Source organism: Nicotiana tabacum, chromosome 7 (genome assembly GCF_000715075.1).
Source record: "Nicotiana tabacum cultivar K326 chromosome 7, ASM71507v2, whole genome shotgun sequence".
Taxonomy (NCBI): Eukaryota; Viridiplantae; Streptophyta; class Magnoliopsida; order Solanales; family Solanaceae; genus Nicotiana; species Nicotiana tabacum.
In genome coordinates, this window is record NC_134086.1 from 175,723,231 (window position 1) to 175,795,319 (window position 72,089).

Genomic DNA, 72,089 nt, shown 5'->3' on the forward strand with positions numbered 1-72,089 from the left:
ACCTGATTCCTCAAAGAGGATACGTAGGCGCTTCACGGCTCGGTCATAGTTTTAAAAAATGAAAAAAATTATTAATTAAGATATCCCCAAGCAAGAAACTGGGGCAGAGGTTGCGTTCGTTGTAAATAAATCTGGTTCCGAAGGTTGTAATTAATAACCCAGAATCGATGCGCTTTTGAGCCTTTAATACCCTTTCTTTCTAGCCCTATCCAAAACCCACATTACGGTCCAAAGAAAGACCTTCTGATCAGTCTTCAAAAGATGCCAAGTCAGACAAATGAGAGTCTTACCGGCGAACATAACATTTTGTTCCACAGCAGAAAGGACTCTAATCTCCAGCAGAGAGAGTCATACCGGCAACACTCCAAATCCCCAGCTGGAAAGTGATACAAATGAGAGAGTCTTATCGGTGAAAATCTTCACGGACACCATAAGGCGATAAAAGCTGAGAGAAAAACCCAAAATGAGAGAGGCTTGATAGTGAAAACCCTTCGGGCACTACAAGTCGAATAAGATTGAGAATCAGATGGGGAATTGCCAATTGAAGACCCTGAAAGATGATTGACAGCGGAGGATAGGCCACATATGCATGTCATGACCATTAGAGTCGGTATCTGCATTTGATAGGTTTTTTTTATAGTTTCTTTTGTTAAAGAGTCATTTTTTCCTTTGTCTTTTTATTATGTTCCCTTTTTATCTTTTTCCTTTCATAGAAAAACTCCCCAATAGAGTCTGTCTGGTCAGAACCAGTGGGAAATGACTTCAAAATAGGCCATCAGCTTTCCAAGATAAGATCTGACTAATACATCTAAGTGGTATGGTCAGCAAGGAACAAGTGCGAGGCTAGTGTCAAGAAAGATATCTCCAGCAAAAGGAGATTGACAAAATGATCAACTAGTGTCAAGAGGGATATCCTTGCCAAAATCAAAGGTTATTAAACCTCAAGGCCAAGGCTCGTGGACAAACAAGGAGAGCAATGAGCATGATTTGGAAAATTCATGCGATACTAAAAGGTTGGGAAAATCCAAGTTTCTGAGCCATGCCACGAAAGAAGAGGGATATCCCCAGCAGAAAGGGATTATCCCCAGCAAATAATATCATCCCCAACAAGTTTTGGAACGCAGAGCAGGAAAGGAGAAAGGGAAAAGCCATCCCAGTGGGAGTATCACAACCAACCACCGCGTTTTAAACTAACAAATTTTGTTTGATTTGAAACAAGTAAAGGAAATGGCATTGATGACAGAAAGACATGCCACAAGGGATATTATCAAACTGGGGCAGAAAATTTTCCTTTCATTTAGAAAATTTTCTGAAAGTTAGATACCCAGTCGGGGAAGAATAAAGATAGCACCAGTCTCAAGGGAAGTGGGCTTTGAACCAGTTTTACCCCCCAATAACAAGTTTCAATGGAGGAAGTTGTTCCCCAGCGGACAGAACAAAGGGATGAAACTTGAGCTCAGAAAAAGCAGAAGGCCAGTATCATTCCCAACAACCTTCCGAAGAGTGAAGCACTAGTTCTGAAAGAATCAGAATCCCCCAGCAGTGTTATCCTCGACAGCGTTATCCACAGCTGATAACATTTTATCCCCCAACAGGTAAGTAAATAATTCCCCAACAGTCTCGAGGAATCGAAAACAAGTTTAGTGAAAATCGGTATCCTCAGCGGTTCCTTTCGGGGAAAGGCAAAACGAGTCGTAAGGGAGGTAATCTTTGAAGGAAGAAGCTATGTAAAAAAAAAGAGAAAGAAAAAAAAGGAAGCAGCTTGCAGAAGAATGAAACATCCTACTTAAAAGGAAGTAATTTTGGAAGGAGTAAGATAACATATTACTCAGCAGTGTTATCCCCAACGGATCATCGAGATGTAGAAGCATCCTCGACAGAGTTTCGAGCAACCCAGAGTGGGTAAAGAAGAAAGGGGAAAAGTCATCCCCATCAAAATAATCCCCAACAGTTTTGAGGGAAAACAACACAGGTAAGTAATTAATTCAGGAAGAAGGAAATGGTTCACGCATAGGAGACGCACTTCCTAAGTGAAGATTTCATTAATAGGAGACGCACTTCCTAGTTTGAAATCATTAAAGTTTTACCAATAGGAGAGGCATTTCCTCCTAAGTTTAGTTTTATCCATAGGAGATGCATTTCCTCCTAAGTTTATTTTTACCCATAGGAGAGGCATTTCCTCCTAAGTTGTTGTTGAACCAATAGGAGAGGCATTTCCTCCTAAGTTTAGTTTCACCCATAGGAGATGCATTTCCTCCTAAGTTTGTTTTTACCCATAGGAGAGGCATTTCCTCCTAAGTTGTTGTTGAAAGCAGGAGTCCGCCTGGAAAATAGAGACATTCATCTATAGGAGATGCATTTCCTCCTAAGTTTGTTTTTACCCATAGGAGAGGCATTTCCTCCTAAGTTGTTGAACCAATAGGAGAGGCATTTTCTCCTACGTTTAGTTTTACCCATAGGAGATGCATTTCCTTCTAAGTTTAGTCTTACCCATAGGAGAGGCATTTCCTCCTAAGTTGTTGTTGAAATCAGGAGTCCGCCTGGAGAATAGAGACATTCAATTTCAAATTTAGCAATCAGGAGTCCGCCTGGAGAACAGAGACATACTTTTCAAGTTTGACGTCAAGAGTCCGCCTGGAGAACAGAGACATACTTTTCAAGTTTGACATCACGAGTCCGCCTGAAGAACGGAGACATACAATTTAAATTTTAAAAGTCAGGAGTCCGCCTGGAGAATAGAGACATTCCATTTCAAATTTAGCAATCAGGAGTCCGCCTGGAGAACAGAGCCATACATTTCAGTCTTTTCATTTTCAGTTGTTGAAGTTGGGAGCCCGCCCATAGAACAGAGGCATACATTTCAGTCTTTTCATTTTCAGTTGTTGAAGTTGGGAGCCCGCCCATAGAACAGAGGCATACATTTCAGTCTTTTCATTTCAAGTGTTGAAGTTGGGAGCCCGCCCATAGAACAGAGGCATACATTTCAGTCTTTATATTTCAAGTGTTGAAGTTGGGAGCCCGCTCATAGAACAGAGGCATACATTTCAGTCTTTAATTTTCAAACATTGAAGTTGGGAGCCCGCCCAAATAACAGAGGCATACATTTCAATCTTTATATTTCAAGCGTGGAAGTTGGGAGCCCGCCCAGATAACAGAGGCATACATTTCAGTCTTTAATTTTCAAGCGTTGAAATTGGGAGCCCGCCCAGATAACAGAGGAATGACGTTTATTTTTAAAGTTGTTGAAGTTGGGAGCCCACCCATAGAACAGAGGCATACATTTCAGTCTTTACATTTCAAGCATTGAAGTTGGGAGCCCGCCCAGATAACAGAGGCATACATTTCAGTCTTTACATTTCAAGCGTTGAAGTTGGGAGCCCGCCCAGATAACAGAGGCATACATTTCAGTCTTTACATTTCAAGCATTGAAGTTGGAAGCCCGCCCAGATAACAGAGGCATACATTTCAGTCTTTACATTTCAAGCGTTAAAATTGGGAGCCCGCCCAGATAACAGAGGCATACATTCAGTCTTTACATTTCAAGCTTTGAAGTTGGGAGCCCGCCCAGATAACAGAGGCATACATTTCAGTCTTTATATTTCAAGCATTGAAGTTGGGAGCCTGCCCATAGAACAGAGGCATACATTTCAGTCTTTTCATTTCAAGTGTTGAAGTTGGGAGCCCGCCCATAGAACAGAGGCATACATTTCAGTCTTTTCATTTCAAGTGTTGAAGTTGGGAGCCCGCCCATAGAACAGAGGCATACATTTCAGTCTTTTCATTTCAAGTGTTGAAGTTGAGAGCCCGCCCATAGAACAGAGGCATACATTTCAGTCTTTTCATTTCAAGTGTTGAAGTTGGGAGCCCGCCCATATAACAGAGGAATACATTCAGCATTAATTTTCAAGTATTGAAGTTGGGAGCCCGCCCATACAACAGAGGCATACATTTCAAAATCAAGTCAGAGAACAATAAAACAGAGGGTTACAACAGGAATCCCCAGCAGGAAGCAATAAAAATCCCCAGCACCGGGAAACAGAAGGTTGCAATAAGAGGTCCCAGCAAAAACTCAAGTGCATGTGTCGAAAGGAAGAAAAGCATCGGAAGAAAAGCACCGGAAAAAATACAAGCAGACAAGAAAGCAAGGCAACAAGAAAAATTGCAGCATAGCCTAGCTTCTTGTTTTCTTTTAAGCAAGGTGTAACAAGGAGATCGGTAAGCAGTAGTAATAGCATGCAACAACAGTAACAATGCAGTCCCACGGTAGTCCCAGCTACCAAAAAACTTCCCGAACTACATTGACCTGATTCCTGTTTAGCCCAGGATATGTAGGAAACCTTTGAAGCAAAGGTTCGGTCAAATATTTTTCAAAAAATGTTTCACACGGAGTACTCGGATGGGCAAAAATCGCTCGCTTTATCTTTGCACGAAAATCCTTCGTGTCTTCGGGCAAAGAGGGGCAGCTGTAAGCACGTGATTTTTGCCCTATATGAGAATTACTCCCAAAATTTTCAAAAATAAAATAATTTTTCTTGGTGTGCAATTTTTGTGATATTTTGTGATATTTTGTGTAACTATTTGTATGTTTGTCTGTGCATGTTTATTTGTTAAATTATTAAAATACAAAAATATGTCGCATTTCACATGTAGGATTTAATTATACAATTGTTAGTAACTAAGTTTGTTTTACAAAAAATAAAAATTACAAAAATAGGCATCGTTTGCATGTTTTAGCATTTAATGTCCAAATATACAATTTTATGCTTAATTATTATTTAATTATGCGTTAATTGTTATTTGGAGTTAATTTGCGCTTTGATAACTTAATTTAGTTCTTAATAATAGTTTAAGTATTTTTATAATTTAGTTTTAGAAAAATAAAAGAAGAAAAGAGAGCAAAATATAAAGAAAGTCGGAATTGAGCCTCTTCTTCGATTTCAAGCCACAGACCCAAAAAATGGCCCAATCTTCCCAAACGACCCAGTCCATTTCGAACTGGGTCGACCCAGTCCAGTACCAACAACCCAACTCCCCCTCTTCATTTTCATTTTTCATTTTTTACAAAAACAAAAACAAAACAAAAAAAAAAGAAAAACAAAAGAAAACCCTAAAACTAAGAGATCCGCCCCCCTTTCTATCTTTCTTCTTCTTCTTCTTCCTCAAGCAAGACCCCATCCATGGCTGCCCCCCACACAACCCAGCCTGCTCCATCCACACAGTCGGACCACCACCCTTCGTCCAACACCCTCCGCCCCTTCCCGCCATTGACAAGCTTGTCAAGCTCCCATAGTTGTCTCGTCCTCATCTTCTTGAAGGAGTAACATCACAGGCAGTCCAATGGTTGCTTCGTTTTCTTTTGAACGAGCTAGCTTGCTCCGTCGACACAACCGGACAACCACCAGTCTTTCGTCGACGTTTCAGTTCCACATTCGACGACCAACAACTCTGTCGCGGCTGCTGTCCCTTCTCCTCCGAGTTGATGCTTCTCCGCCATGGATGAGCACGCACAAGTGCGTCGACCAGCTCTACTGTGAAACGATGCTTCTTCTCCCCGTCGTCCTCCTCGACGGACTGCTGCTGCCATGGTTGTCGTTGCTGCTGCTATCACTGCTTGGATGCCGTTGCTGGGTCGCCGCTGCTGGGTCGTCGCCGCTGCTGCCTCGTCGCGGCAGTTGTTTCAGCTGTCCCCGATGCTGCCGCGCTGCCGCCTCACCTTCGTCCTCTTCACTTCGGCCTCGCGTACACGGATGAGTTTTTGTCGATGTCGTCGTCGTTGGTTGGTCGTTGTTCGTCGTTTCAATCCGGTTGGTAGATTTTGAATTTTATTTTTTGTCCGTACCTTGTTTTGATATTCTCGAATCTAAAAACGGCAAATGTTTGTTTTGTTCATGTCTATGGTTAGATATTTGATTTTTTGTTTTGTTCATGTTCATATGTTTTGTTAAGTTAATTTTCAGATTTCAAATGGAATTTTAATTAGTGGTTTTTCATGTTTATTTCATGTTTGTTTTATTGTTTAGGTAAAAGTTGTTAGTCTAATGTTGGTGAGATATAAATTGAAGTTTAATTAATTGTTTCTTCAATTTGTTTCATGTGTTTACGTATTTTCAGAAATTGTTAATATTGTTAAGTTCAAGTTTAAGTTCATAATTGTTTCTTCGTCGATCTTGTTATTTGTCTAAAAAAGGATTTAGTTGTGTTGAAGGAAATATATTGATTTAATCGTTTGAATCTGTCATGCTTGTTGTTTAATATAGATTCCATTCATGTTCATACTTTGTTTGTTTGATCTTGAATCCGAAATTTGTGTAGCTTGATTTCTTGTTTACCATTTATGATTATTTCTTGAAATTGTCTCATAATCTTGTTTAAAGTTTAATATATGAATTGTTTGTTGTAATGTTGTTAGAGTTAATCTTAAGTTCAATATTATTGAATTTAGAAATCTAAATATACTTGTTTGATTGTTGTTGTTGTTGAATCCGAAAATAGGTTTTTTGTTGCTAAAAATATTGTTCAAACAAATTTTAGTTGTTCTTTGTTGTTCAATTTGTGTTCATGTGATATTGTTGTTATGATGTTCATCCGTGTTCATATTGTTGTTTGAATTTAGTTAAAAAATTGGTCATATTGGCTATATTTTAGTTGAGTGTGATTAATTGATGTGTTATAGCTGATGGGGTAGTTTGGTAATTTGCAGTACGTTCATGGGTAGTTTGGTAATTTCAGTAAGGTCGGAGAGGTAGTTTAGGAATTGTACATTTTGTAATTTTTTATGTAAAGCATGGGGGACAAAATGAAATGGGGTGGGTTGTGATATAATTGTTTAATATAAATGGGGGACAAGACAAAATTTAGTGGGGGGAATCTTGTATTTGTTTATGTTAGGCATGGGGGACAAAATATAATGGGGTGGTGTGATATGTTTATTTAATGTAATGGGGATGAGTGAGAAGATAATGGGTTTGGTAGAGAAAAAGTATTGATTTTAATTGATTGAAAGATTTATGGGATGGGTTATATATAGGAGGTCTTGAAACAAGAGGACAGAGAGATGAGACAGAGAATACAGATAAAAAAAAATATCTCTGACAGAAAGAGAATAAGAGAGAGAAAAAAAAGGGTTGAACATTTAAGAGAGAGAAAATTCCGAAAAAATATTTAAACTTTCAAATAAAAAAAACTAAAAAATATTCTGCTTTCTTTCATTGTTTGAAATTAACATTAATTGTTGTTGTGTCATAAAAGCTTGAAGTTTTTGTTTTGGGATTAATACTCCACCGGTTTGCAAACTCTGTTCCTGGGTTGTTACTGTTGCTGGATTGTTGTTGCTGTGCTGTATTGTTATTACTGCTGCTGATTCACATCTTCATTTTCTTTTGCTTCCAATATCAGGTACACAACTGACACGCTGGTTATTGTAATCCAAAATATGAAGCATGAATACGAAAAAATGAAGAGTTGAAATTCTGAATTATATTCAATTATATTCTGAATTTCGTTTGTATGTATAAATTATTTAGCTTGCAAAAAATCAGAATCATGTAGATATTTAATACATATAGTGGAACATGCGACGATAGCTTAACAAATGAACTATTTACATTTATTGCCTAAAAATAAATAAATGGTGTAGTAATTCCGTCGAGTCAAAAATCAAACGAATAGGCCATCTAGTAGGAAGTTGGTAGAAATATTGTTTAGTTAAATAATATTGGTTAATTTCAGCATGTAAATGGTCTAGGATTAAAATTAGAATTGCTATTTTTTTTTAATTTGACAAACTGGGAACATGCCTAGTATAATGTAACTAGGTAATAACATGTAAATAAATTAAGATATTTCTCCTTTATTTTGTAGAGACAAATTTCAATAAAAAATGTAGGCATTTTAGGACTGTCCTTTTAAAAATAAAATGAGATGAGCCTCGTCTAATAAAATGCACTAATTGCGGGGCCCTCAATAAATGTTTAATTGAGTATTTAGAATTCGGGATGGACTGTTTAGTGAATTCCACAGTCTTACCCATAAATAATAATACGCTAATCGCTTTAGGCACGATTTTAATAATAATACATTCTTAAACACGGGTGCGCATTTATGCGACCCAAATCCAAATCCCAAAACATTGAATAAATATACGTTCCGGATCGCGGGTGCATTTTATGTGACGCAATCCAAAGACATGTTTTAAACAATGTTCACATTCTTGTAAAAATAATTAAAAAATAAAAAAAGGCGGTAAAAAGATAAAATTTGCACATAAGTTCATATTTTGTATAAAATCAGATAATCAAGCCGAATATAACAGTTGAGCGACCGTGCTAGAACCACGGAATTCGGGAATGCCTAATACCTTCTCCCGGGTTAACAGAATTCCTTATCCGGATTTCTGGTTCGCAGACTGTAATACAGAATCATTCTTTTCCTCGATTCGGGATTAAATTGGTGACTTGGGACACCCTAAATCTCCCAAGTGGCGACTCTGAAATAAATAAATAAATCTCGCTTCGATTGTCCTTTAATTGGAAAAAACTCCCCATGCACCCCTCGCGGGGGAGGAAAAAGGAGGTGTGACAATGAGCCCTTGATTAATCGTATCTAATTACCTTATATTGCCTAAGAAAGAATATTAGGTTAGATAGTTGTTGAACAACACCACTTTTGGGTAATTGAAGAGATTCCTTACTTGAACTTAAAAGGGGGTTTAGAGATAACAAAACTTTGGTGGGATAATTTAGAGTTGCATAACTATTGTCAGCTAGAGTAGTTCGAGAGAATGCTCTAGTAAATTATTGTAGTTGACCGAGAGATAATTACAATAACCCATAACTCTTAATCCTCATAGAGTATTACAACGAGATTATAGCGGAAGAGTCAAGACCTAAACTAGCAATTGGGGAAATCACTGCTCTAAACCTTTTTACCATTGAATTATCTTTGTTTTAGCTTACTGTTGTTTTTAATAGTAGTTGAAATTACTGTTGTTTTTAATAGTAATTGAAATAGTTAAACAAAAACCCAATCTTTATTGATCAAAAATCTTGTATCTAGAGATTGATTGAGTTGATAATAACATTGCCGAAGAGTGTAATAGATAGGTTAGTTCCCTGAGGATTCGATTCCGGACTTAAAATCAGATTATATTTGCAGCGACCGCTTTGTCCTTTAAAAGGCATAGTTGGGCGATATCAGTTATCAAGAGAGAAATGGCTAAAGTTTTTCGGAAAATCAAATCCTTCACCTATTTATAGGGTTGGTGGCGCCAGAATCGAGGGGGCAGGTCTCAAAGCAACGGAAGAATCGAAGAACCAAGCCGTCAATCCCTGCCTCGAAAACTTGCGCAATGATGACGCACGTAAAGCTGACATCGCTACTCGGTAAAGTGTACCACTTGGTGTTTTGCTGAACATGATGACCATCTCCCGTTGGCCACATCGTAATGTTTCAACAGGTCAAATTTCTCCAAAAGAATGCATGAAGTCTGCTCATCGAGGACGCATCCGGTCGCAACCCCGACGAGCGGAGGGACTAACTGTATGAGTCCAAATTTGACCGACCACGACCTACAACGAGTACGACAAACGGCCGGGTATCTTCGAGTCGATGTCCCGAGGAAGACGACCTTAGGACAAAAGAAGAAACTGTACGCCCCCTGCAGTAGAGTAAGCCCATTAGGGTACATTAAGAATATTCCGTCGAATATTCCTTGTATTTTGTTTCTTACAATTTAGAAGAGTCTCTCTCTAGTACATAAGGGGGACAAAAACCTCATAATAGGGCATCAATACTCTAGGAAATTTACCATTCTTGAACGAAAAGAAACTTAACAACCACATTCTCTTTATCTATTATTATTCATTCTAGAGATTATTATCTTCAACTAAGATTTACTCCTTCATCTTCGATTGATTTATTCAAAAGGTTTTAACATCTTTTGAGTCAAACAGACTACTCTCCCCAGACCTCACCTATTAGAATCATACTGGGTTTGTTATTTTTGTTGGCTTCAATATCCCAATAGCTACTTTTTTATCATCTCTAAAAATTCCCCCAAAAGCAGTATCTCCGGTTTGAGTCTTGATTGTGCCATACAGTATTCAATTTCACTTTTCCTGCACAAAAAGGAGACCAAGCAATTAACTTGAAGCAGTTCCTCATATAAAGATCAGTTAGGAACTACTTTTGTTATACTAAATCTATGAATAGTTGTATTTTAACCAATACCAAGTTAGGGACCTTAATTTTTTACCTTTTTCTTATTTAATGTCCTCGTGGGCGGCTAGTGTTAGGACCCGGTGGCACTAAACACTACTGCACAACGGAATAAAATAAATGATCAACGAAATCAAAAATAAATGACACAATATTTAACGTGGTTCACCTAAAACGTTTAGGCTACGTCCACAAATCCGACACCAACTTCCACTAAAACATTTAGCAGGCATACAAAGAGAGACTTCCCCAATAATTTGGAGGTACAACAATTCCTGAGCTCTACCCAAAATAGTGGCGTACACAAAAGTGTTTCCCAAAAAATACCCGACTAGTATTCTACTCACTATTTTGTCACTCCCCTGTTAGGAAACATTCCTAAAGGAACTATATCTCTCTCCCTCTCAAACTCTTTCTTCTTGAGTTTTGATGATATTTTTTTTTGGTGTGTTATACAATGAAATGGAAGGGGGTATTTATAGTTTTGAGATAGGGACCAAAAGTGCAAATCTCACCTACCAAGAAGGATCAATTTGCAATATTCCCATCTCACCTACCACTCATTGCATCATTGCTTATCTCACTAAGGAGAGTTGCATCATTGCTTACCTCTCCCATACATCACCATAATTGTTGGAAAAACTAACAATTCTCCCCCTTCCAACTATATGGTGGATCCACTATCCCTGCAGCTTCTCTACAGAACTCAAACTTCCCTTTCGGTAAAGTCTTGGTCAACATGTCCGATCCATTTTCGTCTGTATGGATCTTTTCAAGCCGCAACATCCTCTTCTCCAACACATCCCTGATCCAATTATATCTCACATCAATATGTTTGGATCTGGAATGGAATGAGGCATTCTTCGCAAGGTGGATAGCACTTTGACTATCACAAAATAACTGATAACCGTCTTGCGAAAATCCAAGTTCAGTTAAGAACTTCTTCATCCATATCAATTCTTTGCAAGCCTCCGTTGCTGCGATGAATTCAGCTTCAAAAGTTGATAATGCAACACATTTTTGCAACTTTGATTGCCATGACACAGCTCCCCCTGAAAAGTTAATCAAGTATCCTGAAGTTGATTTTCTAGAATCAACATCTCCGGCCATATCTGCATCAGTATAGCCAACCAACACAGGGTTGTCTTCTCCAAAACATAAGCATAGTTTGGAGGTTCCTCGAAGATACCTGAGAATCCACTTAACAGCATCCCAATGTTCCTTTCCTGGATTAGAAAGAAATCTACTTACCACTCCTACAGCGTGAGCGATATCTGGCTGTGTACAAACCATGGCATACATCAAACTTCCTACTGCTGAAGCATATGGAATCCGCTCCATCTTTCTTCTCTCATCATCTGTTGACGGGCTTTGCTTGGTGCTCAATCTAAAGTGGTTAGCAAGAGGACAGCTAACTGCTTTAGTTTTCTCCATGTTGAACCGTTGAAGTACCTTCTCGATGTACTTCTCCTGAGACAACCATAACTTCTTGGCTTCTCGGTCTCGCATAATCCTCATCCCAAGGATCTGTTTTGCTGGCCCCAAGTCTTTCATGGCGAAGAACTTGCTTAGTTGTTCTTTTAAGCTATTAATTCTGGAAACATTCCGGCCAACAATCAACATATCATCCACATAGAGCAATAGGATGATGAAATCATCGTCAGAAAACTTCTGAGCGAACACACAATGGTCTGAAGTTGTCTTCTTGTAGCCGTGTTGCCCCATCACCGACTCGAACTTCTTGTACCACTGCCTTGGTGCCTGTTTTAAGCCATAGAGGCTTTTCCTCAATCTACAAACGCAGTCCTCTTTCCCCTTTTGCTGGAAACCGTCTGGTTGCTCCATGTATATCTCCTCTTCCAAATCACCATGTAGGAAGGCGGTTTTTACATCCATCTGCTCAACCTCCAGGTTGAGGCTTGCTGCTAATCCCAGCACCGTGCGTATTGAGGTCATTTTCACAACTGGTGAGAATATTTCATCAAAGTCAATGCCTTTCCTTTGATTGAAACCTTTGACGTCCAATCTTGCTTTGAATCTCGGAAGGGAATTGTGTTCATCATGCTTCATCTTGAACACCCACTTATTCTTCAAAGCTCTCTTGCCTTTCGGCAACTTCACCAGCTCAAACGTCTTGTTCTCATGCAAGGATTTCATCTAGTCTTGCATGGCTTCTATCCACTTCTCCTTATGTTTATCATCAATAGCTTCTTCAAAGCTGTCGGGTTCTCCCCCGTCAGTGAGTAACACATACTCATGTGGAGAATATCTGGTAGACTGTTGCACAACTCTTCCAGATCTTGTGTGATAAGGAGGGTTATTGAGGATTGGTGGTTGAGGTTGATCCTCCTCGTCTGCATCATCATCACCATTGTCCTCGTTACCTTCAGTATCTGCTGGTTCATCTTCATTAGGAAGATCAGGGGCTTCAGGTTGATTATCCTGAACATCATCTCCAACTTGTCTCGGCACCACTGTTGGAGGCAACTCAAACTCAGCAGAATCATCAGTGGACTTCTCTACTTTGTCAATGTCTTCAATTGTTTGGTCCTCAACGAACACGACATCTCGACTCCTGACGAGCTTCTTCTGCACCGGATCATAGAACTTATAGCCAAGCATGTCTTGACCATAGTCGATGAATACACACTCCCTTGTCTTGAAATCAAGTTTGCTACTTTCATCTTTCGGAACATGGACATAGGCTCTGCAGCCAAATACCCGTAATTGATCATAAGAGATATCTCTTCCTGACCAAATCTTTTCTGGAGTCTCGTACTGAAGAGGGACACAGGGTGAATGGTTCAGCACATAGGCTGCTGTAACTAGAGTTTCACCCCAGAGAGCCTTTGGTAACTTTGAATGAGAGAGTAAACATCTGGTTCTCTCGATCAAAGTTCTGTTCATCCTCTCAGCCAAGCCATTCAACTGGGGAGTTTTAGGAGGTGTGAACTGATGTCGAATACCATGCTCTTTACAGTAAGCATCAAATTGACCCTGGTATTCACCGCCATTGTCTGTCCGGATGCACTTCAACTTCTTACCAGTCTCTCTTTCCACCAAGGTCAGAAACTGTTTGAAAACTTGAAACACTTGATCCTTGGTCTTCAGCGTGTATACCCATGTCTTTCGTGAATGATCATCAATAAAGGTCACGAAATATCGGGCACCACCGAGGGACTTCTTGAAAGGTCCACATACATCTGAGTGTACCAGATCCAACACATTTTGCCTTCTGGAAGGAGGGAATCTTTTGAACGAAACTCTGTTTTGTTTCCCAGCTAAACAGTCAGCACACTTCTTCAACTGGATCTGGTTTAGACCTGGTAAGGCGTTCTTCTTTACCAAACGCGCCATTGACTTCTCACTCATGTGGCCAAGACGTCTATGCCACAACTTGATATTGCTATCATTCTCCGCAACATTTATAACTTGTTGGGAGATGCTCGCCTGGGTCACGTACAACTTTGACTGCTTCGTGCCCCGCGCCACCACCAATGAGCCCTTCGTGAGCTTCCATTGGCCATTATGGAAGGTATTGCAGTAACCTTCCTCATCGAGCTTGTCTACGGAGATCAAATTCAGGCGCATATCTGGAACATGCCTGACATCTCTTAAAAGTAGCTTCATCCCATTCATGGTCTCTAGGCAAACATCACCTTTGCCTACAACTGTTGAGAAATTGGCATTTCCCATCTTTACACGACCAAAGTCTCCAGGTGTGTAAGATGAGAAGAGTTCTCTCCGTGGCGTCGCATGAATGGTAGCCCCACTATCAATTACCCAGGTCATCTCTTGGGTTGTCAGATTGATAATGTCGTCATCGTAGACAACGTTGAACTCACCAAAGGAGTTCGTTTCATCATCACTGCTTTCTTCGGGCTTCACCTTTTTGCCTTTGTTCTTCTTCTGGTCATTCTGGAACTGTCGGCAAAATCTTTTGATATACCCCTTCTTTTTGCAGTAATGGCACTCAACATTTGCAAATTTGTTGGATTTACCTCTGCTCTTATCTCTGTTACTCTGGCTCTTATTTTGACTTCTCCCCCTGGTCGTAACAGCCAACACCTCTGACTGTGAAGAAGATGTTCCTTGTGATCGGCGTCTCATTTCTTCATTCAGAATGCCACTCTTGACTATCTCCATGTTTACCACACCGTTGGGTGCAGAATTGGTGATTGAAACCTTCAAGGTTTCCCATGACTCTGGGAGTGTTGCCAGCACCATAAGAGCAAGTACCTCGTCATCGAACTTTATGCCCATTCCCGACAACTGGTCGACAATCCCTTGTATTTCATTAAGGTGATCTGCCACAGTTGTCCCTTCTACATATTTTACTTGCATTAATTTTGTCAAGTAAAATAATTTGTTGTTACCTGTTTTAGAGGCATACAACTCTTCGAGCTTGTCCCATAACGACCTTGTATGTGTCACACCAGAAATGTGGTTGTACACATTGTCTTCAACAAATTGTCGTATGTAGCCGCACACTTGGTTGTGCTCAAATTCCCAGTCCTCGTCTGACTTATCTTCAGGTTTCTGAGAACTGAACACCGGCAGGTGCATCTTTGTCACGAACAGGAGATCCTTCATCTTGTTTCTCCATAAGTGATAATTTGTGCCATTCAGGTTGACCATCTTGCTTGTCCTCGCCTCCATTTAGATCAGAATTTGACAGACTTCTGCAATCTAAAAAAAATTCCGACGGTGAATAGTAACCGTGGATATGAATAGTGCCCGTATGGATGAATAGTACTCGTACGTATGAATAGTACCGTACGTATGAATAGTACTCTAACCAAAGCTCTGATGCCACTTGTTAGGACCCGGTGGCACTAAACACTACTGCACAGCGGAATAAAATAAATGATCAACGAAACCAAAAATAAATGACACAATATTTAACGTGGTTCACCTAAAACGTTTAGGCTACGTCCACAAATCCGACACCAACTTCCACTAAAACATTTAGCAGGCATACAAAGAGAGACTTCCCCAATAATTTGGAGGTACAACAATTCCTGAGCTCTACCCAAAATAGTGGCGCACACAAAAGTGTTTCCCGAAAAATACCCGACTAGTATTCTACTCACTATTTTGTCACTCCCCTGTTAGGAAACATTCCTAAAGGAACTATATCTCTCTCCCTCTCAAACTCTTTCTTCTTGAGTTTTGATATTTTTTTTTTGTGTGTGTTATACAATGAAATGGAAGGGGGTATTTATAGTTTTGAGATAGGGACCAAAAGTGCAAATCTCACCTACCAAGAAGGATCAATTTGCAATATTCCCATCTCACCTACCACTCATTGCATCATTGCTTATCTCACTAAGGAGAGTTGCATCATTGCTTACCTCTCCCATACATCACCATAATTGTTGGAAAAACTAACAGCTAGGAATTATGAGGTGTGACTTAAATTGAGATATCACTTAGCATTTCAAACTCGTGTGCCACCTTGTTTGTTTTCCGTCCTATCATCTGAGTCCAATAATTTTTATTCAAATTTTGTTTATATACTAAACAATTCGTTAAATATCTATATATATCTAACGAATAACTCAATTATTATTTTATATTAATTTACAATTACTGTACGAACTCATAATTTTAAATCGTGATCCGATCCTACCCGACAATATTGCTGAATGTTATAGTCGTTCCTCGTGGGACAGTGGGAAACTAGAAGAAAATCCCCGGCCACCAGTTGTAAATTGTAATTAGTGATTTTGATGTTATTGGCATCATTATCACTTGTGAGTTGTGTCCCACGAGCCTTCTTTTGTCAAATACATGCAGGAGGAACGAAAGTTCATTTTCATAATCTAAATAAGAAATTTGAAAAAAAGGACAATCTGGATTTTGACCCTTCAATTATTCTATTATCATAAAAGAGACACAATACACAAATTTATAATGAAAGACATATTAAATTTGTCAAACTATGTTCGTAGAAGAACCAAAAATTTAGAATTTTATTAAGTGAAGAATGAATATACTCTGTGTGAGGATTTTATTTAAAGTAAATGAAAAGAAGTTAGGTAATAACAACAGATAATTAATGTCAGCATATAATATACTCGTTTGAAATGATCGAGAAACGTTGTCCAACTTCATTCAACTAAAAGGTATACAGTAGTAATTTTTACTCTCTTAAAATTTACTAGGTTATTAAACAAGGAGTTCTTGCAGTCGTCAATCTATATATATATATATATATATATATATATATATATATATATATATATATATATATATATATATATATATATATATATATAAAATTCAGGGGCATTAGCCCTATACGTGGCACTTCTATTTGACTAGGAATAACACTTATCTTTTCCCACAATTTTTTGGCATTTTACAGTGACTTACACCATAAAGAAACTAAACCACAGTACAGTACTCCATGTTATGGCTTTCATCGTATTCCTTCTCTCTGGTCGAAGTGTTGCACAATCACTTTTGTGCCAGATTTAGATACAGTGTGGTAGCGGAGACCCGATCGACGAAGCAAAAGTGTACGAAAATCACGTTAACAAACATACAGTAAGTCGAGTTTCATGCCACAGTTAAATACAATTGTGGACAACGAATACTTTATATATATTCCTTTATCAACTTTTCTTGCTTTTCCAATTCTTTAGTTGTTTTGTATGAATGTACATGTGCTCACATTTCTCACAATCTTGTCTCATGAATTCTTCATCGGGCATACTGATAGAACCTCGATCAATTAGTTCACATTCTAAAAAGCAACAGTAATTCGTTCTATGCTACAAGCTGCAATCGAAAGAAGAGCATCTGAGGTATATATTCTTCTCCTCCCTTCTTAGCATTTAATTTGAAATAAACATTCAACTATAAATTTCAGAGTGTGTTTCGAACCAGAAGCGAATCCGACCAAAAAAGGGACTTCAAAGAATCACACACACACACACACACACACACACACACACACACACACACACACACACATATATATATATACTCCCAAGTTTCATGTCTATGAATTACCCATTAATTTACCAGTGTGGTGAAGACGGATATAGACTTGGAGTTCATTTGGCAGAGATGTAATCAACAAAACATTCATGACACAAGCACGCTCTTCTACAAACTGGTACCCTGGCCTATTGCCATAATACAAATTATGGACAATTATATGGCAATAGAGGAATGTATCCGGAATGATAAAAAGGAACAAGCGCTTGATTTCTCTAGATTGATGGATACTATATATTGTATGAGGTGATTTTGATTGTAAATTGTAGAAAAAAATATTATCTTGCCTTCGTCGCATACTAGGGAAACTCGATATAGAGTACAAGTTTTTTAAGATACAATGGCACTTTTTTGGTGGGCTTGATATTAAGATTGTTCCTTACATTCACTTGAAATTACCAATTTTAGCTACATTATTTATTTGTCACCCTTTCTTTTGTTTTTTGTTTTCATTCTATATTTAGCTTTCTTTAGTATTTTAATTGTTCAAGTATAGTTTCTTTGTTGAATCTGTTGATGAGGTTTCGAAAAAGATCTTCGGAGAATATGTTATGATTGTTTAGTGTATACAAACTACTTATCTTCTTTTTGTTTGTAATATGCATTTGTACTTTTCTTATTCGTTTCTCTTTTTTCCTTGCGTATCTTCATTACCCAGAGAATTAATGCTAAGATTCCGTGAAGATTATTGGAAGAACATTGTGTTCATCAATTTCCAGTCAAGATTATCATTGGTTTAATATTTAGTCAATTTTTCTTTTTTGTTATTTATTAACAGGTCCAACTTATTTAAACTCACCTGTAATCTTAAACAGTGATGATTTTAGGAAACCTTCATATCATAAAGCTCTTGCCAACAAGTATAGTGCACGCCGTGAAACTGAACATTATATGTTTTTTGTGAACATAAAAATAGAGAAAGGGATGCTTGATTATTTTATGAAAGATCATTCAATATTGAGAAGCCAGTTATATCAAGGAACAAATGTTACTATTGAGAAATAAGTAAAAGATAAAATGATAAAAGGGAAGACTTTTGTTATCATTCGTTAGAGGTTCTTCAAATATGTGATCATAATGCTAATTTTTCCATTTTTGTTGAATGCTCTTAATATATTTAGTTTTAAGAAGAATATATCTTTTTGTTATTTTTTATTTGAATAATAGCAAAGGATAATTTGTAAACTTAATGAGACAGTTTATGACTACACGAAGCGCGGGCAAATTACCTAGTTACTTTTTAAGTGAGGGCACATGTAATATGTTACCAACTGATTTTCTTAAAGACTAAAATGGAAGTTTTTTTTTTTTTTGCCTTTTATTTTATAAAACAATCAGAGTAAAAAATTTCTCCATCCCTCTATGTAAATAACCCAATATTGATTCGCAGTCGACAACATCTTCACCATCTAGAGTAATGATAAGTCGAAGAACACCGTGCATTGATGGGTGCTGAGGCCCCGTATTGACTATCATGAGATCTTTTTTTGTAGTTGGTGCGACAGTCATAAGTTTTTACCGATTCATTCTTCCATGAATTGTTGGAAGTGAAAAGAAGTTCATCAAAATTTAATCGAAACATATAAGTGCAAATGAAATGACTCTTCAAATAAATCAAATTAACGAGTTTTTATCTCTCGAATGTTCAACTGATTTATTAATTCTTAATAACGTACTCTATTTTTTTTTAAAAAAAAAAAAATAAGCTAGCAGTCGTTGACATTTTCCCAAAATTTAAATTTAATATTTTCCATACACGAAATGATTATAACCAGAATACAATCTCCCATAAGCTATTCTTAAATAATGGCTAGCCATAAAAAAAACTATACATAGTAGCTAGAAAAGTAATATACAGAAGACAACAACAAAGAATATCAGAAAAAATCGTCTCAGCGTTGGGAGTGGGCATCGGTCGATTCGGTTCGGTTATGAATATTATCGATTTAGCATATAGATTAACGGTTTACAAATTTGATAAACCGATAACCGAACCGATAAGATATCAGTTAATCGATTATCGATCATTATCGGTTCGATTATCGGTTTACCCGATAAGATAACTCAATTAAGAGTTAAGCAAAAGAGAAAAGATAATTCACCGGAGTTAAGTAAAAAAGAGAAGAATTCACATATAGCATACTAAAGACTTAAGCTAGAAGTAACTAATAAAATCTAGGAAGAATGAAGATGAATCAACTGAAGAGTGAGGTTAAGAAAGAATATGAGAGAATGAACTTAACCCCTAGCATTTGTATATACTTAAGGATAAAGTCATAATTTTATTAATTCTTATTGGGTTACTGAAGTTGGCAAACCGAGGCCCGAACCAATAATCCAATAGTAAAAAAATTCTAAATCGTTACCGAACCGTTTACCAAATAACCCGATATCAATAACCCAATAAAAAATTAACGGTTCGGGTTATCGGTTTTAACCGATATATGTCCAGCCCTACTCAGCGTGAACAACTGGCACTCGTAAATTCACTTGTTAAATAACTAATTTACACATGCTGAATAATTTAGTTCAGAGGTTGGCGTGAACTCACATGTCACAATAGTAGTACACAGAGTCTGAATCTTTTAATTAAAACTATACTCCACATATATATATTCTAACTTTTGTTTCTCGTGTTAGTGGAAAAAAAGGGTCATCAAATGAGTAAAGTACAAAAGAGAGGCAGCTCGGACCAGAAAGGAGACAGAGTTTAAAATTCCTAAAATATTTCCTTTCTTTTGTTTGGCTTGAATAAAAAACATTATGACTGAAAGGATTATCGCTTTCCTCGTTCATTTGTCTTATTAACGTGTGAAATACTCCACAAGTTTCGCTTCATTTCTCCTTCAATTTTCCTTCTTATTATTGCCATTTCATTTCTCTTTCTTTTTCTCATTTTCCAAACAAATTGAAAAGTAAGATGATAGACTGTTTAGCCGAAAGAATAGATAAATGGGCTTCAATAATCTTATAAATATGCGGTAATGCATAATTTGCACGTAAAAGTCACGAATAATGATGTTAAGAGATTGAAATATTGCTAGTTTTTTTTAAAATGGAAATATATTACGTTGATATTCCTAAAAGAGTGGTTACTAGAAGGTCTCAAATTCAAACTTATATACAAAGCACTAAGGCAAAAATTAAATGTTTATTGACACCACGAAAGCAAGCACCTGAGTTTTTTTTTTAACTTTAAATTATTTTGCAAATCGTCAAATTATTATATAAGGAATTAAAGTGCCTTTAGTAAAATTATTTTGGTATATATCATTATTGTAAAATACTACAGTGTATTTGGTATGATGAAAGTTATTTTTATGAAAAATAATTTCCATGTTAGAATAGTGAGTGAAGAATATGTTTTGAAATTGTGTTTTGATAAGGATTTTCTTCACTAGATTTTAATAATAATATCTACATATTAATTGGCGTAATTATAAAATTAAAAATTAAGAATCTTATTGGAAAAAATGACTTCCACCATAAATGAATAATGTCCTTTTTCTCTTTTGATGAAAAAAATCCTGGAAATTATTTTATGGTAATTAAATACCAAACAATGACTCCTCATCAATCAATAAATCGATCACAGCATATATATATATATATATATATATATATATATATATATATATATATAAGGCATTAAAAATAATACTAGTATTTTTTTTTTGAATTGTAAGAAAATCTATACGCCAGATATTCAATTGACTTCTAAGTGGTCTTGAGTTGCAATCAACCAGAATTCATAAAGCTGTGGAAAAAATCCTAATCCATCATAAGTTTAGTTAATTATACTTACTATAAAAAGGAAGAAAAACAGGCAGTCCACTCAATCAGTTCAAGTAGCACCATAGAAAAATGGATGAAAGACAATAAGATCGTGCCAACCGTGGCGTTAAGTCCTAAACTGCCAAACTTCACGTTATAACGAGAGATTTTCACATTCCGTTATAACGGGAAACTCGGCTTCTTTCGTCAAACAATGCGGGCTATTAAGGGGTCGTTTTGGTACATAAGATAAAAATAATAATTTCGAGATAAAATTTGAGATTAATATTATCTTATATTTAATTTGGGATATTAGTTAATTTTGGGATAATTTTTACACTAAGGGATCATTTGGTACATGAGATAAGGATAATAATCACATGCTAGAATTTAAAATTAACTTTATCTCATGTTTGGTTTGGGGTATTAGCTAATTTCGGAATTAAATTTGAGATGAATTTATCTCATGTTTGTTTGGAATAAAATTGCGGTATAACTAATCACGGAATTAGTTATCCCGGGATTGTAGTATTTTTTTATCCCTATGTGAAGGTGGAATAACTAATCCCGAAATAATTAATCCTAGAATAACTTGTTTTCGACCAAACGATCCCTAAAATGATGTGATTAGTTATCCCTAGGGGTGACAAACGGTCGGATCGGGTCGGATATGAGCAGGTCGAAAATAGATAATTCAAAAACGGACAAATTACCTGACCTGACCCGTATTTGAGACGTATAAAAAATGGGTTATCCGACGGATAATATAGATATCCATATTATCCACGGTTTCTTCAATATGATTAAAAGTTAAACACATTAGTTATCCATTTGGTTAACTATTTTCAAAGTGGATAATAAGGTTCTTATCCATATTCGATTCGTTTTTAAAAAGTTTATTATCCAACCTATTTTCTAATGGATAATATGACTGGATAACTGTTTTCTTATAACCATGTTGTCACCTCTAGTTATCACATATAAAAGAGATAACTAATCCCAATGTGATATTTCACCCCATGAGTTATCCCCCATTGTACCAAACGACTCATAAGGGCTCATTTGGTATGAGGGATAAAAAATAATTAATCTTGGTATAACTAATTCTGACATTAGTTATTTCGTGATTGTAATGTTTTTCTATTCCCATGGGAAAATGAAACAATTAATTTCGTAATAATTAGTTATGAGATAATTTATTTCCAAATCAAATGACATCTAAAATGATGAAATTAATTATCTCATATAGAAGATGAATAACTAATCCCATGATATTTTTCGTTGTAGCGAAAAGACCTAGTCTTTATAATCCCATGCCTATAATGGGTAAATAATTATAGGCATCTTCTCAGGGAACAGTGTAATGTTATAAAAGTACAACTCATTTGATTAAAGTTGTCAAAAACGAGTCTTATATTTCAGATAAAATATTTCTCAAGCTGTAGTCTTTATATATTTAACCAATATTTCCGATACGTCCGTATTTACCGAATTCCAAACACTAATTTTTCCATTTCTTTTTTAAAATGTTTATTATTCCACTGGAAACAGACATAGGTATCATCGTTTCCACGCGATTCATCATTCAACGACTTCTTCAAATACAGCCATTTTGCTAACGCTTTCTCCTCTTACCAAACAAACACCCCCCATATACCAATAAGTGCGTACATAAATTCGAATCTCTCTCATTTTCCTTTTCTCGATTTGCTCTTATATATATATATATATATATATATATATGTATTTAAGTATTTGTGTTTGATTGCATTGTGGATCGGAGATTGATCAAAAATAGTATTTGAATTTTGTTGTGAACAGAGGGCTGAATAAGAATGGGGAGTTTGAGGGCGATTTTGAAGAATCCAGAGGATTTGTATCCATTGGTGAAGTTGAAGCTAGCGGCTCGACACGCGGAGAAACAGATCCCGCCGTCTCCACATTGGGGCTTCTGTTACTCAATGCTTCATAAGGTTTCTCGTAGCTTTGCTCTCGTCATTCAACAACTTCCCGTCGAGCTTCGTGACGCCGTATGTTTCTTCTCTTCTTTTTTGGTGGCATTTAATCGCTAGCGCTTGCTATTTGGATGAATTTAAAGCGTGTGGCTAACCTCTGTGTGTGCGTGTGTTTATATACATGAAAATTGGATTTTTGTTTAGTTTTTTTTTGATTTCCTGCTTCTGTGAATTGATTGAAATTGTTAATATACTATATATATATTCCGTTGATTTGTTTTAATTTTCTGGATTCGCACATTATACTATAGCTGATATTTTGATTTTTGAAGGTTAATTTTTATTATTCTTATTTTTAACTTTAATTGAACTTTGCAGGTGTGCATTTTCTATTTGGTTCTTCGAGCACTTGACACTGTTGGTAAGCTCAGTTTACTATCTATCTAAATTTTGTTTAGTAATCATAAGGAGATATGGACCTTAGAAAACAGATGATTGTTCGTAGTATTACTATTAGCTAACATGATAAACTAGCATTTAAGTATAGTCAGAGGTAAAATTATTTAGTGATTAGTGAAAACATCAACTGCTCATTAATTAAAAAAGAAATAAAAAAGAGCAAGTTATTCTACCCATGCTAATTATCTTGCTAGTTGATATTTCGTTTTAGATAATTCTGAGCTGCCTACCAGCTTTCTGTGGAACTCTTCTTGGTTATAAACGAGCTTTGACTAACTTATATTGCTGAAATACTAGTATGAGTTATCATATGTTGTTTTCTATTTCTTTCTAGACATTCATAAGGTAGTTTTTACCTTGTAATATTAGTTGATTCAGGGGTTGCTGCAGTCATATTTTTGAGTAACACTTATTTTTCTCTTTTTCATATTTGGATGTTCTTATTCTGGACAGAGGATGATACCAGCATTCCCACCGATGTTAAAGTACCTATTCTGATCTCTTTTCATCAGCATGTTTATGATCGTGAATGGCATTTTTCATGTAAGTCTCTGAGTTCAACTTGTCGATCTCCCTAAATTCTCAATATCCTTTTTCTCTTATAATGATTGTGCTTTTGCAATTGAAGAATCCCAAATTGGAAAGACTTAAACTACTTTTGGAGGGTCACTATGAAACTTTTTTTTAATAAGTTGGATAAAACCAATGCAATGTTTCAATGTCTACCCAAAAATGTTTCTCTTTTGGCTCTGCTGTCAAACTACTACTAGAGGCTGCCCACATGCAGAAAGTTGCTAATGATCCAAGATATGGACCATATTTGATAGTTGAAAGCACATAATGCATCAGAATAGTGCCTGACTGAGGTCATATAGGAAAATGGACAAGAAGGGAAAGTAACTTTGGCATCCTTGCTTTTGTTTGATACTCTGCCACTGGTAGTTGCCTAACGGAAAAAATCAAGAGCCCATTATAACCTCATCTTTTACTATTATTGTAATCAGTGTGAGAGAGATTAGCTAATTGTTAATCTCATAGCGAATACACATCTATATTACCTCCAGCCATGGTGTTTAACCTCTTCCTGCATGATTCCCATTTCTCAAAAACACCTTCAATCATCTACTGACAATACATTCCACTGTATCTTGAAGACCACATAAATTAATGCCCACTCCTGTGACGCATGTGGTTGATGCCCTCCCCTGTCTTATTGCACATACTACACCAGCTGACCAAATGTACTTCCTTCTTCTCAGGTTGGCTAAATTGGCCCCCACGCCACACTTTGTGAAGAAGGCCATAGTTTCCTCTTGAATTTTCTAATTTGTACCTGTACCACGCAGAGGCACTGCTGGCATTAGGCATACAACACCAAACAAGTCATAATACTTTAAACCCTGTTACCTCTCTGAGAAAAATCCATACTTTAGGTTTAAAAAAAACTTGAGACCCTATAATTGCTCGCTCATCATCTGTATGCCGATTGTAGCATTCTAGTGATTACATTGCTAGCTATACACCTGCCTGCTCATGTATGGACATGAAGGAGGATCCTTCCCACCCGAAGGACTGGGCAACACTAAAATATTGACCTGAATAAGACAATGTATACTAGTTCTAAGCATTTCGGTGGGTCCTGTAGTCCAACTTTTCACTTGCTCTGGGTAAATAACTTATCTTGATTTTATTTCTTTCAATGTATAAATAGTTGGATGACAGATAGGAGAATTGAGCTTTGAAAACTATGTTCTAACCCTGGAACTATTTCTGCATTACTAGTGGTTGCAATGGACTCTTTTGTTAATTTGCTACTCAAAATGTCATGACATGTTGGCCAAAGAGGTCAACCTGACTCAGTGATAGGATGCTAAAGGGAAGGGAGCAAGTTAGAACTTAGAAATCTTCTGAAATTTGTTATACTTCTTTTTACTGCAGTTTCTTATCCTAAATAAAGGCTTTTCTTTTCTTCTATGTGTCTTGCTCCCACGGTGTCATGCGCGTTGCCCTCCCTACAAATACATTCTGTCTAGGGTGATATCTACTAATGGGGAATAGGATTTGACTTGTTAGAGAACATCTAATAATTTTATTACTATCATTTTTATATATATTTAACTTGTTTTTCACTTGTTTTTTATTCAATGTGATGATGACATGAGTTGAACTTAATGGAGAAGTGAGGATTCAGTTAGCCGACCCCAACTTGTTTGGGACTGCGGTGTAGTTATTGCTGTTTTATTATAGACTGATTTCCTAATCCCAATTTTTTAACATGTTAGGTGGTACAAAAGAGTACAAGGTTCTCATGGACCAGTTCCATCATGTTTCAACTGCTTTTCTGGAGCTTAGGAAACAGTGAGTTCTTACCCAGCTTGTGTGCTTTTCTGATACTAAGATTTTGCTCAATTGAGAGGCTACAATCAGCATATATTTGTTGAATATGATGTAGCAGTAGGTCCTCCAGAATTTAAATTCTGTTGCATGGTCAGGAGAAATCCAAATTCAACTGTAGATCCACATGATATGTCCCTAATGTGAATTCAGAAATATTTACTTATGCGTGGTGCAGCTTTCTCTGCCTTCTTCAACCCTACAAAATCTGAAAAAAAGAAATGCTACTTATACGACAAAAAATGTGAACTGGGATTGTAGTCTGAATTTCAAAATGTACAAACTCTGGGTCCCATTGTATGAGTAGGCTATAATGAAGATTATGTTCTTATATTTTGCAGTTATCAGCAGGCAATTGAGGATATTACCATGAGGATGGGTGCAGGAATGGCAAAATTCATATGCAAGGAGGTATGCAAGATGAACCATAAAGAACAGGATCAAATTATCTGATACTCACAAAAAGCAGCTTATACTTGTTTGCATTTTTTGTTTGCATTTTTTGTTTGTATGAATTTGCTTGATCTCTCAAGTTTTCCCTTTTTATGCAATTCCTCATCTTCAAGCCATTGGATTATTCCACCTACTCAAAAGTATAAACCATGGTCTCTGCTTCACTACATCGTGATTGATGTGGTATTACTAGTATTTCTGCTATTTGAGATTTGGTATCTTTTTCACCTGTATTTTGTTGAACATGTTTTGCACCAGTGTTGTTAGCCCGTACGGATATTGTCGTCTTTGTTGAATTATCATCTATGTCTTTGTTTGTTAAGTAAGACAAGGCTATTAACACTATAGAAGACAAGTACATGGAATTTGGTTAATGAGCGCTAAAATCTTGTTAGGTTTTTTGAAAGGTAACTTTAACCTTTAAGCGCGCCTGATGTGTAGGTACTTTACGATTTAATAGTTTTTTGCTGCAAGCTTCATTTCTAGAATGCTCCTTCAACCTCCATGTATTTCAATTTCAACAAATCTACCTCTGCAGGTGGAAACAACTGATGATTATGACGAATATTGTCACTATGTAGCTGGGCTTGTTGGGCTAGGATTGTCAAAACTGTTCCATGCCTCTGGGAAAGAAGATCTGGCTTCAGATTCTCTCTCTAACTCCATGGGTTTATTTCTTCAGGTTTAAACCTTTACATGTGTGGCAGGCACAACTGTCCATCTTTGAGATTCTTCTTTGTTGAGGGCAGTAATACTAACATATTTGCTATATATTGCAGAAAACAAACATCATTAGAGATTATTTGGAAGACATAAATGAAGTACCCAAGTGCCGTATGTTCTGGCCCCGTGAAATATGGAGTAAATATGTTAACAAGCTTGAGGTTTGAACTCTTCATCTCCTTCGTCTTGTATGAGTTTCTCAACTCATTTTTTCCCTGCCGTCATAGTTATTGGATGAACTTGAGTGGACTGTAGCAAGTGCAGTTGTTTAGTCAAAGCTCAGAGATGGGTTTCATTCATAGGTTAATTGACATCTCTGTTTATTGCCCACAGGAATTAAAGTACGAGGATAACTCGGCCAAAGCAGTGCAATGTCTCAATGACATGGTCACTAATGCTTTATCACATGTAGAAGATTGTTTGACTTACATGTCTGCTTTGCGTGATCCTTCCATCTTTCGATTCTGTGCTATTCCACAGGTATATCCTCTAGGTTATTTTCTAGGCTCTCTAGCCTTTCAATTTATCTCAGGCTAAACGCGTCCTACCTGAAGACATTTCTTCTGTCACACTTGACGATTCCTTTTCTAACTATTTGGAACTCTAGTTCTTGGTCTTTCCATTTATTCAATTTTTCACAAAGTGTTTCTTATTATGGAATTTTATGTTCTCTGTTTGGGAAAGTGTCGATAAAGATCGAAATAGAAAATGTATCGAATTTGCTAAAGCAAACTCTATGTCAAATCATTTAATTTCAATCTAGTTATAGATCAAGGACCTTCGTATTGTCTTATTGCCATGATTTCTATTCATGCTTGTTTAATTGACCATAGAGTTAAGTGTGGTGAATGACTAATAGTCTACAATTCTTTAAACATGGACTTGTAGGCTGGGGAAGGAAGAAATTTGCATTACAGTATTTGTTCAGTTATTTACCTTTTACAGCATCCAGAAGCATTGTTGCACCAGTATTTGTTCATGGACTTGTAGGCTGGGGAAGGAAGAAATTTGCATTACAGTATTTGTTTCAGTTATTTACCTTTTACAGCATCCAGAAGCATTGTTGCACCAGTAACTTGCTAAGCATACTTCTTTACCATGCTTTTGCCTTGTTGTATTATCTAATGGTACCAGGTCATGGCAATTGGGACATTAGCTATGTGCTACGACAACATTGAAGTCTTCAGAGGAGTGGTAAAAATGAGACGTGGTAAGAACTATGATTCTCAACATGCATTTCCTGTGACTTTCATATCCAATTGCAATCTGACCCCGTAAAATTCAGCCAATTTGTTTATAAATCGCATCTTTTGTCAATAGGACTTGTTATTATGATGGGGTAGAGAGAGATTTTGTGTACTTGCGAAACAGCCTCTCATTCCTTATTTATTTTTGGTGCACCCACAATGTTTTTATATATATAGAAGGTTGGGTGTTGTTCGTAGAAAACCACATCGTTTTGTAAGGTTTTCCATTGTATACGGGTGTTTTTTGCCCTTCATTAATAAAATCTTATTACCTTATAAAAAAAGGACTTATTATTATCATGTAATGGATTGGGTTTTATCGTTAACACTGTCTTATTGTATATTCTACCTTTCTTGTCTTTGTATCATTTCTTTGAGAACTCGCTCCACAGCATGTATTATTCATGCATCTATATGTTCTACTGCATTTGCTGATGGAATTTATTTAAAGTAGATATTGTGTTTCTTGAGTATTATTCTAGCAGTTTTTAAGCATCACATTATATCCTTGTCTTCTTAATTTTTCTACGATACCTGTCATTATTATTAACTTTTGGTTTCTTCTTTCTAGGTCTGACTGCTAAGGTCATTGACCAGACCAGGACTATTGCAGATGTATATGGTGCTTTTTTTGACTTTTCTTGTATGCTGAAATCCAAGGTATGGAACTTATTTATTCCCAATCATGCCTAATTGCCCAGTTATAATGTACTCGTGTTGAAGTTGCTGGGTCAAATTGAGGATTACCCAGTCCTTTTTGTTTAACGTTAACAATGCATGTGTTGTCTTGGAATAAGTATATGCGCACTTTTGTGGCTCATTTGGTCAATATGGACCTTGCATTACGGTACGAGAAACCTTGTGCATACAAATTGTGATGGGGTTTCTGAGTCATGTTCCTACTACAGATGCCTGTCTTTTCTTCCAGAAATACCGATTAACTTTTTGCAAAATAGTTATCCAGGAGTCTCTCTCTCACACATATGTACAAAGGTGTAGTACAAAAATAGAACAAATTAGTACACCTTTAAGCGTAACATGTTCCTATTAAAATACTGATACCTCTTAGCCTTTGAATTGATACATCTAACGATTATTTGAACCGGTGATACATAATTTGGCGAAGCTTTTGCTTAATGGCTAATAATATGGGTTATGCACTCTGTCTGCTATCTGTTTCTCTTTGTTCCTATTTTATGTCAAAATTTCCTTTCTTGATGAAAAGACATGCCACCAAAGCTGCTCTTTTATTGTTTTAGGTTAATAATAATGATCCAAATGCAACAAAAACTCTGAAGAGGCTCGAAGCTATCCTGAAAACTTGCAGAGATTCGGGAACCTTGAACAAAAGGTTTGTACATATCCTAGTTGTTCTCATCTTCATATTGCTGTGAGTATCAACTAATGCATGAACCTATCACCAGGAAATCCTACATAATCAGGAGCGAGCCTAATTACAGTCCAGTTCTGGTAAGTCTATACAGCTGACTGTTTCACGCTTTAGATACAATTTGCCTTTCTGCATTTAATATTTTCTCATCTCTGAAATTTATTGCAGATTGTTGTCATTTTCATCATACTGGCTATTATTCTTGCACAGCTATCTGGAAACCGATCTTAGACGATATGTAAGTATCATAATGACGATATACTTGAGTAGCATGCCAATTATATAGATGCATGTCTCATGGTTCAAAAATATACCCTCTATTTCGACTTTCTATTGATAAGCACGTGGATCAATGTAGGAAGTATTTTTTTTTTCCTCGCCTTCAAACAATAAGCAGGGTAATTTTTCAAATCATGATCTCTCTCTCTCTCTCTCTCTGTTACATGCTATGTCAGACTGTATTGTATATTTTTTTTTGAAGGAATATGAACACATCCTCCTCAGTTCCCAAAAAACACAATTTTTTCCTCCTCACCTTGAATGTGATTTACAAGTTATTGTCTTTAGATTGTCATTCCTGTGTCATCACAAATTTCCAAGTCTAAGTGAAAAGTTTCCCTTAACAAATCATTGTGGACTTCAATAGAATTGTAAGGTCATATTTCCCCAATGTTCAAATCTATGTCAAGAGCAACAGCAACAACAACAAACCCAGTGAAATCACACAAGTGGGGTCAGGAGTATGTCAAGAACAACAATAACATCAAAATTGCCTCGGCTCCAAGTTGTATGAATCCTCACTGTCCATTTAACTCCGTTTGGACTTTGGACCCATTACATTCCCAACGAAATTCCTTATTGATTAGTTTCGTGCTACCTGTCAGCTTACATTCCCAACGAAATTCCTTATTGACTAGTTTCACGCTAGCTGTCAGCTTACCGCAACTATCCTCCTTTATTCGAGCTTGGAATTGACAATATGAACAGGTTCACGAAGGAGGAGTTGCACTGTCAATTATGTCGGAACAATAAAATTGGAAGATCATATTATATTAGGATCGTACTTACTTCAACAGTGTCATTAATGATGATTTAATAGGTTTGTTTCCTAGATTTAAAGTTAGTGCATTGTGTTCAAATGATGGCATCACTTTGCAATTTTAGGATAACTGTGTTAAAAATCTAGAAAGATACATGGAAATTGTAGCCTTTTCAGCTTCTTCGTGGAAATCATTAACCAAGTTTATGCTCTGTCTTGCTTTGCAGTTTGGGTTACAAAAAAGAAGTCAGGTCAAGGAAGACAGCACAAGCTCTTGGCCAATTATGTGATTAGTGCAAATTTTGATGTTTGTAATTCTATGTTCATTAAGTGATAGTTGCACCTTTTAACCTGACATGATAATTACGAAAACCTATTTTTGGTGGTTTGTTGGGTATGTACTTGTTTGCAAGCTACGAAAGCAAATTCCAAGTGTTGTAGAGTCACCATGATGTAATAAACATGTCTTTTATAATAGTTTGTTCATTTTTGTGGTAAACTGACGTATTTAAATAACAGCCATTGTATTAAAATTCCATATTTCAGAAAGTGAAATGCCTTGCTCATCTCGGGGTGATCGTCAAAATGAAATGAAAAGTGACAACCTTTTTACGCATTTATCTTAAGGTGACTAGTATGTCAAACAAAGACAACCTCTGAAATAGTTTTTCATTCCTTGAGAGCACACAAGTCCTACATATATTTTATCGCGAAGGAAAATATTTTTACTTGTGGCGTAACATAAATATGAAGAGAACATTTCAGGTTTTTATTACAATCAGGACCGCTCCTGGAACATTCATATTATCAATTCAGTGGGGAGCTATGTATGTAGGTAAAATTGTATGAAAGGCTTCAATTGCATTCCATTCATATTATCAATTCAGTGTGGGAGCTATGTGTGTAGGTAAAATTGTATGAAGGGTTCAATTGAATTTCCTTTGCTGGAAAATTGTACCTCGTTTATAGGTAAAAACTAAAAAAAACTAGGTAAGAAAAAATATTTTTGTGTATATATAACTTGTTGAATTCCCCTTATACAAATAAATCTTTTAGTATAGCATCTTTTTTGACTCCCTTATTACAATTCTGGCTCTGCCGCTAGTTATCATCTGCCCATGGCAATTTTCACGTTCTAATCGGAAGTGAATTGAATATGGTCGTATCCACCGCAACTTTCAAAATCATCAGTAGGTTCTTGTTGTTCTTTACAGTCTTTTCCTGCCCATCACTCCTTTGTACAGTCTTTTCCTAGCAAGAGTTGTTGATCATGTGAAGTTTTATTTTGTGTTTCATATAACTTACACTAGTTGTATAAGGCTTATTTTTGTCTCACCCACAATCTTACACTTCTGGATCCACAAGAATCTGGGTCCACAAAATTGTGAGACAAAAAAATTATCTCATACAACTAGTGTCGGTTATATGAGACACAATAAAATTTTCCGTTGATCATGGTTTCCAGTAGACTTATAGATTAGAGCCGTCGCACATATTTTGGTATATACCAACCTGGCTACATTCAAGAGGACCAAAGCTTTTTCATATGTTATTTTTAATTGTCGTATTCACTTTATTTAACCGCAGAAAACCTCCTAGCAGCCAGTCTTTGTAGTTGGAAATGTTTTAATATGGAATTCTACAGTGTTACTATTCCTTATCTGCTGAAGGCAAAACATATTATTTGCTCACATTCTCTGAGACCCAAAAAGGGAAAACAAGTTATAAAAATGTACTAGGATAGCCATTGCTACAAAATTAATCACAACAAATTGCAACATACAACAATCACTTCTAAGTCCTTAAAAGGGGGGAAATATATAAAAGGTTACCCACAAATGGAATAAACGATCAAAAAAGGAAAGGACAAAAAGACCCCTATAACAAGTATTTAAGGGGACAATATAGAGAATATTACAAGAGGCAGAAACGATTGCAAGCAGCAGATGATATAAGCAGCAGATGATACAGAAATCCGACGGCTCCTTCATAATAAAAGAAATCCCTAAATTTCAGAAAACCTCGGCCACTTTCCTTGCAAGGACACGTTCCCTTCTTTCAATGTAACCGAAAGGAAACCATCCTGCTCTGCCTTTGCATTCACCTTCAGCCCAACCATTGTTAGAAACCTGAAAACACCAACGAAACACATTGTTAGTTATCTAGAAAACAATTGGATAATCAACCGTTTGAAAAGTATCCACTGAAGCAGTTGATGGGCAGAACTCAAACAAAAAACAGATGTTACAAAGCAGGCAAACACCTGTAACTGCTATACCACTGGAACCAAAAACTTCCAGGATGTATTACTAAATGCACCATACTATCCTTTTGTTTGTCATTTCTCAAGTGCAGATGAGTAATATCACAAAACATGACACCAACATGCAGAAGTGAATCCACTAGAGCAAAATAAACTAACAAACCTTGCGAATAACAACATATTCTCCAACAGATAAATTAAGCTCCACATCGGATTCAGCTTGATATGGGTACATGACCTGACCAACCCAGAAAGAAGCAAAGCAATTGAGCAGTCATCACTGGACTAAATCTATTCAATTTACTTGGAAGTTCAAAATACTCACTTCTCCGAGAAAGTAACCCATACTATCAGTTGATCCATTTTGTACGGGTGAAGTAGAGACACCGTTTACCTCTTCATATGAGGGAGGTGGAGGCATAGTATCCACACTAGGAGCAGGAGCTGGAGCTGCTTCAATACGCTGGCGCTCTGATAACATCTGAATCATAAAAACAAATTACCTTAGATTCTCAAATATGGTGGAAAAATCAGTGGGAGTCATCATATTCAGGATTTTCTAAAATAAATCACACATACCTCAGCTTCTAGCTGATCAAGAATCTGAAGGATTCTCTGATGGTATGATCGTTCTGATTCAACCTAATCACAAGAATGAAATGACATTTAAAATAATCAAATTTTACTTATGTGGTACCTTTTAAAAGCACTCTATTCCACAGCTCTAGGAGGATGGTTACCATGGCAATCAATCGTTGGAGTGTCAGTCTTTGCTGCTGAGCTTCAACAGCAGCCATAGCTGCTGAAGCTTCTTTTCCCAATGTATTCATATTTGACTTCAAGTCTTGTAGCTTTGCTTCGGCTGCTTCCAGTTTATATGCCATGTCAGGATGACCTGTTCCTTCTCTTAGTTTAGCTTGTCGTCTGGATACTTCAACAGCCTATCTAAGTCAGTCAGAAAAGAGAACTAGCATCTGGCAAGTGCAATTAACTGATCCAAAATTTTTATTATCATCAAAGCAACTTAAGACAACACCATGAACACATTATGTGAAAGAAACCACATTACTTGATTTAAAGTCTGCCCTACAATTTAAAACAGAAGCAACTAAATACCTGTGCTTCTGCCTCTTGTCGCATTCTATCATATCTTTGAGCTAGATGTCGAGCATCTTCCAATGGAGCTCCCATCACCATGGCCCTTAATGGTTCAGCGACCTGGAAAGGAAATATCAATAGTCAAGAAGATGGCTTGAAACAGATTGACATACTGGACATAGAACAATTGGAGTGTCCTCACACATAATTCCTAAATGGTTAGACCAAGATGAAGTCTGTTTATGGACTTCAACTTAAGTAAATAGTCTCAGTTCTAATTAAATAAATAGTTTCAGTTCTAAAAGAATTACATCTTCTAGAGCTCATCAAATATTCAAATCTTGGCCGAGACAAATAGAAAATAGGGAACCAAAACCATTAATTGATTGAAGCAGCATGATTTTGAACCCTTAAGAACATTGTTATCTAGAAGGATACATATAACTCCACCTCATCTTTGATCTAATGGCCTCAATCCAACCCCTTTCTTTGAGTTGCCCAAATGAACTTCAAGTACGACCAAGGCCCCAAAATTCTGATATCTAGGTACTTGCACTACTAACAAGTTCTCTTATCACCGTGGTCAATAGCAGGAACCTACAGCATTCCGCTTGAATTACTTTACCGTGATGAGGCTTAATTTTCCTTTATCTCCCCTTTTTCTCTTCCATCTTTCTTCCTTCCTTGCTTCCCTCTTCCTCTTCTTGCCCTTCTTGAGCTGAGTGTCTATTGGAAACAGCCTCTCTACCTGCATTAAGTAGGGGTAAGGTCTGCGTACAGACTACCCTCCCCAGACCCCACATGTTGGGATCAAACTGGGTTTGTTGTTGTTGTTGTTGTTGTTGTTGATGAGGCTTAATTTACCCAGAACAAATCTTTAACACATCCCAGGTTCATGGAAGACTAAAAGAGATAGCACGTGACAAACAGATGAACTAAATAAGACATCTCAGGCTTTGTTAGTAATGAGGAATATATTTTTTCCACTAGTCCTTTGTTCATTATCTTTGACAAAGAGTGCTTTGCATATTTTCAGAAGCTGACATTTTCTTTTAGGAAAAAGAAAGAAATTCTAGCATGAGTTTCCAGTAGCATAAAACTTGTCAATTTACGATAAATTCTCACAATATATAAAACATTTTATAGAAAACTACCACTATATTTCCCCTGAAACATAACACCATGGCCAAAACAATAGATGGCTTAGCAGAAAAAATGTTTCTCCAACAGTAACAAAGGTTGTGCAGTACGGGAAATAGTGATCCAAAATGCTTCTCTGCCTAATTTGATGCATGGATTAGAAGAAACATATGCCTCCACAAGGCATAGAAAGGTCCCACAAGACAAAAGAAGCTTACAAGTACAGAGTACTTTTGGAGCCACTTCATTTAAGTTTCAGCCTAACACCAAATATAAACAACAAAGAATATGCATCCAATACAACAATTATTAGACCTACTTGTTCCAGAGTGTGACATCAAATATAATTGAGAAGGTTATAAAGTCGAGACTATTTGATTAACCTGCGTTCCAAGGGCTTTCAACAGATTTCCCCGCTCCTTCTCCATCTGAGCACGAGCACGTGAAAAACCTAATGCAGCTTTTGACAATGTAGTACCACTTGTACATGTATTTTCAGCACCATACTTCCTGCTATCTTCTGACAGTTTAGTTCCTGTAGGAGAAGCTCATATTTGTCAACAGATATCAAAGATAAGTTTTTTTGTTTTTTTTACCTAAAAGAACAATCATCAATGTGGAAGAAGTCAGAAAATGACCTATTTCAACTTGTTTAGACCCAGTAACAATATAACCTTCAACATCACGAACAATATCCCTTTGAAAATGCTGCATTTCAAAAGATCAAATGTTTTTGAGGCGATAGCTCAATGTTTCTGTATATGTATCTCCAGTTGGAAAGGAGAAACAATAAAATCTTGACAATAGAATAAGCTCAAAAGTTCAAAGTTATGGGACTCTTTAGGAGTCAATGCCAACTTAGCTAAGGATAAAAGACAATGGAAAGAAGCAATTTATATAGGAATAACAACTAGTTGGGTTAAAACTAGTTAGCATTGTAAGTGTAAGTGTGAGCTTCAGAAATAATCCAGTTTACCTAAAAGAGCAAATTCGTTTTTTTTCTTTGACTAAAGGAGCAAATTCTTTAGAATTTACAGAATGAAATGGACTTTGATTAGGTGATAAATGGATATAGAGGATTTATATAACCAACCCCAACTCATTTTGAATCAAGAAGTTGACTGAATGATTGATCCATAGTAATGTAATTGAAGCGCTACAAGTATGTGGCTTAGTTCATTTATAGAAAGAATCTAAAAATGAGAAATATTTAAAACTCTGATTATGTAAAACCACATTCAAATAGGTATACCATGCAGTAGAAGAATAAAATCTTTGACTGGTGTAAGAGATTATATTAACTAATATGCAAGTAAGACTCAACTTCTTAAATTCAATACAAAGGCCTCCTACAAAATCATGGAAAAGGAAAACTATCAGCTGACAAAACGAGAAACCTTTGCAGCACGAGTGGATATGTAAAGCTTTTCGAGCTTATGATGCTGCTGGAGTTCGGCTTCATCAGTCACAAGATCTGAACCATATCCCCCTGCCCCAAACTGCTTGAGGACAGCCTGAAAAGAGAGAAGTGAGAAACTATTAAGTAGTCGAAAAAAATATATTAAGTACTTCCAATAACAGCAATTTGATCAGTTGCAGAAACTAAATACCAGAGAACTATTCATCCAAAAAAAAGCCTAAAAACACAGATTTGCGGCCAGAGATGGATGAATTGGAGCCACAAATCATGAGGCGAAGCTAAAACTGGACATGATAACCTTGTACAAGATTTATAAATGGAGCTTGATAGAGGCACCGATAAATATTGCAAAGGAAATTGTGGGCCACAAAATAGATATTAACATAAATTATGAGTAGAAAGCTTTGAACCCATTCTTATAGGAACTAATTGACCTCCTAAAACACATCACCCCTTAACTTAGGTGGCAGTGTCACATTCTAGTCAACTATCAATTACTAGGCTATAACTACAGTACTAGAAAATATGACTCAGTTTACAATATTTTGCAATATTTGGATGAGAAACATCACTTTAAAATAAACTAAATAGCAATCAGAAGCTTGTTGCAAGATTGTTTAGAGGAATCTAAGTACCACGCGCCCCAACTACGATATAAGAAAGGACTTCTTTAGCATAAATAGCATGGTTAATTATAGAATAGCGTGATGGCCGTAAGAAGATCATCACGTTCAAGATTTTCAGTATCTAATATTTCAAAATACAGAATAAAAGATAGTAAAAGTGCTCTACTAACTGAAGAGAGACTAAGGCAAGTCATAAGGATTTCACAATGTAGGCATTTCAGAACAAAACAACGCATTCTCATCTTCATATATAGTGAGTTTATTCCATCAAATCACCCGAAAACTCCTAGCTTGTCAACCTAACAAAAACCATAATCACTCAAAACCAGGGAATTTAGTACACATTGCAATATTGACTATGAACAATTCTAAGAAAACATGAAAACGACTTAAAAATATTACTACCAATAATTTCCATAATAGGATATAATTAACAAAATTTAGTAAATTTGAGCCCTATTGTGCTAAATAAGTCTAGCACGTGAAAAAAATCAAAATACACTTCATCAAAATCAAAAAAAAAATCAATTGAAAAATACAGCAAATCAGATATGAATCAACCTATAATTGCACTGAGCTATAAAAAGCGAGAAAACACACGATTCAAATGGATCAATTTAATCAACGAACAATTACAACGTAAATATTGATTTGAATTAGCTTATAGAGGATTAATTTATAAGTTACGTAGTAAAAAATGCTAATATGTAGAAAGAGGGAACGGATCGTACTTGCTGTTGGCGAGCGACCTGTTCTCTGAGCCTCGTGGCTTGCTTTCTGATCGCTTCCATTGACGAACCAAATGACCTTCAAAATCTATAGCAATTTCAGAGAGATTTGAGATTTCTGCGATTAGGTCTCGATTCGCCGGAGCGTGATTAAATCTTCGGACAGGCAATTTTCGAAATGGGAGAATTCGAATTGGGGTTGTTTTGGAAAATAGGGAAATATGTCTTTGAGCAGTTCTGTAAATTGTACTATTTCACCCTGAGGTTTTGAAATTTAACATGTTGCCCCTTCTTGCTTTTCTTTTAAAATAAAATGAGGAAAAAAGAAATTGCTCCTACAATACTGCTTAAACCCTTAAACTAATATTTTGGTTATGAAATTAAAGAAGGAAATAATAATTTTAAAATATGTGGTGTTAAACATGATTCATGAATAATATTTGTGTATTTACAAGACTTTTGAAGCTTATGATTTTAAACATGTCATAATATTTTGTGTAGCTATAAAAGGTTATTGTTTATTGTAAAATGAAAAGTTTAAATTAAATTATTTTAAAAAAAAATTAAAAAAATTGAACTGACCAAAAAAGAAATAAAATTGCATAAATTGAAATGGGTGGAATAGTTTCACTCAAAAAATTGTTTTATTATTTAACGAACTTGACATGAAACAGTTGGCCATAATGCTACTAGCACTAGGTGATAATATTTGCCGTAAGCATGTTTGATAGGTCTTTGCCTAAGCTCATTACCTAAAGAAGTAATCAAAATATTGATGGTAGGGTGTTAAATATGGGCAAGTTAAATCGGGTTGGGACAATAAATTTAGGGCAAGTTACATATTTAGTAAGTTGGCCAAATATAATTATATTTATTAGCCAATATATAAAAATTATACATTAATTATGTATAAAATATATATAGTATACATTAATATATAAAATATATATATATATTGTCGATCATTTTTTTAGAGCGTCTAAACAGTATAGTTTTCTCATAAATCAACTATGACACAATTAGCCCAAAACTTGTCTAATCTGGTCCATTTGAGTTGTCAAATGCATTATAAACCGATCCGTCTAACTCAACGTAATTTTTTCCATGAAAATTTTACCTTTCATAGCAAAACTTTACACCCTATTTATTATAAATAAAAATTCTTTTAAATATTATTTTCTATAGCTACCTTTTAGTTATTATAGCAAAATATGTATTTATGGTCACTTCCTACTATTAAACCATTAAATATCTATCTAATATTTTTCTCTCTCATTCTTTCAATTTATTCTCTCCCAAAATCACGCATAGTATCTTATTTCTTTCTCCACGATCTCTCTCTTATTCCTTCCTATATGAACCAGGAAACTGGTTTCTTCCGACAAATGATGAGCTTTTTCATGATTTTCATGATAATCACTACTCTTCAGCCATGAAAATAGTGAGCTTTTCCATGATTTCTTGTAAGTTTTCTTAACATCCTTTTCAAAATTGTTCTTTCCCAATTCCACAGAACGTGGAGGCATGACACCAAATTTTTACCCTTCTAATTCATGATTTCTTGATTCTGTCGAGAACTATGAAATTGTTCAAGTCATAAATTGTCGACACAAATTTTTTCCCTTCTATTCATGATTTCTTTGGTTCAGCAGCAACCATTGAAGCAGAAAGGAGAATAAAATACATAATGACCCTAATTGTAGATGTATTAATATGTATTCGAATTCGCATACATTGATTTTTAGTTTCTACAGTGGTTTTTTCTTCTTGTATTTAGATGTATTTTTATATATTCGATAAGGCATACACTGATTTTTATTTTATACATTGGTTTTGGATGTTGTATTTAGATGTATTTATATGTACTTGAGAGTTTTTACAATAACATTTTTAAATACATTGTTAGCTCTATCATTTTGATGTTATTCATTAATTAGTTATGCATTCAATTTAATTGTATTCATCTGTATTTTAAACCTAATTGTATCCATATGTATGTAAAATAACAATACAGTGAAATACTGTAAAATACTCTCGATACAAATAGAAAATCAATGAATACAACCAACGAAATATATTCAATAAAGCAGTAATACCATGTATTAGGAATAAATAAAACATTGTGAATACAAAAATAAACTTGAATACATTGAACACAATTGTTAGATACAACAAAATACAAGCACTAGGTTTATTATGAAATATGTAGGCAGTAGGTTACTATTATAGGTTGTATCCAGCATAAATACATGATGTATTCATATACAGAAAATCGAATTCAAAATATTTCCATGGATAGTTTTATCAATTCCGAGGAGAACTTCGAACAATGTCAAAAAAAAAAAAATCGAACTGTATCACAAAAAAAAAAAAAAGAGGGACTGAAACTCTAAAGAATGTTATGTTTTTTGGTGTTTAGCATCTGATAAATCTTCTCATTAATTAGATTGATAATGTTGTGTGTTATAATTGATTTAGGTGAGTTATATTAGGAGTGTATCTCGTTAAATTAGCAGATTTTCTTTATTAAACAACTTGAGAGACCTATTATTACATTGTATTCATGAAGACATGGTATGAATACATGTGAATATAGCGGCTGACAGCTGGATTGCCGATTTTTTAGCCGATTTTTGCTACTGTATTCATGAATACAGTAGCTTGAATACATCGAATACATTACTATAGCAACTGAAAGGTAGCTACGGAAAGTAATTATGTATATGGTAGCTATAAGAAGTTAATAGCCACTAAACAATAGTCATTTCTGAAAATTACTCGTTTTTCATTCTTTTGTGTCTTTCTTTCTTATAACTTGTTTAATTACTAAATCAAATTCAAAACAAACTTTTCTTTTCTTCACAAAGAGAGAAAGTGGTCAAACACGGATCAATGGTAGTACATAAAGTTTTTTATGGATCAATAAAAGTAAGCTATGTAGCATTAATTTGCCAGATTCTTGAAAGGAATTTATTCCCTACCCAACTAACCCCAAAACTTGGGCAGATTTGACATGTTATAAAATGGGCCGCGTTATAATTACACAAGCAGCCATCTCCCGCTTCCACACATTGAAGAATTAAACCGTTCACCCAATTGCTTAAACTAAAAATAGCAGACAAGATATAATATATGCATTATTCGTTCATCATATAAGTATAAATATGTATAGTCTATGTATAATGTGTATAGATGGCTAGGAAAAATAAATAATAAATATGACCGACTATTCGTATAAAGATCTCTTTCACATTTTCATTGAGAGGACAGATGGGCTTATGGGCTTATACAAATTACTCGTTACAATATATATATATATATATATTATTTGTTTATGGAATTTGGTCAATTTAAAATAAAAATAAAAATAAAAACTGATTTTTTTTTCAAGTATCAAAAATTATTTTGAGCTCGTTTTTGGTGAATTCTTTTTAGGAATTTTTACCTCCTATAGCAAAGGTTAACACCTTATTTATTTTAAATAAATACCCTTTTAAAAAATTATCTCTTATAGCTATCTATTAAATTTTATAGCAAAATATCTATTTATGGCCACTTCCTACCTTTAAGCCATTAAATACGCTGTGTATTATTTTTTTCTCCTCCTCTCGCTTCCCTCTCTCCTCCTTTCTCTTTCCTCTTTCAGTTACACATCTTCACCGCCTCCTTCGAAACTACCTAATATTTTGCGCTTTACTCTGATCTGCTTATTGCTGTAAGGAGAAAATAAGTCAATCTCATATTTCTTCCTTCATTCTTCTTCCCAGAAAGCTAACCTAAGCACAATTTCAAGAATTTCTCCAAAAACCCATTTGAATGGAATTAAGTTTGATAATAGTTTCAAAAGGAAAGTTTTCGAGAAGTTTCTGAAGACATGTTTTATCAAATAATGTTGGTTCTGAGACCAACTCTGAGTTGTTTTCAAACTTATCTGCAAATAGCTCTACCTGGAAGCCCCGGTATCTCCATCTATCTGTTCTCCCTCATCAAGCTCATCGCCGACAATATAGATCATGTGTGATTCTGTGATTGTGCTCTTTGGACGCTCTAAACGAGATGACATTATGATTATTCTTGAACAAAGACGACAGAGTTTGAGGCTGAGCAACTTGAAGAGTCTGTTACCTTTTTTTCTTTGTATTTCAATGTATCTCGCTTTATTCTATGTATTTCATTATATTCATTGTCTTTTTTTCCCATTGTATTTCAATGTATCCCACTGTATTTTATGTATTTTATTGTATTCACTATCTCGCTATATTCCATGAATGTATTCATATATTTTTTTAATTAATATAATTTATGTATTCAGATGTATTATATAATTTATCTGAAGATTGTTATATTTTTGGGGTATTTTTTGGTTGAGAATCTTTTTTATAAATGTAAATACAAAACTTGCGCGGTATAATTGAGTTATATTAGGAGTATATTTTAATTGATTCACTTTCCGTTTAAAAACAGTGTAATCCCCTATTTTACACCGTGAATACACTCGAATACAAAAATCTGTCTAGCTGTAATCCTTTGTTTCACGCCTAGAAATGCTATTGTATTCATGAATACAGTAGCTTAAATATATCAAATACACTCTAAAAAATTTGAAAACATAGCTATAGAAAGTAATATAGTAAATGGTAGCTACAACTAATTAATAACCACTAAAACATAGTGGTTTCGGAAAGTTTTTTTTTTTATTTCACTCATAAAACTTCTAAAAACAATTTTCAAACACAACTTCAAAAATTATTTTTTTCAAATTTCAATCAAATTTATGTCCAAACGCTTGCTAAATCTTGAATATTCTCATCAAATGGCTTCGCTACAGTTCCACCATCGCTCTTTTGAGTTTTATTTTATTATATTAGTTGACTTGCGACTGATTGCTTTTTGAGACTCTTTAGTGTTTGAATTAACTTAAATAGTTACTTACTCAACCGCTTAAACTAAAAATAACTTGCACATATAGAGTATATGTATAATTTATGTAAAACATGTGTTTTAGTGGAGTATATAATTTATATATAATAATTAGGAAAAATAAATTATGAATTCGATTATTTTTATAAAAAAAAATCCCTTTTCTTTTTCTTTCGAGACTCTTTTGTGCTAGTTGAAGTCAAAATTTTCCTCATATATATATGCAGCCATATTACACTAGCTAGACCTTCTAGTACTATTTCAAGAACGATTATCCCTAACTTAGATGAGTACGATGTATATCAACCTAAAATCATTTTCTTTTCTCCCAATACCGAATATTTCGAAGTTCAAATATCATTTGGAATTTCATTGTTTCGAATTTTGCACACAAGTACCTGACTTTTTAAAAATTTCCCAAAAAACAAATTCATTAAAGTTGCAAATTACCAGAACCAATGAGACGGCAGTCAAATCAAAATTTTGTTAACCTAAGGTGATGGGAGTATCCACTTGTCTCAAATGGACAGATTGAATTGATTTTGGGCGAGTCAAAAAAGGATGAGTCAATAAATTAGCGGGCCAATGACCGGAACATTTGCATCTATACTCGCTTTTGGAATATTTAACCTAGTGGGCCAAGTAACTTGGGCTGAGATGGGTTGGACCAAATTGGACTAAAATTTGGGACATAGCCCAACCCGTCTAACTCTTAACAAGCTTTAATTAATTTGTCCAACTCTTATCACGCTTTAATTAGTATGTATTATTTTCTTATTAATTGTATAATTACTAAATAAGACTTTTTTTTCTTTTATTATGGTCATATATAATATATCAAACAAAAAAAAATTTATTAGATAGTTTGGCAAAGTTACTCATGGATCAATTTGGACTAAAAGATTAGCCCAACTTTAAATGGGCTGAGAAGGGTTGGATCAAGATATGCCGAGTTCAGTAAATGGACGGGTTGATAACCCGCCCAACCTTGGGTGGATTGGGTGGGTCATTTGGACTTGGGCCAAACTTGACAGCCCTGCTTGTGAACCCGCCGTTTCAGTCAACAAAATTATTTTAATGGAAAATCTAGGTCCGTCCACTGCTTATAATTTATATGCTCGATTAAGTGTAGGATCTTCTATAGCGAGTAATTATATATTATTAATTTTCCTGTTACAGATAGACATAGATCCCCAGCCCAACACTCAAATATTTTTTTTTTATATGCGTATCTACTGAGAATAGTATATTGCAGAAACTTGGCCAGCTGTTATTCATCTAATTGTGGAGAAGTGACTAGTCAAACTATGTTTGGTGATAATTTGGTACAATTTACGTCAAAAAATAGTAGATTTACGATGAACAACGTCAACATAGTTGGTCTACAGCAGGATGGTGCTATGATAAGAAAATAATCAGAAAATATAAATAAATAGATATCACTCTTTATGCAGAAAATATTTTTTTTTTAATCAGTACGTAAAAGAACACTATCAGCTCACGTGATTTATGGCTCGATAAGTTTCCGTGATCAATCATATACTCTGACTAATGCGATGTTCATTTGTAGTTTTTATTTTTTTTAATATATTTTAACAATTAATTTCTAAATTAAAAATAAAATGTGTTTAATTTTACCACGTGCGTTAAAATATAGGGGTATAATCACTTTTAGCCCGCGCTAGAATTTATTTACATCCGGTAACCAAAAAAGTATATAAAATTTGTATAATTTTTGTATATAACACACTGCGACTATACAATGTCATTTTTCCTAAAATTTACTGCAAAATAGAAAATAAAAAAATAGGTTGATTTCAGGGGCGGAGGTAGAATGCTGGCAGCGGGTTCGGTCGAACCCAGTAACCTTAATTCGAACTCTGTATTTGTCTTATAAAATTCATTAAATATGTATAAATTATTAATTTAGAACCCAGTAACTTTTATGATCAGAATTCTGAACTCAAAAACTTGAAATCCTAGCTCCGCCTCCGATTGATTTCAGATTTTATCTTGGTCTTGAAGGATAATAAATTAAAATAATTTCTATAAACTGAAGTTCGTTCGATTTTGCAAAGTGTTAAAGTAACTCTATTTAATTGATGGTAAAAATGCTGCAACCTGAACAAGTAATTTTCATAAAGTGTTGGAGTATAGGATTATGCCAAAAACAAGCAATTAATAAAAGTTCAAATTTTAAAAGTATTTTGCAAAATTCGATAGGTGAAAAGTATTTTAACAAGAAAAAGAAGGAAAAGATAACAAATATTACATGGCTGGCATTTAATTGGCGGGGAAAGGACGTAACATGCAGGCCCAACTTTGTCGTTTCCAATCGTGCTAGTTTGAGGTAGACTTTTGACTAGCAATTATAATTACTCCATATAATATTAAAAAATATTGAATTTCAATTTTAATAAATGCAAACCGGAAAAAAAGAAAAAAGAAAAGGGGCGATGATAATTGAACTGGAGACTCATTTAATTTAGACAAGAAGGGTTGCTTTGATGGTAAGCAACTTTCACTTCCAATCAAGAGGTCGTGAGTTCGAATCTCCGTAAGGTGAGAAGTGTTTTGAGGGAAGAATACCGAAAGTCTATTTGAAAACCACTACGTTGAAATTTCAAAAATATGCTCATTTAAAACGAGAAGAAACGAGCGTGGATATTCTCCTCACAAATTGGTAGCCTAATGTGGTCCTTGTTGTTTACTATCGTTTGACTAGCAATATTTAGCATGCTTTTCTTAATGTAGTAACAATATATAAGAAAGAGAATGAGAAACTATTATGGCTTGATTGTATATTTTGTAGCATTTTCATATAGGTTAGTAATGGCCTCAATTAAACCCCTAACTTTCGACAAAGAGTAATAATTTATATGTAAAAATTTATTAAAATTTCAAAAATAGTATATATGAACTCAAAACTTTCAAAATACAATGGATTTAATGCTAAAAACCTTAAAAGTTGAACCCATGAAATATAAATCCTGAATATAATACGATAATACGTATAGCTACAAGGTGTTTCAATAGACAATTTACAATATTCCAAAATAAATAGAAAAAATGACACTGTATAGCCGTGGTAAAAAAATAGCCGAAAAATGTATAAAATATGTATATATTTTTTTTTTTTATATATATACATTATGTATGTTATATACAAAAATTATAAAAAATTTATATACTTTTTCAGCTAGCAGTGTAAATAATTTTTGGCACGGGCTAAAATTGATAATACTCAAATGTAGTCTCTGCTAGGGATGAAGCTAATGATTCATATGCCGAACTACTAATTGAGATTAATGCTTAGTTGCTTTAGTTACACACTTACAATTATTAGGAAGTGTAACAGGAGTTTTTCTGATCAAACGCTTGCGAGGTTTTAAAAAATTTCAGTTTTACAAACTCAAAATTTGCTTTAAAAGATAAACTACGGAGTATCTAGTAATGAATCAAGTGGACTTGAATAAAATGACACAGTTAAAAAAGACTTATACAGACGATTCCAACCAATTGAAGATAAAAATACTGTTAATTTTATTTCGATACAGTTAATAAGAAGAGAAACATAATCATGAAGAGTCAAACTCATAATATTAACAGCTAAAGTTGTCCAACATGTTGACTAACGAGCCATCTTCGTAGGGAAGCATTTTTGCTAATCAAGTTGACGTAAGAAACAGGACAACAAATTAAAGAAGAAAAAACAAAAACACAAAAACAAAGAATCAAAAAGAAAAATAATGAAAATTGACGAAGAATCACCAAAAGTTGTTTCGGATTTAAGCCCTAAATTCTTTTTTTAATTTTTTATACTGAACATTTTTCGAGGCGCGAAGTCAAATTAATAACTGAACATAGGGTAAGAAACAAAAATAATGAAAATAGAGAGAGAGGCCTCATATGTAGAGTTTCTGTGCTGTAGCCTCAGCTTTTGACTTTTTTACAACTTGTATATAAAATACACTCTGACTCATTCTCCAGTCACTTTCGTTCTTCAAATGAAAAAGCAAATGTTATGAAAAAACAAATGTTTTTTTTTTGCTCAAAATTTGAGGAAGTGGTGGGGTGGTCCGGTGGCTTTTCACTCTTTTGGAAAAGTTTCTTAGTTGCCGGCCTTGCACGATAGACACGGCTCTCACAAGTGAACAATAGCTTTGAACTATTCGTATTTAGAGATATATTGTTTTGGTAAATTCAAAGATAAAATAGACACCACTAGGAGTTATATTTTGGATAAATATTTTGTTACTTACTCACACACAACATTCACATTAAATTAAATAATTTAATTTTAATTTAATTTATTGTAATGTGATACAAATATCAAGCACGAATAAATATGTACCGTCACTACAAATATCAAGTACAAATAAATATGTACCGTCGATAGGGGTGAGCGTTCAGATTGCATATGAAAATTTCGGTTTGGATTTTCGATTTTCGAATTGAAGAAATGACAATCTAAATCTAATCCAAATAAGTTCGGATTAGATCGGATTTTTTAAGTTCAGTTTCAGATTACTCTGTTTGGATATTTTGAATTTTTGGTTTTGAGCTTATAAGTTGAAATGTTTCTTCTTTTTACAAAAATGAATATCCAAACAATGTATTCATATTAAATTGTCTGGAAAATTCTTCATTCTCACCGTAATCATCCAAATGAAGTATTCAAGGAATGAAATTATTATAAGAAAAATACAATAGTGACATTAATAAGGCCGATGAGAAATAGAAATAGTAAAATAATGTCCAAATAGAAAGTATTCTCACGGAAACTTAGTAATTAATATTGAATATATGAGATAATATCTAGTTGGTAGTGTATTAAACTTATTATTATTGATATATGGATAACAAACAAAATATAAAGTATAAGAATTTCGGATTTTCGGATATCCAAAAATTCTAAGTACAAAATCCAATATTCAATCCGAAATCTAAAAATGTTAAAATTTAAATCCAAAATCCAAATAAAAAATCAAAAAAATCGAATTTTGGGTTTGCCCAAACTATGCCGCGAGAAATTCAAAATTAGTCAGATTTACAAGTGGTCATTCAAAACTAACCACAGTTTCAAAAGTAATCAAAATTTAGCCACTTTTAATGTAAAGATAAATCTGAACGAAAATGCGGTTCAAAATTCGGAAAATACTCCAGTATAATATACCGGTCCAACATAATATGTTGGAAGTTTATACACAGGTGTTCCAATCTCCAGTATATTATGCTCGAACTTTCCGCATGTTGGAGTTACAACATATTAATATGCTGGAAGATCATACACAGGTGCACCGATCTCCATTATATTATGCTGGAACTTTCCGTGTTGCAGCAAAATAATGACTATTTTTCAATGACTTTGCAAACGCTAGCTATTTTTGAATGACCAATCCGAAAACTGGCTAGCCCCGGCTATTTTTACTTTCTTTCTCCTAACCGTGCTCCCTCATTTGTGATGTGCATTCAAATTGTTGGCGCATGAATAACATTCAAGGCGAAGGCGGGAGGATGATTTTTGATGCAAAATAAGCGAAAGTTCCAAAGAAGCGAATAACAGCGGCGCAATCAACGCGTCCAATTTTGGCTACTTTCTCTTGTTTGTCAAAAACCGAGGGATGTGTCAAGAAAAATCAAAAGAAGGTGTTTGTTTGATTTTGATTTTTGAATTTTTCGAAGCGCCATATTTTTCCAACTGTTCACTCACATTTCTCCGTGTCTTTTTTTTATAGGAGTATTTATTTTGCTGCATTGGAAATGCATTTGACCATCAATATCCTCAAACGATATATCACATCCCTCCATTTTTAAAAATTTTGAAATTCAAACCATGAAACTGCTCAAAATTTTGAATGCATCCATATTAATGAAAATATTATACTACATTTTAACAGTGTGTGGCTTCTGATTAAAAAAATTAATTCCAGTGAAAATGACGTAGTTCCTCATTCTCATTTTGTGAATTGTTGATAATTGCAATTGTTTTCTTGTTGTTTGATTCTAGGTTGAACATTTTGCCAGCAAGAAATATAATGACAACGCTGACATCGGCTTCAAATTTGAAATCTCTTCATGCAAAAGTTAGTATATCAAGTAGTGGTGTAAAAAGGAAACTGACAAACCGTAATAACCCAATAATCCGAATCAAACCGAGAAAAAAAAATTCGACTATGGTTTGGTTTGATTTGATTTGGCTTTGGGGAAAAAAACCCAACCATAATTAGTTTGGTTTGGTTTTAACTAAAGAAAGTCAAACCAACCCGACATTACATATATAAAAATTTACATATATTTAATATATAATATACTTATTATGATGTAATTTATAAATATTTCTTAAAAAATTTCATAATATTTTATCTTTTAAGGTATTATTTTAAGGTTGGTCTTAGAACTTTTGAATGCTCCAGTAAGTTTTATAGCCATTAATATTAGTAAATTAAATAATGCTAACAATCAATACTAATGCTAACAAAAGACATTCAATTCAATATTACGAACGAGAATATATTGAATATCTATTTTTGTTTTGCAATAATTTAGATAAAAATGCATAACCTGTTTTTATTTTTCTTTAATGTTTAGTCATGTAATTAATACTCCCTTATTAATCTATTTATTTTAGCATGACTTAGTACTTTTAGATTATGTTTATTTTATTATGACTTTTTAATTAGCAATATTTATATTACATAATTTTATTGTCTTTATTGTTTAATATTTTAGGATAATGTCATGACACATCTCATATTTTGTATTATTTTCTTGAAAAATACTTTATATAGTTGTATCTTATTAGGATTAAAGAAATATTTTGAGTATACATTATATGTTTTGTTCTACGAAGATTTTACTAGAAAAAACCCGAATAATTCGAAAACCCGAGAAAACCCGATATTGAAAAACCCGAGTTTCATTGGTTTGGTTTGGTCTTTATATTTAATAACCCGACACAATTGGTTTGATTTGATAATTGTAAAATCCGAATCAACCCGACCCATATACACCCCTAATATCAAGGAACAATTTTACAACTTTCTTTAGTAATTTGATATTCGAAATTTATTGATTTGGCTGAATCATAATTACAGCGGTAGACTCAACAATAGAGTAATGTGCTTCATATTAAAAGGTTTTCAATTATCAAAACTCGAATTTAAGATTTCTAATTAGCAATAAAAGAATCTCAATTATTCCGTCACACTCCTTAATATTGTTTACTAAATAAACTAGCTTTTTATTGGGAGGGAAAAATTGAATGGAATAAATGAATTACAAAATGCAGAAGCGGCAAAGGTACATCCAAAAAATACAGCTTCAACTCATTCAACCTCACAGGAATATATTATAGACACATTTTTTCTATTATTTGAAAAAATAAACAACTTTATATTAGCATTGATAAATTTGTTGCCTCACAAATTACGAAAAAAGGCAAATGCTTTTTGATAAACCACAATGAAAGCAATAATCATTGTGTTGCCCAACTAAGGTTTGATTATTGACCTATATTACCCCACCAAACCAGTAATCACTCCCTCTCAATATATAATTTTGTTGACAACATCTCTCTCATTCTGTTCAATGCGTGTTAATACTATTATCTATTACTAGTATTTGCTTGCAAATAGGACCACTTGTCACTAGATATAGAATAGTCTCATTCGGTTGTTTGGTTTTGGAACAAATAAAAGATATACTAATATGATATCTTTATGAAATATACTTTCGTATAAAATTTTATTAAACCAATACTAATATAGTTTAACACTCGCGTGAAAAATTTCAAACTCTATTAACCATAAAAGCTGGGGAAAATGGAATAATATTTTTTGAATTTTGTATTTGAACTTCATTACTTTCAGCGACGAAGCCGGAATTTCATTTTTTCTCCCAAAACTTATTCACTAGTTAAAAAGTGAGATCTCTGCAATTTTGACCAGTTTGTACACATCTATATCATTTAATTAGAAAAAAGTTATCTAAGTATTTTTTTTTGCTTATGTTAAATTTGAATTATCATCTCCTATAGCTTAACGTTCTATCTTTCCGCGTATATATGCCTAGTGAATCGCAGCTAAGACTTAAGATAATTGATATTCAACGTGGTAATAACTTAATTTTTGGCTGTCATTCTAGAACAGCTCTCCCCCTTTGACCATTTTCCTTTTTTTCTTTTCTAAGAAAATTTGGAATTTAATCAAACCTTTCATTTCCCCCCCGCCTTTGAAACGTAAACCATAAGTCTAATAAATATCCTAATTATTATTCAAAACATACAAATAAAAAACAGAATATAACAAAAAATCTACTTGGATTTCTGGACCAATTACAAAAGAAAAGATTAGTCACTCAACCAATAGTTTTTCAACATTTGTAAGTAACAATTTCATGCGTAACGGCCCACCGTAATAATACACTACTACTAGTCATCCTCAATTATTATAACAACACAAAGAAAAAAATTAAATTCATTCTACAGTTTTTTCATAAAAAGGAGAGAGAAAGTAGATAAAAAAGAAATAAAAAGAGGAAGAAAAAAAGAAAAAAAAAAGCCACTAGTTTCGCCCCTTTTTCAGTGCTTTAACCCAAAAACTCTCATTCACAACTTTATTTTTTCCTTTACCAGCAATTCTCCAACTTCTTCTTCATCTTCTACCTTACAAATTTTCCTTACCATAAAACCAACGTAAAATTCTCTGTACCTTAAAAAGCACAAACCTTTTTTTGCCCTTCTTGTTTTTATACTTATTTTTTTAATGGAATTGATTGAAGCAAGAGCATTAAAATCCAGTTTTCTTTCAGACATGGCCATGAAAACTAGCCAACAAGTTTTTCTTGATGATATATGGTGTGTAGCCGGTATTAATAACGTACCAAGTGATGATTTTTCAGTTGATGACCTTTTGGACTTTTCTGACAAAGATTTCAAAGATGGCCAATCTTTACAAGAATTGCATGAAGATGATGAAAAAGACTCTTTTTCTGGCTCTTCACAACACAGAAATTCTCAAGTTTCAAACTTTTCATGCATGGATAGTTTTTCTGGCGAACTTCCTGTTCCGGTAACAATTTATGGCCAAATTTGCAATTTTTTTGGTTTATTTTTGTAAATTTTGGATTTTTATGAGAAACCTATTTCAACAGGTTGATGAATTGGAGAATCTTGAGTGGTTATCACAGTTTGTGGATGATTCCACGTCGGAATTTTCCTTGTTGTGTCCTGCCGGCAGTTTCAAGGACAAAACCGGTGGTTTTCAAGTTTCCCGGTCTGAACCGGTTGTTAGACCGGTTGTTCAGAAACTGAAAGTTCCATGTTTTCCTTTACCGGTTGTTCAGAAACCGAGAACCTAGCGGTCCAGACCGGCTGGAAGAAAATGGTCCTTTTCGTCACCAACAGTTTCAGCAGACTCGTGTTCACCTACCTCTTCATCATACGGTTCATCACCGTTTCCTTCGGTTTTATTCTCGAACCCGGTTCTAGACGGCGATTTGTTTTGTAGCGTAGAAAAACCGCCGTTGAAAAAGCCGAAAAAGCTTTCCACAGCAGAGACCGGTTCGGGGCGTCGGTGTACTCATTGCCAGGTCCAAAAAACACCCCAGTGGCGAGCCGGTCCGTTGGGTCCAAAAACATTGTGCAACGCTTGTGGTGTTAGGTACAAATCCGGTCGGCTTTTTCCGGAATATAGACCGGCTTGTAGTCCGACATTTTCTCAGGAAGTTCACTCGAATAGTCACCGGAAAGTTTTAGAAATGCGGCGGAAGAAGGAGAGCGGTGAGGTTGTTGACTCCGGTCTAGCTACTATGATTTCAACTTGTTGAGTTTACGAATGGAAGAGAACCCGGTTCATTCCGAAGCGGTCTAAAATGGTCTAGTGCGGCTGCGGTCCGAATGGGAAAATTTTGGTAAATTGTGGGTTGTAGGAGGGTAGACATAGAAATGTAACGTATTTTAGGGAGGTTATTGTAATTCTTACTTTTAGTTTTTTTTTTCTATTCTCTTTTGTAGTATAAAATCTAATTCATTTGCAGTTTAGTGGTCAATCTTATAGGAACTATTCATTTGTTTTTAAATTTGTCTTGATTAGGTTGGAACAATTCAAAACGGTTGAGCGGTTTCTGACAACGGGTGAAAATCAACTTGCTCATATTTTACCTAGCCTTAAATTAAGAATTTAAAATGAATATCAATGTACATCACAAAAGAATAATTCTCCCTACGCCAAAGTAAGGAATAATTATTGCGGCACAAAGTACAACAATAATCTTAGTTAGTTTTTGGATATAAATTTGATTGAAACTTAAAAAAAGTAGTTTTTAAGTTATGTTGAAAAATAATTTTTAAAGGAGAATCTATACCCGTTTTTTGGGTCACGTTTTAACTTGTGTTCGCTTTGCAAAAAAAATTGCAAGCGTACCCACTTCTTCGCGTAACTTCAGCATACTGGGCTGAAGTAGCAAAGGCAATCACGCAAAACTTCAGCATTCTAGTAGACGGGCCTGAAATATGCTGAAGTTTTGTTTGTAATTGCTGAACTTAAGTATAGTAGCTGAAGTTTTGTTCTCTATTTGCTGAAGTTTTTGTTTGTAATTGTGCTAAATAAGCAGAAATGTTTTAGTCCTGGATTCATTAGTTTTGTCATTAAACTTTAGCACTAAAAAGCTGAAGTTTTTTTGTCCTAGATCATTAGTTTTGTCATTAAGTTTTTTCAAAAACTTCAGCAGAAGATGCTGAAGTTATTTAGTTCATTTGTAAAAACTTCAGCACTATATAAACTGAAGTTTTTTGAAAAAACTTTCTAACATACTAGATAAATAATCAGATTGTCAACAGTATCTAAATCATAAATTTTGGAAACAATAAACGTGAAAAGAACAGAATTATCATTGTCAACTAACTTACGTACGTGGAAATATTCACAAATTATTGTCTACTAACTTATGTAATTATTTATAATTTATCTTTAAATAATCTGATAAACATATTTATGACAATTATCCCATGAACTGAAGTTTAATAGCAACACTTGCATCATTAGAAGAAAGAAGAAGAAAAAGAAGAAGAAGAAGAAAACGAAGGAGGAGAACGAGGAGGAGGAAGGGGGGCTGAAATTGTTTAAAAAGTGGGTACAAGTTAAAACTTTTTAAAAAAATGGGTATAGATTAAATGGGGGCGACCAAATAGGGCACCCCGTGCAAGATGAAGTTGTGTTTGGACATGTATCTTATTGGAAGAAAAGTTAAAGTTTTGTGAATGAAAGAAAAGTTTTAACCCAAATCTGCTTTTGCCAACTTGGAAATTTTGAATTTTTTTTTTCAAAACATGATCATATTTTATGAACAAATAATGTTTTTAACTTTTTTAAATAAAAAATTAAGCCAAATTCTTTTGCCAAATGGAAGCTTAGCATGTGCTATTATAAACGTGGGTTTATTTGGAACAATAACTTTTTAGTGTAAAATTATTGAAAATATTGAAAATATTGAACGTAAAACTCAAACAAAAAATAAAACAATTCGGTATACGGAGTATTCTGCGTTTATGCAAGGTTAGAAGAAGAACTGTAATCCAAGGAGATGTGATGTAGGTAATATATCCTCATGCAAGCATCAATGATTGATTCCATAGGTCGAACCCAGTGGCGGCCACTCTTCGTTGAAAAATTACACTGTATATATAAGTAAAATATTAGATTTTAATGGTATATAACATATATTCAACTCCATTTATCTTGAATTTTTTTAACTTATTTCAAGTTTGAATGCCCTAAATGAAATTTTTGACTTCGCCACTGGTCAAACCCGTGACCTACCATAATGCAAGTATCAATAACTGATTATATAACTCGAATTTTTAATTTATATATACATCACACAAAGATAACATTATTATTTCAAGTTTGAAACTCAAAAGTTAAAATTTTGTGTAAAGGCTTCATTTAGTTTTTGTCTTTTAGAATAAAGGTGGGCATTTCGGTTTGGTTATAAATATTATCGGTTTTGCTTATCGGTTATCGATTTACAAATATCATAACCCGATAACCAAACCGATAAGATATTGCTTATCGTTATCGGTTAATCGATTATCGATCATTATCGGTTCGGTTATCAGTTTACCTGATAAGATAAAACAACTAAAATAGTTTCGCAATGTATAAAACCATTTCAGTATAAAACTGTTTTATAGGATTTGCAATGTATAAAACAGTTTCGGTAAAATCAGTGTTCTTAAGATCTTCTTTGTTGAAACGACTAGCAGTAAATCTTTGTGCATTGATATCTACTTTTTTACTCTAGTAAAGAATTATGTATATAGATTAAAAAGTGTATTAGTTATGAAATACAAATTTTATAATAACTGATACAAGATAACTTTGTAACAGCTCAACAATTAAAGCACATTTACGCCGGCCTAAGTCTTGACGGACTGACTGGTGAGGGCGTGAGGCGGAGAAACTTAGAAAGACTAGGGAAATAAAAGAATGATCTATGAATTATGAAACCCTAGTATGTATATATTTAAGGGTAAACTAGTAAATTAGTTAATCCTTATTGGGTTATCGGTTTTACCCAATAACAGAATTGCCAAACCGAGCCCGAACTAATAACCCAATAAAAATAAAATTTAACCTGTTATCGAACCGTTAACCTAATAACCCAATACCGATAACTCAATAAATAATTAACAGTTTGGTTATCAGTTTTACCTGATATATGCCCACCCCTATTTTAGAACACTGATTTAGAACCGTCAACATCTCTTGTTGATCTGTTAATTTAGTGATCAAACATTATATTTATTTATAAATTGAGAAGTACGAAAAAGAAGGAAAAACAGAGAGGAAAATTCAATGCTTTTGGTCAGTGTGTGGTTACTTATCCTCTGCCAAATTCGTAACGTTAAGGCAAAGTGTAGGACGTGGGTAAGTGGGGGCCCATTTTGTATTTACGTCATTAGGTGGGTTGGAGCCCACTAACGGGGGTGTGGTGCGTGGTATATATACCACTTTTGGTGTGTTTTGAAATATCTCTATAATTATAACACTCATCAGTAATGACTTGTGACCACTTTTAATGGTTGCTGACTCACCACTATTCTTTTCTCTCCAATTAAAACGACTCAAATTAAAATTATACAATATATTCGCTCCCACAAATAATAACCGATAAAATATATTATTTTTGACTTATTAATATATAATATATACATATTTTTTTATATTTAACTAGCAGATATAATTATTTTTTCCACTGGCCATATGCAACGTGCCTTTTTTTTGGACTTCATTTTCTTGGGCCTTATCATGGGTTTTGGATGATGGGCTAATTGGGCTGGGTCAGAAAGATAAAACAGATGGTCCATCCATCATGCTGGACTTATGGGGTAAAAACTTAGAAGAATTAATTCATATAGTCACCCACTCAACCAATTAAACTAAAAATAGCTGATTGAGGTATAATATATGATTATATGTGTATAATTATATATAATTAATGTATAATTTATGTATATAATTAGAAAAAGCAAACAATGAATATCACCGGCTATTTGTATAAAGATCCCTTTATTCACATTTACATAAATATTGTAAATATTTTCTTACTATTTAACAAAAAAAAGAGAACAGACACCTAACATGAGAAGTTTTAGGATGGGGGTTCAAAATTTATTTTTGTATCTAGTGGAAATTGAACTCATGACCTTATGTAGATTTTGAACCCCCTTGACCACTAAACTACACTTTTGGATTGTGTTAAGGAGGTTCAAAACTTAATATATAGAGGTAAAAAATAGATTTTGCCTTATATATACAGTGTATTTTTTCGGCAAAGGGGGTTCGGGTGAACCCCTTGCGCCCCCCTAAATCCGCCCCTGGATGGAGAGATCATAAGACATGTATTGTATATTTATTGCATTGATTTAAACATTGCAAAGAATAAATTTTTACCGTATTTAGCCATATACATGTGGAGAAAAAAAAGAAAGAAACAAGTGCCAATGGGTGATCAATAAGGTCCATGGCCTAGGTTGGTGACCTCATTTGCACTTTGTGAGGGGTGCTCGCCTAAGGGCAACTCAAGTGGTTGAGTCTACGTCATAATTTGTGGTAGCAGGTCCTGCGTTTGCTCGGTCTCTACAAAAAAAAAAGGTAAAATATTACATGCAGCCGATGCTCACATCAAATCAATTAATGCAAAATATGTGTCATCCATATAAATTATAGCAGTTAATCATAGTTAATTTATAAGTATATATTTTTACAGTTATTTTTATCTGAAAATTAAATTATTTGATTTGATATGGGGCGAAGAAAATAGTGCTCAAAGAAGCATAGGTGGCATGTCATGTGGACATGTGAAGTGGTGGAGTGGTTAGGAATCATTAAGGACGTGCTAACTGTAATGAAAGAATATGGGCTTCTTCTGCCCATAACTGTCGTTTTCCTACGTATTTTTATCCAATCATTAATTATTTTTGGGGTTAAGAAAGAAATTAATATACAGTGGATTGCTAGCTGTGATATCTCATCGACCCGTATATTAAATTACCAATCCTATACCATACTTAATTAAGGATCTAATTAATGGGCAGTTTTTACTCCTTAATTAAAGGTATTCATATATCCCACGTTTCTCTCTCCCCTTAATTCCTAAGATCTGACCAATGTCATTTCCCCCCTCCCATTTCTTTCTCTTCTCCATTCCTTCTTCTTCTCAAAAAATACAGAGATGGAAATTGCAATTTTGTTACGTACGAAATAGTAGGGCCCATGCTTTCCTATTTCTTTTCGGATTCAAAATTATATTCTTATAGTTTTACGACATAGAGCTACTGTCTTCACCAAATATTGAAGATAAATCTTCAAAGTTCATACACACATTTACCTTCAACTTCAAATTTTCTCAATGAAGAAGAATAAACCTTCAAAGAGATAAAAGAGCAACAATTCCACCATTGACAGCTATTAAAAAGCTTTGAATCTTTGAATTCAAATTTGGGTTTTCAAAAATCATTATTTGTTTTGATTGGGTGTTGTTGTAAATAATTGGGAATATGTTTTGGAGTTTATATCTCAATTTTGAGGGGTTTTGGTGAAGATTTAGACTTGGTTTTGGCTGAATTGTAGATTGAAACTCGAAGAAGAAAAAGAAGAAGAAGACATATTGCAGAAATTGTAGATAAATTGTAGTTACAGTTGGATTGATCAGAATTTGAACTAAATACATCTTCGCACATATTGACTACAAAATTTTTCTCTTCATCTACAAAAATTCTACAAATATACTACAAATCAATTTTAAGCATGTATAAAGCAGTATTATTTGTAAGGGTATCTACATAATTACTACATTTATACTACAATTAAACTACAATCTATGTTGAAAATCTACAAATTATCTACAAACTGGGTACATTGAATTTTAATATCTCAATTCCCATTCAATTGTAGCATAATTGGAATTTTTGACATAATTGCGTTTTTTCAGAAGATTTGTAGAAGTTTTAGTCGTTTTTGATGTGTGAAAACAGAAAACAAAGCACGTACAATTAGAATACAAATAATCTACAATTTATCTACAAAATATCTACAAACTGGGTGCATTAAATTTTTATATCCCAATTCACATCCAATTGTAGCATAATTGTGATTTTTGACATAATTGCGTTTTTTCAGAAGATTTGTAGAAATTTTAGCAGTTTTTTATTTATGAAAACAGAAAATAAAACATCTACAATCAGAATACAAATAATCTACAATTTAACTACAATTTATCTACAATTTCTGCAATATGTCTTCTTCTTCTTCTTCTTCTTCTTCTTCTTCTTCGAGTTTCAATCTGAAATTCAGTCAAAATCAAGTCTAATCTTCACCAAAACCCCTCAAAATTGAGATATAAACTCCAAACCATATTCCCGATTATTTTCAACAACACCAAATCCAAACAAATAATGATTTTTGAAAACTCAAATTTGAATTCAAAGCTTCCAAGCCTTTTTAATGGCTATCAATAGTGGAAAATATATGGAAGAACAAATGAAGATGAAGATGAAGAACAAAAATCTCCTTTCCGTTCAAAACTTGAATTTAATGTAGACTCAATCAATCGCAAGATTTTTTCCTGATTTTTAGCGCGTTAATTATGGAAGATTTTGCCCAATTAATCGTGTATTAAACAAATGGTACAGAAATTGTAGGAAAACTGTGGACTGAGCGGGTAATTTACATAGTATGCACATATTTAGTAATAAAATTTCATATATGGTATAGTTAGGAAAAAATTCCTATATCATTTTTGACTAATATGGGAGCCTTAATAGGCTGAGGTTATTCGGTTTTTATTGTTATTGATTGGTTTTCGTACGCAAAGAATTTGGTTCTCAAAGATTGAGTCAAATACTGTCTTATGCCATATAATTAATGCGCTATGCAGCCAATTATTATGGTGGTAAATACTGAGTATAGCGCATATATTACATGCGCATACTATGGTTCTCAACATTTTTCTTCATCTATTTTTGTCTATTCAGTCGAAATTTACAATATTTTGATTCCAGACTCACAAATCTAGTACATATTTGGCACAATTTGAACTACTATTAGCACATGGAAAGCAAATAATAACACCGATTAACTTATAGGAGTATTAACCATGACAAGGAACAAGAAGCTGGAGTTAAAAACTTCATCTGAGAAGCTGAACCTACACAGCATAGAATTTGTGTTTTACCATAAGAAAATCAGTGTAATCAGGGAGGGGCGGAGCTAGAAGTCCATATGTGATTTCGGCTTAACCTAATAACTTTTATTCAAATAGTACATTTGTATTAAAAAATTTATTAATATATACAAATATTAAATTTAGAACCCACGCTTGAAATAGCTATTTAGAACTCATTAAGATGAAATCTTGGTTTCAGGGAAAGTCAAGAAGGGGATAATGAGCTCAGTAAGCATGCCAGAGAAGAATCGAAAGACCTTGACTTTTGCGCTATTACCACTCATAATTAGTGGGATTTTTCAACCACAACATGCAAAAATGCATCGATAAAGTAATGGAGCGTTGCTTTCATCCCGTGACAAGAAAAATGGTCCATTTGAATGAGTTTCTAATGTTTTTTTATTCGTAAACTTCATTAAACAATATTATTCGAGTGTGTGACCATCACGTGGAATTTTTTTAAAATTATGGATGGCGCTGGGACTCGAAAGCAGAACCTTTGGTTGCTCTAATACCATATTTGAAGTGTGTCCATATTATTTAAAAACTTAAGTTGTTAGAGAGACACTTTTAGTATTTAATTGTGTCTTCAACACATATGTATACTAATAAATTTATAAGACCTTACCTATTAAATAACAAAAGAAGACGTTTTAACTGTACAGTTTAACTGCATCATAGTAGTATACTTACTTATAGATAAGTCTAAAGTTCATACATTTATTTGTATTACCATACTTCAAATCCTAGATCCATCTTGAGAGACAGGGTTGTCGAGATTATGTATTGTCCAGTAAAAAGGTTGGAGTTAGTTCTCTGTCACGGAGAAATCTTTCTTTTTTTCCCCAATACAATGTCTCTTCAAAAGAAAAAAAAACCTATTCCTATTAAGATACAACAAATTCAATAAGAATATTCATTTGTACAAAGTTGTTGACCTTTCTACTAGTATTACAATTGATTCAACAATTGGGATGACATCTACTGAAGCTCCCAAAAAATAACGAGAGCTGTATTTCTTCCTTTTTTGAGGCAATAGATGTCTTCTGGAACCTCTGTTTAAGCATATAAACGAAGCACAGCAAGGCCAACAGCTGAGATGGACACAAGTGTACCTATACAATATTTGATGACTTCATATTTTCCAGCTTCAAGTTGCGCCCTCAGGGCATGGATTTCCTATTCATGGATCACATAGAAGAAGGTATTCACAAAATATAGAGAGTTTGATAAAGTTACCCGTTATTACACTAAATTTTGTTGAATTTAACTTATATACAGACCGATAGTCTAAAAGTTTTTCACACTTCCAGTGCAATTTAACCTGTTGAAACAAGTCATCTGTCATAGTTTCCAGGTAATTAGTTTACTTATTATATACATTTACCTATAGTTACCTCTTTTACACTGTCCGCGCATATTTGTACTCAAATTTGTTTTTCAGATAAAGTACTACATTTTATTACTGTAAGCAAGAACAAACACTTACTCGATCTAGCTTGTTAGTAAGGTTGGTGGTTTCTGCATTCTGCTTGGCAAGCTCATCGCGGATGCTTCTGCAACCAGTTGCAACTTAGAGTGAGCGACAATTATTCATTGATTTATTATGAAGTTGAAAAATGTTAATGAGCCTCATCATTAGATAGGAACTCTCAAAGTCTTACCCTCTTTCGAGATTTAAATCCAAACGTTGACCAGCAGTAAGCTTATCAATCTCATACCTGTATCAACAAATAAGTGGTTGACAAAGCTGGCAAATGAAGGTAAAATCAAATTTCCCACGATTCAGATGTACCTCAATTCGCTACGCACTTTTTCAATGTCATTCCGAAGCTTTTCAGTTTCATGTTGCAGTAGAGAAAAATGATTTTCCTGCAATGAGAGAACTTCAGGTATCAAACTCAATCAGTCTTGCAAGTTTACAAACACTAAAGCACATGAAAGTAATGCAGTAATCATCAGTCCAACATATAAAGTTCCAAAATTGCTTTTATCACTTTTATGCAAATGATCAGAAGCTAACACATCACTGACTAGCTATGGAAATCTACCGAACAATTCAGTCATATGGACAAGGCCAAACATCATTTCAAGCCGTAACACTTCCATATATACCATCAGTAAGATAACATTACGTTAGAATCGCTCTGTAGTAGAAGATTAATAAACAGCCTGAATTACATATATGGATTGCTCGCAGAGAAAAATATTTGGCTGCATTGATGTTCTAATTAATCCTTAGATCAGAATGTCACATTCACATAGTCCATAATTCTTCCTATTGGCAAGTTTAACTAGATCTTTTTGGTTCTTCCTTTGATCCACTCATAACAGTTCTGAACTTGGATATATTATTAGAACCTATCTAAGGAATTACCAAATGAATGATAATTGCATGCTGTTTTCCTATATTCAGTGCTCAGATACTTCTGTACTTTAGAATCATTAAAGTTCATGTATGAATTCATGTTGGTATTAATTGAACGCTTGAATAATAGGGATAAGCTTTTCCAAGCAAATTAAGGAAAGGGTATCTGAAACTACAGTGACAGTTTTTCGAAATCACAGTTTAAAATCTAAATTCATCCAGAAAATGTCAGAAAAGACATGAAGAATGGGTACCAAACTACAATCTTCGACTGCTGGTGTATTATTTATGGGAAAATATAAGGAACTATTAGGAGCCCTTTACAAGAATTTTGAGAAAATATTTGCATTGACTGTATTTAGCCCTCTAGGAAACAGTCTCTTGCAGTAATACACGGTAAGACTACGTACAATATGCCCTTGTGGTCCGACCGTTTCCCGACCCCGCGCATAGCGGGAGCTTAGTGCACCGCGCTGCCCTTATTTAGCCCTCTAAAAATGAGTTCAGTGCAACTTCTAGCAGAAGCTCTTTCTAACAGGATTTTGATCAATATGGCCACCCCTTAAACTAACACAAAGTAAAGGACTAAGGTGATGAGTGGTCCAAGTTAATTGCATTTTGAATGGATATTTGCAGTTATGTCAAATGATAAATTCTAGAATTGGAAGACTCCCTCTTCAGCTCCAACTGAAAGAACATTGCAAAATTCTGCACTGTAAGTTTAGATAGCTCACTCAGCTTAAACATTTCTACAATAAAAGTGAAGAATCTTTATGAATCAATATCTGGACTAAGAAATGAACCGGCCATAGCACTTTGCAGAACCTGTGCTTAGGAGCTAAACTTTTTCTTTTTTGGATCCTTTGTTTAATGAGCAGCTATCTTACTATACAAACAGCAAAAAAGTTCTCTAAACATCAAGGGATGAAACCTTCTGAAAATTCAATAGAATATATTTACCTGAGAACTTTGTATTTGGGATTTGAACTTGGAAAGATTGGCTTCTTGAACCAAGTCAGACTACATAGACAAACACACAAAGCAACATTTTCATATTGTTACAATAATGGCACATTGTTATACAAAACAAAAAGATAGTATCTGTGGCATATCTCTTACTTTCTGCATTTCAGCTAGTGAAACAAAAGAACAAGCAATATTTTCCAAGCTGTCGTTTAAAACCTCGGTGATAGCAGATGTTATTGCCTCTGCCTGCTTTGAAGGTACACCTTGTGCTTCTAAACTCTTAACCTGTCAAACAAACCAACTTCCTAAATATAGCAACAACTACTACTACTATGGCTCAATCCAAACAAGAATTGCGGTCAGCTATATGAATCCTCGCCGGAGGCGGAGCTAGAGAAGTAGATACATGCTTGGACGAACCTAGTTACTTTTGCTTAGACGACTGTATTTGTTTTAAGGAGTTCACTAAATATGCATAAGTAGTTAATTGCGAACTCATTAACTAAACAAGCTACGGGTTCAATGACAATTTCAGAACCAATAAACTTCAAATACTAGCTCCGCCTCTAGTCTGGCTGACAATGTCGTTCTATTTAAGAACATCTCAAACCAATAATATTCATACTATGCAAAATAAAAATAAAAATAAAAATAGAAGTAATACATATTGTAGAATGCACTATAACCGAACAATTCTATATGAATTTGCTTTCCAAAGGTAAAAATGCAATGTAAAAAATGAAGATGGCAATAAATTAAAAAGAAAAATAGATAATGGAGAAACAAAATGCGAAAATTACCAAAGCTAAGGTATCAACGAGAAATGCACGCTTGCCATTAGCTTTAACCAGCTGCGACATCTGCCTACAATCAAACTTGCTATGAGCAGAAGATTTCGCCGATAGCGAACCGTAACATTTGACGTTATAACCCTCGGCGCAATAATGGGATCTATTTACAAGTAAGGAAGCTGCAGGAACATTGGACACATTATAATTTCCTCGTAATTTGGATAAACTAATTCCATAATTAACACCTAATGGAATCACTCGCTTAACAGCAGCAGCCATCAATTAATTTCTTCAAAATTTTGCTCGCATTAATTAATCGCTGCTTTTTCCGAGCAAAAAAAAAAGTATTTATATCTTAATCTTCTCTAGAGCAAAGAAAAAGAGAGGGATGAATTAATTAAGAGGAGTTTTAAAAATGGTGGCTGTGGACTGATTGAGGAAAAATGAGAGAAAAGCGAGATTCAAGCTAAGAATGGTTGCCTTTGTTGGTTAAGAAATTCGTTGTTTTTGTTGATTGTTTATGGCGGAAGAAATTAATTTAACTTCTTTTTTACATTCTACGGTTGCTTCCCCAAACAGCTTCGTTTTGCGTACTTTGCTTTATTTTATTATTAATAGTAACGTGTATGCTTTTGTAGAAAAGCATAAAATAGACCCTAATTTTTGGGAGTTGATTTAGAAAATAGTCCTTTAATTTATCACATTTGTGCATTTACTTCCTGTAGCTACTATTTTGTTGTTACGGTTGTGTATTTGCTGTATGTAGGGTAGTGTGTACGCAGACCTTACCCCTACCCTAGGGTAGAGAGACAAGAGGGGTTGCTCTGATGGTAAGCAACCCCCACTTCCAACCGAGAGGTTGTGAGTTCGAGTCTCCCCAAGAGCAAGGTGGGAAGTTCTTGGAGGGAAGGATGCCGGGGGTCTATTTTGAAACAGTCTCTCTATCCTAGGGTAGGGGTAAGGTCTGCGTACATACTACCCTCCCCAGACCCCACTAAGTGAGATTATACTGGGTTGTTGTTGTGGTTGTGTATTTGCTGTATTCACGAATACAACAACAAAAAGCGCCTAAAAATCAGGGTAGTCTAGCTGTACGCACATGTATTCATGAATATAGCAGCAAAAATCCGGGCATTTCAACTGTACGCGTATGTATTCACATTGTTGTATTCATAAATACATCAGTAAAAAGTGCCTAAAATCAGGGCGGTCCAGCTGTACGCACATGTATTCACATGTATTCGCGCCATGTATTCATGAATACAGCAACAAAAAGCGCCTAAAATCAGGGCAGTCCAGTTGTACGTGCCATGTATTCATGAATACAGTAACGGCAGTCACCTTAAAAATAGGTATGTCTAGTTGTCTAACATAGAGAAAAAACATAAATAGCGTATTTCATGTCTCGATGGTAATATATACCGTAAATACTTATTGCTATAAAATATAAAAGATAGCTATAAAAAATAGTATCTTAAAATAATTTTGATTTATAATAAATAGAGTGTATACCTTTGTCGCAGGACGTAAAACTTATTTCGAGAAAACACTACAGTAATTTGATGGAATTGACTTGCGAGAAGTAGCTAGTAGCTGATCTGTATATGAAAAAAAAAGGTTGAATGGACTTTTTCTATTCATTTTCCCGAATATATACCTTAAGAAATTTGATTTAGATATAACCATTGATTCATTTGATATTTCAAATAATAGAAGATAAAAAAAATTTTTGGTGCGTTCAATTGGGTTGAATATAAGATTATAATCTAGAGATGTCCGTCCCAATAAAGCAGAGGCATTAGTTTTAATAAACATTACTAGAATGTAAATTTAAAGGACTATTTTAAATCAATCCTAAAGAAAAGAGACTATATTCGTCATTATTCAATGCTTTGGGTTCGGATGGCAAAATGGCAAATGACAATCTTGGTTTGCTGTTTTTCGTCTTCTTATTATTTTATTTTATTTTATTTATTATACTACTTTATTTCAGTCATAGGGAATCGCAATGTTACTGGAAGATAAGGTCGGTGAAAACATTGAACATAATTACAGAATATATTAATAATACTAATAAATTAAGTTGTGCATTTTTACCATGATTTAGTTTAGATAAAATAACATATAATCCCCAGTTCACTTTTACTTGAGCATATATATTTAAAATAGATTTTCATTTTTACTCGTTACTTTACGTATATTAAGAGAAGATAATTTTTTTTCTGTTATACCCACAATATTTATTTCTCATTTTAAATTATTTTCTCAAATCCAATAAAATATGCATCAATTAATATGAGTATTATGGTAAATTATACATTTCATTTATTATTTCTTAATGGCCGTGAAAAGTTAAAATGTGGCAAGTAAAAGTGAACGGAGGGAGTATAAAGTAAGTTTTCAAGTTAATTTCCTATGTTCATAGAAGAGCAAATTAACATAGAAAGTATCCCATATATAAACTTTGTAAAGCTGATACATTCTCCGTGTGAAAGTAGCTGGTGGACGAGACGTAAAGTTTTAATAGAATTGGGAATTATATTGACATAAATTGCTAAATGCATTCCCTGTTTTTATCTTCCAACTTGTCAAATTGACCAATTGCAATTGAGAATTCAGATCTAATTCTGGAGAGAAGAGAGAAGGGAGAGGGAATTGACGGAGAAATCAATATTAGCTTAGAAAGCAAATGAGTGCAGATACATATTCCTATTCCTACTTCTTAGAAGGAAGAGTGAATAGCAGAGAACTCTCCGTCAACATGCCTGCTTATGATGAGGGCAGTTTGGTCATTTGATGTGCTATTTGTTTTAAATTGTCTATTATATCCTTATTTGTTGTTAACTATTCGGATCAGAAATAGTAGGTTATTTTCTACTTATGTTGTGGCAATCACCGCTACAGAGTTTGAAGAATAATTTTCTCTCTCCTCAATATTTGACGCATAGTTTTTCGCCGCTCAAGCTTCTTCTACCAAAGTAAATCCTTTCGATTTGCTTTGTTTCCTCTCTATTTTTCTTTGGGTTTTGCTACTTTCTTCTCTTTGATTTTCGCATATTGTTTTTCCAAAATTAAAATTTTGACTTCTACTGAGATTCTCAAAAAAGATTAATCGAAGGTTACATCTGTTACTGGATTTCCTTGAATAACAGAGTGATTTGGTCATATCCTTGCAACACTGGTAACATCGTCATCCGCCAGCTGCATGCTCTGTCAGGGTAATATCATGGGATTAAAAAGTTTTTCCCCAGCTATGTTGTATCTGGTACTTTGATATTGGTTCGGGCTTACAAAATGGTAAAATATTACAACACAATCGAAAAAAATAAGCTGCCCGAGAGAATATTATGCAAGAATAATATTTTCTAAAATTATACTTTCATTATTTTGGCATTCAGATTGCGATTAAGTATGACTCTGTACTTTTTTCAACGCTTTAGAGATGCCAATAAAAAATTGTAATAAAGCAACATTATTTAAAAGTTTCAAAGGCATGTCCTAGATCATTCAAAAAGTGTTCTTAGTTGAAAAAGGTAATGTTCATTGTGTTAGCTTCGGAGATACTTAAATTTACACACAATATTAATTTGCACAAGCCAATACCCTTTGAAATTGTTACTACTCGAAACTGAGAACTTGACAAAGTTTTGCCTTGGAATATGAATGAAGTTGGGTTAAAGCTGGTTATCATGTGTTTAAGGATGTATTGATCCCTGTAGTATAGAACTTTGTATCTTGGTAGCTTGCCCTCTGCAGTTTTCCTTCTTGAATACCTTTCCACATCCTATATAATGGAGACAAGGACATAAACTTAAATTTTTCTTACTTGAAGAACCATAGTAACTGAGAGTAGAGTGGACCATTGGACATGCCTGCTTACCCACTTCTATGTCATCTTGTAGTTTGTTTAATTGCAGCTATACATACTTATAGTCATAGGAACCTAATATGAATAAATCTTGCCGTTCTTATTTAGCTAAATTTATTGTTTTTTTTTCATATATTCCAGAACCAATTGGTCATGAAATAAGCACTCTATTTGATGGTTCATTTTTATCTTGACTAAAACTTATTCTTCTTGTTATTGGTTTGGGTTTAGTAGGTACCAATAACATATAATCCTTTGCATGGTATAAAACTCAAGCTCATTGGTTTTAGAAGTTCTTTTTAGGTATTTTGTTGTGATTCTATAGCTGGGTTTCTATGAAACACAGAGCATAAAGATCAAAACAATTTGTTCATCTTCACGACTTCGGTGACGTTCTTCACTACTCCGTTTTGCTCTTTCAAGGTAAACGCATAGTTAAAAAAGCTAGTTTGCTGATCTATCGTGTTGGGTCTTTTATTACGGCTCTATTGTTTGAAGGTTTATAAGTTTGACATCACTGAGCTTCAATAAACTGATAATCAGACTGTAATCTTTAATGTATAACCTGTAAATTATAGAGCTTTGATTTTTTCGTTCTTTGTCTCAAAGTAAAGATTTGGATAGTCTGAGTTATTTAGTTAGCCTTTCTGGTTGGGTATAAATAAGAGTGTATGAATTGCTCAAATTAAAATAAATACTCAGGACCAAACTACTATTTCTGATTACTATCTTAAAGGTATGAAATGTTGAGTACTTTAATATATGTCAGTTAGTAGCCATGTTGTTAGAACGTTAGAACTTTGCTCATATTTAACTTATGTCTCCTTCTTGCTCATTGATATATTCCATATGTCTTACTTCAGTACTTTTATCATTGGAAGAGATAATATTTTCTATTTTACACAATCAACACCTTTGAAATCATTTACTCTATCAAGACCTGCTATTCATCTATTAGTCGAGCAAGATTCTCAAAGCTTGCAGTAATTACTTCCTGAAATTACTGGTTGAGTTTATTGTCTGGATAATGACCGTGTATGTATTCAGTTACATGTTTAACCTGCATCTTTAGAGTTGCTTAGTTATTATACATAATTATTATCTTTATATGTTGCCGAAGCTGGACTGACTCAATAAATTTCTTGAGCACATGTGGCCTTATCTGGACAACATACTCTCCATTTCTTAACAGTGTTTTGAATTTCCTTCTCATAGTATCTTAGGTAACTAGCTTGTGTAAATTATTTTGTATAATTAGGTTTTTTGCATGACTGCAAAAAGTATTGTGCAGCTATTATTGTAGGGCAAAATTTTGAAACATCCAATTTGGGTTCCTTACTTACTTTCCAAGCTTAGTGGTTCTTAGTGGCCATAACTAAAGTAAGTTGGTATTTTTATTTTCAGATACTATTTCGGCTTGCTAGACATTAAACTATGGCATAAGATACAGAAGATGTTATTTCTTACCGGCATTCTTTCCATTTGTATTGTAAAAAAACATTAGATGACAATTGTTAAATGGCCTTGATGTTTTTATTTGGCAATAAATTTTTTGCTTAAGAAGACATATCAGTTATGTAGGATACTTTTTAGTTGCTCCATTTGTTAGCTGAAGTTCATACTCATATAAAACCGTCAAGGAGTTCACACTCAAACTAGTTGTTATTGTTGTTTAGATACATAAGAAGAGTTTTTGATAAATCACTTGATTAGTGCAAGTTATGGACGAATTTGACTGCATTGAAAAGGTCCAGTTAGTAAAGCTTATTCATTTGACACAAAGATACAAACTCGCCAACTAAAAGGTCTTGTACAAATAAGAAGGAATGGCGAAAGGCGAAACAAAGGAGTTAAAAGTATAATTTTCCAGTAAACTAAGAGACCTAACTAAGAATCCTCTGATTTTAACTTGATTTAGGCAAAAAGGTCTTTGAATATGTTGATTGACGTACTTATGGATAGTCTTCTCATATTGATAGAGTTTTCCTGTTAGTATGTGTTCTCTATACGACGAGTTCTTTGCGAGATACAATTACATGCTTTTCCTGAGAAGAAATGGCTTACATCTGGAAATATTAATAGAGGTGGCATGTACTAGCCTTCTTGAGATATTGTTTTACCAATTTCATTAAAGTTATCAAATGTAAATTGGTATGCTCCTTCGCTCATTATCAATACTTGTATTTACATACGTTATGCTATTCATTTACTAATATTTTAATAAAGTTTCACTTGATTCTACTTCAGCAATACTGTTATCAACTCATTTTCGAAATAATAATGATCATAAACATTTTCATGGATACTCCTTTTAACTCTGTGCAGATCAACTAGGCTCGCACATTTTGGATACAGGGTTTGTCCTTTCTGATGATTTAGTTCACAACGCGCTCAACTCGATCTACTTTTTGACGAACTTATATGATATTAAAAACTAAAATTTAAAAGTCAAAGGATAAAGAACTTTATGCGCTTTGCTTTTGGGTCCTTGCAGATATTGTCACTGTACATTTATTTACAGTAGTAGTATTTTTTATATTTCTCTTTAGTACTTACAAAAAATCATGACAAAGAATTTGAAAAATTAGTGAGACCTCTCATAAGAGAAAATCAAAATGTTACGGTGAGAATCAGTAGTAACATAGTGTAATGAAACAATATAGATTGTTTATGTTGGGCCTAGGCGAAGTCCGGGCTATCCCTACTAGTATTTATATAGCTGTTAGTTCTATTAGCTCACACCTCACACGTGCAGCTCACGTGTCCTTTAACTAACCGTGTAACTAACTTCTTGACAGCTAATCTAACAACCTCTCATAACGACCAGCTAACTGCTACTCTACATCTTCCATTACTCCCCTCAGACTGGAGGTTGAAAGACATCGAGCACTCCTAGCTTGGAAAGAAGAAAATGATGTTGACTGACACCTAAACCTTTAGTTAAGAGGTCTGCTATATGAGACTGAGTGGCAGTATAAGTGGTTTGAATGAGGCATGGTTTTACCTTTTCGCGGACAAAACGAAAATCAATATCTATATGCTCGGTCCGCTCATGAATGTAGGATTTGCTGCAATTTGGATGACTGCTTTACTATCACAATAAAGCTGAATTGGTCAGGAGATAAGCACACCTAAGTCTTGCAATAACCCAACTAACCACACAACCTCTGCTACACAGGCTGTCATGCTGCGATACTCAGCTTCTGCTGACTGTGTGTTGCTTCTTTGACTTCCATGAAATCAAGGAGTCACCCAGTTTGAAGACATATCTTGTCACGGAATGCCTGGTGTTAGGACACGCAACCCAATCAGAATCACAGTAAGTTGTCAAGTGAGTAGCTGAGGTCTGGCTTAGAAATACCCCTAAACCAGGGCAACCTTTGATGTACTTGACTACCCTCAGTGAATCTTTTCAGTGAGACCTCTTTGGTTGTTGCATTATCTCTGTCTCCAATTAATTTGTCAAATTTAACAGTGGTCATTTTGGTATTAGCCTCAAGTGGTGTGGAAGCTGGCTTGGAGTTTCGTCATTTTGGTCATTTTGGATCATATCTGTCTCCAATTGAAGTTTCGTGTTCTTCGGCAACTACTGGAATCTCGCCGGAAAGAGGATGCCTCCAGGCATCTGCTCTCATACCATGTCAAATTGACCAATTGCAATTGAAAATTCATATATAATTATAGAGAGAAGAGAGAAGGGAGAGGAAATTGACGGAGAATTCTATATTAGCTTAGAAAGCAAATGAGTGCAGATACATGTTTATATAGCATCCAGTTCTGTTAGCTCACCTCACACGTGCACCTCACGTGTCTTTAACTAACCATGTAACTACTTTCTTGACAGCTAATTAACAGCTAATCTAACTGCCTCTCATAACTATTACAAATCATTCGTGGTGTAGGGTAAGTTTAACTTTTCTGACAGTCCAGCATGTGTGAAACGTTAACTTTTCCCCTTCGTATGTTGATTTATTTCTAACTTCGCTCTATTTTGGATGAATCGCTTTGTTATTATGTATTCAGAAAAAATATAGATAATGTGGAAAAGAACGATACCAAAGACTTAGAGCATAATAACCTTATAATTAATTTGTGTTTTGAGTATATGATAATGTTTACTTGACTGATTTTGTAGGCGGTTGCCTCCTATAGGCAGCTCTTCTGAAGGAAAGCATCAATATTCTAGCTACTCCATGTTTTAGGTTACATATTTACCGAAATTCCTAGCGTCGCTAAAGCCATTGAAGGTGAAGGAGACAATGTATGGGGCAATCATGCTTGCAGCAGATGAGTGCGCCTTTGGAAGGTTTACAAGAGAGACAGAGCTAGCTTATTAGCTGTGGGTTCAGTTGAACCCAGTCACTTTTACTTAACCATTGTATTTGCATTAGAAAGTTCATTAACAGCTTGTTTGGATGGTTGTTACGCATCGTTTCATAATGTATCGTATCGTACTATATTGTATTGTACTGTATCATTTGATAAATACAATGTTTGGATAGATTGTGTCGTTTGT

General features: G+C 34.4%; 4 protein-coding genes across 6 annotated transcripts; 2 read left to right on the forward strand and 2 right to left on the reverse strand.

Annotated features, from left to right (window-relative positions):
* Positions 1-22,476: 22,476 nt before the first annotated feature.
* LOC107790933 (squalene synthase) lies at positions 22,477-31,156 on the forward strand. Of its 2 annotated transcripts, XM_016612907.2 has the most exons (15): positions 22,477-22,660; positions 22,819-23,027; positions 23,331-23,373; positions 23,865-23,954; positions 25,694-25,769; positions 26,147-26,216; positions 26,797-26,940; positions 27,038-27,142; positions 27,315-27,461; positions 28,116-28,191; positions 28,800-28,888; positions 29,488-29,579; positions 29,653-29,698; positions 29,787-29,856; positions 30,885-31,156. In XM_016612907.2, exons 2-14 carry the CDS (start codon positions 22,833-22,835, stop codon positions 29,847-29,849), a joined length of 1,236 nt encoding a protein of 411 aa, XP_016468393.1. In that variant the 5' UTR covers positions 22,477-22,660; positions 22,819-22,832; the 3' UTR covers positions 29,850-29,856; positions 30,885-31,156.
* Positions 31,157-32,379: 1,223 nt separating this feature from the next.
* Positions 32,380-38,143, reverse strand: LOC107790934 (SH3 domain-containing protein 2). The gene is made up of 10 exons (XM_016612908.2): positions 37,936-38,143; positions 36,556-36,672; positions 35,797-35,866; positions 35,542-35,693; positions 34,037-34,138; positions 33,661-33,861; positions 33,500-33,562; positions 33,246-33,401; positions 33,084-33,158; positions 32,380-32,786 (listed from the first exon to the last, which is right to left on the reverse strand). The coding sequence occupies exons 1-10, from the start codon at positions 37,993-37,995 to the stop codon at positions 32,670-32,672; spliced, it is 1,113 nt and encodes a 370-aa protein (XP_016468394.1). The 5' UTR covers positions 37,996-38,143; the 3' UTR covers positions 32,380-32,669.
* A 13,268-nt stretch (positions 38,144-51,411) lies between these two features.
* Positions 51,412-52,994, forward strand: LOC107790935 (GATA transcription factor 5-like). Its single transcript, XM_075218177.1, has 2 exons — positions 51,412-51,923; positions 52,006-52,994. The coding sequence occupies exons 1-2, from the start codon at positions 51,618-51,620 to the stop codon at positions 52,210-52,212; spliced, it is 513 nt and encodes a 170-aa protein (XP_075074278.1). The 5' UTR covers positions 51,412-51,617; the 3' UTR covers positions 52,213-52,994.
* A 7,359-nt stretch (positions 52,995-60,353) lies between these two features.
* Positions 60,354-64,283, reverse strand: LOC107790932 (protein FMP32, mitochondrial-like). Of its 2 annotated transcripts, none has more exons than XM_016612906.2 (7): positions 63,715-64,283; positions 63,068-63,199; positions 62,909-62,968; positions 61,376-61,452; positions 61,245-61,301; positions 61,070-61,136; positions 60,354-60,759 (listed from the first exon to the last, which is right to left on the reverse strand). In XM_016612906.2, the coding sequence occupies exons 1-7, from the start codon at positions 63,982-63,984 to the stop codon at positions 60,640-60,642; spliced, it is 783 nt and encodes a 260-aa protein (XP_016468392.1). In that variant the 5' UTR covers positions 63,985-64,283; the 3' UTR covers positions 60,354-60,639. The 2 variants fall into 2 exon arrangements, with proteins under 2 accessions (XP_016468392.1, XP_075074279.1); XM_075218178.1 differs by having other exon boundaries at positions 61,393-61,466.
* Between the last annotated feature and the right edge of the window lie 7,806 nt (positions 64,284-72,089).

What these genes read in the sequence shown, in the direction of transcription:
- LOC107790933 (XM_016612907.2), top strand. Translation starts at nt 22,833, where the DNA reads ATGGGGAGTTTGAGGGCGATTTTGAAGAATCCAGAGGATTTGTATCCA. An exon ending in CCGTCGAGCTTCGTGACGCC is followed by an intron (nt 23,028 to 23,330) that starts GTATGTTTCTTC and finishes TGAACTTTGCAG; the next exon opens with GTGTGCATTTTCTATTTGGT. An exon ending in AATATGTTAACAAGCTTGAG is followed by an intron (nt 27,143 to 27,314) that starts GTTTGAACTCTT and finishes TATTGCCCACAG; the next exon opens with GAATTAAAGTACGAGGATAA.
- LOC107790932 (XM_016612906.2), bottom strand. Translation starts at nt 63,984, where the DNA reads ATGGCTGCTGCTGTTAAGCGAGTGATTCCATTAGGTGTTAATTATGGA. An exon ending in TCGTTGATACCTTAGCTTTG is followed by an intron (nt 63,200 to 63,714) that starts GTAATTTTCGCA and finishes TTTGTTTGACAG; the next exon opens with GTTAAGAGTTTAGAAGCACA. An exon ending in AAAGTGCGTAGCGAATTGAG is followed by an intron (nt 61,302 to 61,375) that starts GTACATCTGAAT and finishes TTGTTGATACAG; the next exon opens with GTATGAGATTGATAAGCTTA.
- LOC107790935 (XM_075218177.1), top strand. Translation starts at nt 51,618, where the DNA reads ATGGAATTGATTGAAGCAAGAGCATTAAAATCCAGTTTTCTTTCAGAC. An exon ending in CTGGCGAACTTCCTGTTCCG is followed by an intron (nt 51,924 to 52,005) that starts GTAACAATTTAT and finishes CTATTTCAACAG; the next exon opens with GTTGATGAATTGGAGAATCT.
- LOC107790934 (XM_016612908.2), bottom strand. Translation starts at nt 37,995, where the DNA reads ATGGAAGCGATCAGAAAGCAAGCCACGAGGCTCAGAGAACAGGTCGCT. An exon ending in TATCCACTCGTGCTGCAAAG is followed by an intron (nt 35,867 to 36,555) that starts GTTTCTCGTTTT and finishes TTTGAAATGCAG; the next exon opens with CATTTTCAAAGGGATATTGT. An exon ending in TTGATCAGCTAGAAGCTGAG is followed by an intron (nt 33,402 to 33,499) that starts GTATGTGTGATT and finishes TTTATGATTCAG; the next exon opens with ATGTTATCAGAGCGCCAGCG.